This window comes from Phocoena sinus, chromosome 16, assembly GCF_008692025.1.
Source record: "Phocoena sinus isolate mPhoSin1 chromosome 16, mPhoSin1.pri, whole genome shotgun sequence".
NCBI classification, from domain to species: domain Eukaryota; kingdom Metazoa; phylum Chordata; class Mammalia; order Artiodactyla; family Phocoenidae; genus Phocoena; species Phocoena sinus.
The window spans coordinates 37,152,639-37,223,646 of record NC_045778.1 but is presented as its reverse complement, the minus strand read 5'-3'; the positions used below and the strand labels follow the sequence as shown (position 1 = coordinate 37,223,646).

The window sequence follows — 71,008 nt, the reverse complement described above, 5'->3', positions numbered from 1 at the left end:
CACTGCAGGAAATTTCCCCCACCTGGCCTGGGCCTGCTCACCTTCTCCTCCAGGTAGGGCTGCCAGATAATTTAAAAGGATGCCTAGTTAAATTTGATTTCAGATAAGTAATGAATACTTTTTTAGTTGAAATACAGCTCATGCAATATTTGGGATATATTTACAGTAAAAATTTGGCAGTTATCTGAAATTCAAATGTAACCAAAACATCTTATCTTTTTATTTGCTAAATGTAGAAACCCAGCCTCCAGGGAGAAAAGCAGCTTCCTACTCCATTGACTTTTTGTTATAATTTCTTTTCTGATTATGAAAATAATACGTGCTTCTTGTATAATCTAGGAAATACTAAAGTACATGGAAAAGAAAATAATAATTCATTTTGTAATACTATGAGCTAATGTTTGAAAGTCTCCAATACTTGAAAATATTTGAAAATTGTGGCCTATTTCCTTGTAGTCTGCCCAGTTGAGATGATATTTTATGTATGGACTTTATATTTCTTTGGTCTAACATTATACATAATCTCCCTGTCACCAACTGTCTCCTCCATTGAGTTTTGTTATGCAACATAACCACCATTCCTTCTTGCTGAAGTGGGTGGTTTCCAATGTGCATATCTGTACATAACACTCTGTCCACACGTCTTCAAATAATCTCTCAAGTGGCTTTTTAAATTATTCCAAGATATATATATATATTTATAAAATCATGGCAATTTGAAAGTGATAACATTTAATATCTCACGGCGACTTTTTTCTAAAGCTCTCATGGGTGTAGTCAAAGCTTCCCTCCCAAGGCCAGCTGAGCAACCCTGCAGAAGTTCCACCTGCTCCCACAAGATGATGTTCCACTGGGAGTGGGGAAAGCCAGTGCTCAGCCTTTGTTCCACCCTGAGCCCACAAGCACTCGATTCTGCAGAAGATCGTTGGCTTGAAAAACACAAAATTAAGATGGCGCCTTGTTTTCCAAGGTGGGAAAAATAGACTTTAGGTGTCTTCCACCTAACAGGCTGGGACACGTGAAGAAGAGTTCACCTCCCCTTTGAGACAGTCCTCAGACTAGTGGTTCTCAACCCCAGCTATACACTCAAATCACCGAGGAGGTTTAAAAGCTGCCAGACCTCCCAGCCCCACCCCAGCCTAGTCAATACTGACTGACCTCTGGGGCAGGGGTCTCAGGATCAACAGCTCTTTCTAGAGTTTCCTGTGTGACTGCAGTGGGCAGTTGGGGTCGAAGACACCTGTGTCAGACTTTGATGCTATCACTCACAGGGAGTCAAACCGGAGGAGGCTGGACAACAGAAGGATGCTGGGGACCTACCCAGAGCTGGGGCCTCAAGGTCGCCATGCCCTTGAGTCCACCCATGTAAGGAGCCTGTCTGCTGGTCTCAGCTTCTCTTCAGGGCCTCCAGCAGAATCTTCCTTGAGCTGGGAAAGTGGCCTGGTCCTCCTGAGGCCTAGCTCAAGTGCCACCACTTTCCCCAGGTAGCTCCTCCCTCCCACCCCACCCCTAAGCCTCCCCATCCCAGCACGCAGTTAGCATGGCCTTTGCTGAGCCCCTCCTGTCCCCAGCACTCAGCTCAAAGCTGGGCCGTGGAATAGAGCTGAAGCTGCTTCTCTTTTACCACTTGGCGGGCCTCTCCCCCCTTCATCTGAAGAGAGAGCTTCAAGGACCAGGGCACGCAGCTTCCCCTGAGGATGGAGGGGTCTGTTTTCTGAGTTGCAGACTTGTCATTTCTGGGCTAACTTTTGCTCTGTGGGAAGCCAGAGCCATTCTTCTGATCATTCAGTGTCTTTTGCAGCAGGGACACCAACCCATCCTAGGATGGTGCACACAGGACAAGAGGGGGACTTTATGACTGTTGCCAGGGGCCAGGCCCAGGGAAGCCGGGGGTCCCAGAAGATTCTGTCAGGGGCTGTCTTAGTTCCAACTGCTTTAACAAAACACCATGGACTGGGACGCTTAAACAAGAGACATGTATTTCTCAAAGTTCTGGAGGCATGGAAGTTCAAGATCAGGATGGCTGGGTAGTGGTGAAAACTCTCTTCCTGGTTAACAGACAGCTGCCCTCTTGCTGCGTTCTCACACACTGGAGAGAGAATAAGCTTTGGTCTCCCCTTGTAAGAACACTGAGCCCATCGTGGGAGTGCCACCCTGTGACCTCATCGAAATCTAATTACCTCCCAAAGTCCTCACCTCCAAATACCATCACATTGGGAGTTAGGGCTTCAACATATGGATTTTAGGGGGACACATTCAGTCCATAGCAGGGAACATAGGAGAAGTTAACAGGGGAGAACGAAAACGTCTCAGGAGAGCAGCCACAGGTTTGGGAAACGGCAAGCCATGTAGATGGTCCCTCACCAGGCAGGGTTGCTGGGGTGAGCATGCCACGATGATGGGAGCTGGAGAAAGGCGGGGGCAGCCCCTTGCACCTCTCATCTGGGACCTCCCGAGTTATGTGAGGAGATGAGAGAGGACAGAAGAGCAGCCTCTCATTTGGGGGAGTGAGGGGCCGTAGGGGCTGTCACTTACTGGGTTCCTTAATGACGCCTCCCAGGAAGGTCCAACTCCCCCTGTCTGCCATACCTATTTGCCAATCAGGAAACATGTAATGAGTACCAGTTATGCCCCAGGCTCTGTATAGTGAGCAGGACATGCAAGTTTCCTTCCTTGTGAAACTCACACTCCTGAGGGGAGGAAAGTCATCACAGTCACACAGGTGCACAGGCCAAAATGTGAGGCGTGCACATCTTCATCCCTTCCAGCTGCGTTCACCCAATGGGGCACCGGGGGGGACAGAAGGTGGAGGAAGGAGGAGGGAAGTGGGCTCTGGTTCCCCTGGCTCCCTGGCTGCTGCACACCTGGGCTGCTTCCTCCTCTATAGAAGGCTCTGCTCCTGTCCCCCCACACACACACTGCCCCACCGCCAGCTGCATCTGAGAACCCCGGACCAAGAGAGATAGAGTTCCCCCAGCGTAATTTAGCCCTGCTAGCTCAGAGGACCGCCCCACCCCTCAAGGCTTCCCCTAACCCTGGCCCACATCTTGTAGGCAGTCCCTTCATTGAACCCTCATCAAATTACCCAATTTAAATATACCATCTGTTTCCTGCTGGGATCCTGCCCGACCCAGTGACCTAGTCTGGGAGGTCAGGGAAGCTTTCAGAGAAAAGGATGTTTGAGGTGAGCTCTGAAGGATGAAATTCCAATTGCCCTTAAGGGGTGGATCCAACATGTGTGTTTGGTCAGTAAGGGGGAGGTCCTGGTAAGCTCGAGGCTACAGTGAGGAGGGTTGCAGGGGGCAGCAGAGGATCCCATGAAGCCCTCCCCATCTTAGCCACACCTGGCCAGAGCATCACTGAGCCTGGTCGCAGCTGTAAGGAAAAAAGGGCGGCAACTCTCATTCCTTAAGCATCACTGCAGACGTCAAGAGTGTCTGGATCCCCACACCTTCCGTACAGGTAGACCCAGAGGAGGCCAATGTCTGGTGCTCTGGGTTATGAGGGATGCTCTCTGAAAGGCCAAGGCAAGCAACAGGATGGCATGAACTCAAATCTGGGGGATGCCGTGGAAGCTCTGAAGCCCTTGCATGGATTTAAGTTTGCCTCCCTGAGTTGGTACCTCGGGAAAGTGTGAGTTAGAACTAGTCACATAGACACATATTCCAAAGTCCATTTCATCATCCTAAAGTTTCATGATCTCGGTGTATCAGTTTCCAAGGGCTGCTGTGTAACAAATTACCACGAATTCTGCGGCTTAAAACTATGGACGCTTATTCTCTCACAGTTCCTGAAGCTAGAAGCCTGAAATCAAGGAGCCCTCGGGCCGTGGGGCCTTGCTTCCTCTGGAGGCTCAAGGGGAATATGCGTTCCTTGCCCCCCTCAGCTTCAGGTGGCTGTGGCTTCCTCGGTTTGTGCCACATCACTGCAGTCTTCAAGGTCAACATTCTGCTCAGTCTTTACAGCGCTTTCTCCTCTGTGTGCGGAAAATCTCTCCCTGCTGTCCAGCCCAGGTTGACAGAAAACAGCTGCCTTCCACTGCAGCTGCTGTTCCGCAGGGCGATGGATTATTGAGTGGAGGAGGCCTCCTAATCCGGAGAGCTTCTAAACCGTAGAATGGCGGTTCTCTGGGAAGTCCTTTCTCTGGAAATCTTGACCAGTCCGTGAGATTTCTAGTGGTCAGAGGACTTAGCCGTGGCTCTATAGCCGGAGGGTTGAGGCCGTGATACGGTGACCTTTCAAAATTCACGACAATTCCTTGAATTATAAAAACTACTACCAAGATTGCCCTTGATACATTCTGTCGCCATTTAGACAAGGAATGTAAAAAGAATAAAAATAACCCGATGAATTCAGGATGGTGGAAGATGTCATTACTGGTCATTAAAATTACAGGAAGCCTTGCCGACTCTCGCTCCCTCCCCAAGACTAACATGAGAACATGTTTTTTCTTCTGATGCAATAATTAAGTTTGCCCAAGAAAACATCTCTCTGTGCACACCTCAGGGCAGGGATAAATGAAGCCTTTAACTGATAAATGTGATCATCTCAGTTACTAAACTCTCTGGGCAGACAGGCTTCCCGGGTGGATTGACTGAGCAGTGATGTGGGGGGGATTGGGAGGGGGGGCTCTGGAGAAGGGGTTAGAGATTCCTGAGGCCCAGAAAGACTGACTTTGTTAAGAAATGGAAGAGGGTTGGGGTGACCTCTGTAGCTAGTGACAGCCACAGTTCTAGAACCAGAGCCTGAGGCCAAGATGCCAAGATGGAAATAACAGCTCGAAGTTTCATCAGCTGCCACCGGGATAAAGAGACACATTCTCCCACACGGAGCACAGACCAGGCGAGGGCCCTGTGTAGACACTGCAGATACACGGAGAGCAAACACAGTCCTCCCTGAAGTCTCATTGAATGGGGAAAACCAGATCTCAACCTAGGGGTCTCCCAGGGCACTCAGAAAACTGACCAGGACTGAGGGTCAGGTGGAAGATGCTCAGACTTGAGCGAAATGAAACTGGGCGGGAGTCCAGGGACTGTGGATCCATACACCAGGACAGAAACAGACAATCACTCAGTTGCAAAACATGCAAATGAGTAAAAAAAAAAAAAAAAAAAAAAAAGGTTTAGCCTCATTAGCTATCAATGAAACAGTAAGTAAAAGCCTCCTAAAGAATGATTTCTCTCCTCTGGAGGAATACTCAAAGGATGGGCAGTGTATAATGAAGTGGGTCCTCCCTGCCCTGTGGGTAGAAGTGTAAACAGGAATGACCCTTTTGAAAAACAATTTGGCATCCTGTGCCAGCCCACGTGTATATTGTGACTCATTCTTTTCACCTTTGGAAATCTACTTAAGAAACATTTCACCATACCAAAGGCTTAACGCTCAAAGGTATATACTGCAATGTTATTTACAAGAGCCGTAAGCAGAAGCCAAACTCTCCTCCTACAAGCACGGATAAACAACTTTTATGTCCCAGAATAGGCATACACACAACAGAATATTATTAGACCATTAAAATGAAATTAATAAAGAAATCAAAAATTTCAGTGAGACAATAAGTGAAATACATAAGATAGGAAATCATATTCATATTCATTTTTGGCAGCAATTATGTAAAAGTAAAATGTTGCATCAAAAAAAAGGAAAGAAATTTTTTAAGTGTTCAAATTGTGGTACTACAAAAAGCGTTTTTCTTTTTTTTTCCAGTATTTCCAAATTGTCTATAATGCGTATTATTTTATAATAGAAAGAGCTTTTTTTTTTTTTTTTAAGGAAGAGGTTAACTCTATTTTAGTTGCTAAATGGAAGCCATGGTCAATTATCGTGGTCACTTTCCTTGTCACTGATATACTCCCTTCACTCACATACACACACAAACATACAAACTTTCTATAAGGAGGATGTGTGTGTGCAGTTACTCTGATTGAGGGGGTAGGGTGACACCAGTACATGGTAGTTTCATCCTGTCTTTCTCTGGAAAACACACAAACGTACAATCTGACAGGCCCCTCTCTGGGAACAGGGCAGGTCTTTGTGGAATGGTGGACCTGAAAGAGATTTTTATGCTACTGGGACTAGAGAAAAGATGCTTAAACCTTGTATTAGTTATCTATTGCTGTATAACAAATTACCCACAAACTTAAAATAGCAATCATTTATTACCGTACCATTTCTGTGACCCTGGATTCAGCCATGGCTTTTCTGCTTCTGACTCAAGGTATCCCACGAGGCTGCAATCAAGGTGTCCTGTCGGCCTGGGCTGTTGTCATCTCAAGGCTCAACTGGGGAAGATTCACTCATGGGGTTGTTGGCAGGATTTGGTTCCTCACTGGCTGTTGGCTGGAGACGCCAGTTCCCTGCCAGATGGGCCCCTCCCTAGGGCCGCTCACAACATGGCTGTGATTTCCTCAGATGGAGGGCTCCTGAGAGTGAAGTACTAGAAGGTGAGCAGGACAGAAACCAGTCTTTGTAACCTAATCTCGGAAATGACTGCCATCGCATTTGTCGTTTTCTGTTCAATACAAGCAAGTTTCTAGGTCCAGCCCACATTCAAGGGGAGGGGATCCGACAAGGACATGAATACTAGGAGGCCAGGTGCGTTGGGCTGTCTTAGAGCTGCCAATCACAAACCTCATGAACAAACATTCTTTCCACATCTATGCTGTCTCTGTACTACATTAAAGTGAATTCAATGCACATCACTGATCTTTTTTAACACCGTTCCCATTCAGTTCTTGCATCACAGGCATTGGTCTTCTGGCAGATTTTCAAGGATTAATATCCCTGAGTTCTTGCAAGTTTGAAAATATAGGATACTACTTAGGAGAGCAAGAGCTGGCCTCAGACTCCTGTGTTCGAATCCTGGTTCTGCCATTTCAAGCTCTGTGAACTTGGGAAGTTTATTTAATCTCCCTAGGTGTCAGGAACCTCACCTTTAAAATGTGGCTAATAACGGTACCTATCTTATGGGATTTTTGAGATATTTAGATGAGATTATATGTGTAAACACTCACATAGGGTCTGGAATTCAGAAATATTGCCCATGGTATCATCATTATTATTTACTTTTAAATGCCAGCATAACTTGGTTAAATTCTTAAGTATTGTTTTATTCTCTAAAGATTATTATATTGCCTTCTAATTTTGAATGATTCTGCTGTGAAAACTGCTAGCCATTATTATGGAAATTTCTTTCCGTGTAGTTGAGTTGTTTTTTCAAAAACCTGGGCAGGGCTTCCCTGGTGGCGCAGTGGTTGAGAGTCCGCCTGCCGATGCAGGGGACACAGGTTCGTGCCCCGGTCCGGGAAGATCCCGCATGCCGTGGAGCGGCTGGGCCCGTGAGCCATGGTCGCTGAGCCTGCGCTTCCGGAGCCTGTGCTCTGCAATGGGAGAGGCCACAGCGGTGAGAGGCCTGCGTACCACAAGAAAAAAAAACAAAACAAAACCTGGGCATCCATTGAGTTTTTTCTCTGCATTCTAACTCCAGTGTCTCTATAGGAATGTCTCTCATTTTTAATTGTTCTATAACAATTTTTCTAAGTCATGAAATTTCAGGTAAATGTAGATCTTCCTTTATTTGAGGAAGGTTTCTTCACTATATTTTTATTTTTCAATTATATTTCTTCTGCTATTGTCTTGAGGAAAATAAATTATTTATATATTAGACAACATTTGTCTGTCTTTCAACTCTCACTTTCTTCTAATCTATTTTAGCTCTTTATTTTTTCATTTCATTTTGCTTCATTTCCTCAATTCAGTCCTTGTCACTGCCTATATATTCAACAGTATCCAGTCTCCTCTTTGATGACTCTCATGTGACTTTTTTTCTATAAAGTTTTTAATCTTATTGCTATAGGCTCATATTTTTAAAAATCTTTCATTGTTCTATCAACTCTTTTTCCAGCCCTCATACCTCTTTTTTGAGCTCTTTTATTTTAGAGGGGTGACATTTTCTTTAATTTTATTGATTTCATGGAATTGGTTTTAGTTCATTTGCTTCGATGGCATAAGGCTTAAGGTGCGTGTTTCTCACATGCTCTCTGTCTTAATCTTTTCCTTCTTTTGTTGGTTTCCATATCTTGCATAGGTACCATGTTGATTTCTTTCTGGTCATAGCTTATCTTTGAGGGGAGTCCTATCTTCTTGTTCCAGCTAGTTGTTGAAGAAGAGCTGGTGAGCAGGCAGCTTGGTTTTGGCCTATGGCCTACAAACACATTCTCACTAACATTCTTCCCTGAAGAGATGATTGAACTAGGTCAGGAAATCTTCCAGACTTAGAGTGAAGCTCTTAATGTCATGTTTGTGTGCATAGGATTTATTTATGTATCTATATCCATATCCAAATCCATATCTCTGGCTCTGATTTCATGTTTACTTCCCTTCTGGTGACCAAGATCAGTAACTGAAAGTCAGTTGCCCTCCCTCTGGGGACGAAAAATTGTCCCTCACCATCTGCTTCTACAGGATGAAGTCAATGGCCACTGGAGTCGCTGACTTTCAACACACCCTGAAAGGAGTTCAGGGCAGAGATCAGGAATGAGGCACTCTGTGCTCTGGGAAAAACTGGAAGAATAGGCCTTGAGGTAGTTAGATATGTCCAGAAGACTTTATGAACCCAATTTCTTGCATCTTCTTATATCTAGAGAAGCACTAAAATCGTTAATGGAGGCACTGCTCCTTGTGACTAGCGGCGACCTTCAGCCAAAATGTGTGCTTGACTCCATGTATTCCCCCTACACCAAAATCACATATATATTGACCTCCCTCCTTACGTATTCAGAGCAGTTCCTCAGAGCTGTCTGAGAGCCTGTCTCCCAGGCCATAGTCTTCATTTTGCCCCAAATAAGACTTAACCCACAACTCTCACGTTGTACATTTCTTTTCAGTCAGCACCTTCCTATTTTGGCCTCCACCTTGGTATGCACATTTTTGCAAAGACACATGTCCATGTGTTTCCACCATGTTTTCTCGTTAAGTCCGGACTCCCAGCCCTCCTCAGGCCACGCTGCCCTCAAGAACCCTCCAGTGTCCCTGACCGTTGTCATTCTAAAGGAGGGGTCATTTGTTTGACCTTTCAGGCTGTGCAACTTGTTTTTGGAGGGCTGTGCAGGCTTCTTCTCCAATTGTGTCTCAAAGGTGTGCCTGATTTCTAGTTTCATCACATGTAATTTTTTTCTATTTTATTTCTCCTTAATGGTTCCAAATCATTTCAAAAGATAAAGGCAGAGACACATTCTTCTATCATCTTTACCTGGAATTTTCTTATAAACCCTCCTCCTAAGTAATTACACATCTATTTATGATCCAGATTTTAAAGAAAGGGCATAGCTTGCCATAAACGAATGAGGGGTACATTCCAACTAGAGAAACTAGAGACCCCTTGATCAGAGAAGTCCCCAGGCCTGCATGGTGTGAAAGCTAACCAGCCGGCAGAGAGTAAAGTGAGGCTGGGGACATGGAAGAGCTGTTCCTCTCAGCTGAGGGATTTTGATGGGTATGAAAAAGAATAAAGGAATAAATTCCACAGGAGAACTTAACATAACATTGCTGTTGCAGCTTTTAAAAAAATCTTCTGAATAGGGCCTTTCAAGATCTTTAGGGAAAGGCTGGGGTTTCCTACTCTTTGTAATTATTTCAACATTCTAGATCTCAGCACCTACCCCTAAGATTTAGAACAAGGAAAAGTAGATGCCTCCCATCCAGTAAATCAGATCCTTCCCCAGGCAGAGATGATGAGCTCCAGCGTCCTACTGGGGCAACATGGCTAGAGCCAGACCACTAATTCCCCAGATCTTTAAAGTCTTGCTTTTTCCTTTGGCCCGGGGGCTGGAAACCTCTACAGATAGCTCCTGCCAGGCCAGCTCACAGCACAATTTTGGTCTTGCTTTATTCCAGACAGCAGAGAGATAGCATTCATCTTGCAAGCTCTATATTTTGAATTTCATCTACTGCCTTCTGACTTATCAGCCTTTCCAAGAGATCTGAAATACTTCTGTATGCCATATATATATATATATATAGAGAGAGAGAGAGAGAGAGAGAGAGAGAGAGAGAGAGAGAAGTATGCCATATATATATATATATATATATATGTCCATAAGAACCTCCCAGGCCAGACTGGAACCTACCACATGTCCTGGTCCTCACTGCCTGTTGACTTGGGCTCTGTGTGTTTTATATTTTATTACTGGTGGTCCAGGCTACACATAAGTGTTTATGCTGGCAACAGGGGGCAGCACCTCCTGGGCTGCGTTTCGGGGAGGAAAATCGTTTCAGAGCTTTATTCTCTCTGTATGCTGTGAATTTTCTCCTCTTAACCCTGTGTCAGGGTCAAAACAGAGCTTGCTTCTTGGGGTGAAAATTCCATTCTTACCCCCATGTCTGGACTTTTTGGAAGACACACTAGCTCACTCCACCCGTGAAGCACTTTTCTCCCGACACAAGCATGGTTTAGTTGCTCGTGGGTGTGACAGTTGTGTTCTCCAGACTTTCAAGGCCAGGGTCCCAGAAAGGTACTTGCGTGTGAAATTGAGCTGTTAGCCATCGATGTTGTTGCCATTTGGGACCCTGATTTCCAGACTAGCTGCCACGTGCAGGAGTCTCCAGCCAGTGTTACGGACGGTCTTCACTTGTGTTGACCCTAGTACCGGCCAAGTCTACCCCCCAAACAGTTAAGACATAGAAGAATTGGGGTAGGCACTTGGGGAGGAAGGACAAATACCAAGTCTACTAATGCAATGTTTTAAAATATCAACCGTCTCATTAAGCACACACACATACTGTCTCTCTCACACACACACACAACTGAATGATTTGAGTGTATTTAGGCAAAACAGGATTACTTTTCATATTTCAACTGGCTAAAGACTGGGGCAGTTTGCAGGTTCCACACACAATTGGATGCACAGAGCTTGCTCTGAGCTGGGGATCTGACCAGTAGCTAGCTCTTGATCTGTGCTCTCCTCGGACGAGTGACCTGGAAAGCAGCAAGGGAGGTGCCAGTGGGGCCAGCTGGAAATGACCTCTTTGTTTGCCTCTGGGCAGTTCCCAGAGCCCACTCTGTACCACCCGGGGAGGTTTTGCTTTCTCTGACTCCTTTGCTTTATCCCCACTCCTGACTCCAATTTCATAGTAAGCATGGAAAACTGAGCCACAGAGAAGTAAAGCCAGTTAGCCAGGCATTCAGCAAAGAGCAGGAGAGCCAGGTCAGAACCCAAGAGTGACCCTGTTGCCCAGGGATCATGGAAAGAAGCCACCGAGCCTTGAGAATGCCCGGGAGGCTGGGGCAAGAGGACATTTCATCCACTGAGTGTATGTCTTGCCAGAGCGAGTAGGCTTTGAGCTTGGCCAATGGCAGAAGACCCAAGTCACGTAAAGAAAGTCACTGAGCTGCTTCCAGTCTGTCTCTTCTCTTCAACAGAGGTAGACACAAGAATATTCTGCCTCTCATTAACCTCTTGCTCACTCTTTGGCAAATCACGTGGATGGGAAAAATGCTTTGTAAGGTACGTATGTGAGGTATCCTCACCATTTTCACTGTTGCCAAGCAACATAAGACAGGCCCTGGAGAAAACCCTCATACCAGCTTTCCACAATCTACCTGACAAGACCAGGAGACAATAGATTCCAGGCTGCAACCATCTTGTCCTTACCTCAGGGCCCTGTAGCACATGTTACTGCTCACATCTAGAGAAGTCTAACCCCCTTTCTTGAAAATGGACTGGCCTCAGTGACTTGCCTGGCCAGCACAACGTGGTGGAGGTAACATTCTAGGACTTCTGAGGCGGGGCCAAAAGAAGCCTTACAGCTTCCACCTGGGCCTCTTGGAAAACTTGCTTTTGCTCTCTTGGCTGCTCACTTCCACGCCACATGGAGAAGTCCCGGGTAGGTGTTTGGGTATTGACCATCCCAGCTGAGCTCCCAGCCCATGCCCTCTATCCACTGCTGACCATGTCAGTGAGCTGATTTGGAGGTCCAGCCTAGCTGAGCCCTCAGACACTCCAGCACAGCCTTCATCTGACAGTAGCAGCATGAGACAACCTAAACGAGAACCACTCATCTGAGCCCAGTCAGCCCAGAACAGAACCAGGAAGGGTAATAAATTGTTGCTGTAAGCCACTAAGCTTTAAAGGGAAATATTTAACTGAAAGAGCTCTTTGTGAGCTACCTACAGGCATCTGGGCCTCCTGGTTCTCCCGCCTGAACCCTAGTGGTTGAACTGATCCATCATCTTCCTAGTGTGGCTTCCCTTGACTCTGTCCCAGGGCATCTCTCCCCACTTTCTGCTGTCCTTGCAGATAAGCTCAGGCGTCATCTTCAACTTAGGGCTCTTACTACAGGGACAAAGCTGTCTGCGGGAACAAAGATGAGACAACAGAGTGACAAGCACAAGGAAGCGACTTCAGGTGGGTCCAGCATGCCCTACACACGCCAGTCCTAGGCTGAGATGGTCACTTCCTCTTTAGATGATAAGCAGGAGAAGCGCCTGAAGAATTGCAAATAAACTCTAAGCTCCTTCTAACCATCACTCAAATCCCTGCCCCAGGAGCATCTTGGAGCAGAGCAGAGCGGGGGTCCCCACGCGTGGCTCTGTAGCCCAGAGCATTGCTGGCTCTGCACATCCAGGCTTCAGCCAAAGTCTGTAGCGTTTATCACCTCCACATGCCTTCTCGGCTTTGGCCTTCACTGCCCTGGAGCGGGGAGACCGGCCAAAGTAAGGGCTTTCAGAAGAAGTGACTCCACAGACCGGGTTTTCTGGCTCTGACATCTGTGAAAGCGCCACAGATGTTAGGGCTAATTAGCCACATTCGGTGAGACCAGGCCTATCAAACGTCCCAGGCAGAGAGGTCGGCTCTGGGCTGAAAGGTGAGCTGTTTATTTAAGGGTGGTGGGTGGTCTCTGGCAGGACTTTCAGATTAACCTAAGCCCTCTGAAAATAGAAAATGCAGAGCTGGGCAGCCTGGGGTACCAATGGAGATAAGGGCAAACCAGGCGTGAGGTCCTCTTTGATTTCAGGATCTTCTGGGGGCAGGAGGTAAGGGGGAGGGAAGAGGAGCCGGGCAGAATTCTTTCTGTTTCCAACCAGAGACCAGAAGGGCAGGCTGTCTTGGGGCAGGAAAGATGTAGACATCCCCTGCAGCCCCGTATTGCATGTCTGGAGAGGAATTTTCTGAAGCCCTTGCACTGTTGAACAGCTCCACAAGCTCTCAATTGATTCCTGCCTATTTCTGGGAGCGTCTCGAATATCAGGAAGATAAAATCCCAACCCCTGGAGATAATGCAAAAGGTAGTAAATAAGTCCAGGCTTCAGGGTTAAATACATCAGGATTCTAAGCCTGGCTCTGCCTCTTATTAACAGTGAGATGTTGAGCATCACGTCTATAGTCTCCTCTACCTTAGCTTTTCCCATCTGGAAAATAGGTATCCTACTGCCTTACCCTCCGTGTAAGGGCTGAGATGAACCACACACACAGTGCCCACCATGGCACCAGTGAGAATCCCCTGACTTCCCCCACAACTCCATGTGCGAGACGCAGACATTTTACTAAAGGGCTTATCTCAGTGCACGGGATGCTCACACAGGCCCCTGGGAGGCAAATGTTCTCCTTAGCTGGCAGGTGAGGACACTGAGAGACTCAGTGTCAGCGATGCTGCTGGAGAGTCTGAGTGTGAATTTCAGCCCAGGTCCTGCTCATCAAAGCCCACGTTCTTGATTGCAGAGCTGTATTTTTACCCACCATAACTGGGGTACAACAAACGCCATCACTGTCACCACGCCCGGGGAGGTCTGTGGTCCCATCTGTACGTTTCTGCAGGACCTTTGCTGCTTCTCCTATCTAAGGGCAGCCTGAGCCTCCAGGTTCCACAACAAGCCAAAGGGCTGTCTGCTGCTCCCTCCTCAGCCGTTTGGGACCCAACAGGCTAGACTGACTCTCTGGCAAGGGAAGGCCACTGTGACCCTCAGGCCCAGTTAAAACATGGAGGGAGGTGGCGGGGGGCAGCAGCAGTTTCTGACAGTCCTCAGCTCAGGCCTAAGCCAGAGGCTCAGAGCAGGAGCAGAAAGTAGGCTTCCCCAGCGCCCCTGCCCAAAAGGGCAGAGAAGAGAGGCCCTACTAGGCCGCAAAGAAGGAACATAAAACTGTCTTCCTCAGCCTCTCATCATAGTAATAGTTAAGATGCCTGAGCTCTTTAGAGTTTATACCCTGCCTCACATCCTCTCTAGCACCCTGCAGGAAGGCATTATTGTTCCTAATTTGCAGAGGAGGAAGTAGAGACTCAGGAGGCCAGGTGAGGGGTCCAGGTCAGCAGGTCTCCAGCCGGCTCTTGCACACGTGGAAGTAGGCATCTCTGCGGGGACCTGGTGAACCACGTGGATTCTCAACTTCTCAGCCAGTGATCCCTCTGCTGCTGCCTGCTGTTTCTCTAATTTCCAGGCTGAATGATGGTGCTCCCTCCTGACCCACCCTCCATCCCACGCATGAAGATGAGGCAGGGGGATGTGCCCAGAATGTGATGCGTGGAACCCAGCTCATCCGTGTGGGACTCAGGAACCGGGCATGGCCCCTCGTTCACGTGAGGCTTCGGGCTCTCTGGATACCCTCCACATGCCACTCATTTTCTCATCCTGGCAAGAATGGTCCAGACTGATGCTCAGCCCCTCACTGCTGAGACTCAGAGACATAGGATGGCCACGTCTCTTCTAGTGCTGGGTCCAAATTCCTGCTGCTGCCTTGCATACCCTCTGGGAAGCCTTTGGAGAGTCACTAATTTCTGAGCTTATTCCCTCCCCTGTAAAACAAGGATCCCAGAGATGCTGTGGGAATCAATGAGACGGGAGGGGTGACAGCACCGCATGTGTGCTGGGTGCACACTCAAGCCGGCATTCGTGCCGTGGCCTCCAGGAAGGGGTCTCAGCAGCTGGAGTGCAAGGATGGGGCCAGCACCGTGGTGGGCTGGGCTTGCTTCTGTACCAGAGGCCCAGGCCTCCCACCACACACCGTGTCACAGTGGGCCCAGCCACAACCTTCTTGGGACAACCTGGCCGGTGAGGCCTTCAAGCGTGGCACAGACCTAAGATGCATGTCCAATGAGCAGCACTGTGACACCAAACTTTGTCAGGAGGTGTGGATGCATCACTGGAAACAGATGCTCCAGACCCAAGTGTCCTTTTCCTTCTCTGTCAGGCTCCCTGGGCTTTTGTGACAATCCTACAGGACAATGCCAGGCAGATGGGGCAAGGACACAAACAGCTCTCAGAGGTGAGGCTCTGCCTTCAGGGAGCCCCAACCACACCTCCCATGTCCTGACCCCTGGGCTGTGTGACCCCAAGCAAGTTCCTTAACCACTCTGTGTCTCAGTCCTCTCTTATGATATTAAGACAATAATAACACTAACCTCATGAAAATTAAGCTGTGAGGATTGAGTGAAATAATTAGAACAGCTCCAGCCATTCATCCATCCATCCATCCGTTTATCCATCCATCCATCTATTCTCCCGCATCACCCTCTCTGAGACCCCTTAGGTGCCAGGTGCAGGAAACACATGGGTCCTAGCCCTGCCAGCCTGTCCCAAGTGGTTCTCTGGAAAGCAGACTCTGAGGCAAAGTTAGGAGTATAAAAGACTGGCTGGCAGGTACCACCTATGAAGGGACGTGGGTTTGGACAGGGAGAGGTCAGGCTGTGATGCAAATATAACCAAATATAACCTGGCAGAGGCCAGGCCCACAGAGCTCCAGAGCAGGACCATTAGAGGAGACCTCATTGCTTGGGGGAAGAGCTATGTCCTGGTACCTCACCTTGCTCAGTTGATGGAGGCTGCCCCAGGGGGAGTGTGATGAGTCTAGGAATCAGCGAGAGGCCATCGGGTCACCACGCCTCTCACAGCTGAGCAGCAGAGAGCACTTTCCTAAAGGGGGACCTGCAGTGTGTCTTGGAGCCTGCCGTGCCAGTCCTACAATGGAGGGTGAGACGCATGAGGGTGAGAGCCTCATACAGAGACAGGAGCTGGTGGGAGGCCAGGGCGCTATAAAGACGCCAGAGACGCCTGCCCTGGGGGGACAGCAAGGCTTCTTGAGAGTGATCGCTAAGGTAAGGGATAAACGGTGAGTGACAGGCGTCCAGCAGGGACAAGGGAGGAGGCCACTGGCCTAGGATCAGCACTGGGTAACGAGATGGTAGCTAGACATGGCAAAGGCCTTGGGCTGTGGCTGTAGGACTGTTCTGGAGCCCAGACCTTGGCCCCTTCCCAGAGGCTGCTGGGAGCTTTCTTGTTCATGCTTTTCCCAAAACCATAAGAGCCTGGGGCTGTCCCAAGCTGCTTCCTCTCCATCCCTATCATCTTCACCGGGAGTGTGAGACCAGAGCATGCAGGCCCCATAGTGGGGCTCTTGTTTCTTGCAGACAGCCTTGGCCTTGTTAGCCCAGGCCCAGGAGTGCTGGTTACAAAGGCAGGGCTTGTGACGGGGTGAGTTACCAGCTAAACCCAAACCACTGTGTTAACGCAGAGCGGGGGGGAACTATTGTTTTTGGCCTCGGGAACCTGCTCAAAAGCCAGGGTTGATTTTGGTCATATTCGGCCACTGAATACCCACGTGCTCCAGTTCCGTGGGTCCATTTGTCCTTTGGGTGAGCAAAGGGTTTGAGCATCAGCCCTGAGGGGCAGAGTGAGGAAGGGCCGGGGAGGAAGAAGCACCCTGGAGGGCCCTGCCCTTGTCTGAAATTCAAAAGATGCATCCAGCCCCTCAAAGGAAATTCCCCTGATCTCCTTTCCCCAGAGTGTTATCAGACCCGGGCCTGGCCCCAAACCGTGGAAGGGAATAGTTCAACCCTGAGATCCTCCCGCCTCTGGCACAGCGAAACATCTACGCTGCTACTGCTTTTTCTTCTTTCATTTGATTCCCCCTGGTAGCCCACAAGGCTGGACCGAAAGTCATTTTCAAACAAGAATCTCTTTTGTTTGCTGAGCATAAGTTCTCATTCCATTAGAAAAAAATATAGGGCTCCTTCCATCAGGTTTCTCTTGGAAACCTGGCCTCCATTTTGAGGCAAAAGCATTTTAAGAAATCAAGTTCCTAGAGACTCTCCCTGCCCGGCCCCATTTTAGCAGACATGCCTCTCGGACACTATTCAAGCTGAAATGGGCCCGCAGCAGCCCCTCACACTCTGCTGTGTGTGTAAATCCCCCAGGGGGGTGGTCAACACCCACATTCAGCTCTGGACCCTGGGGTGGGGCTCAGACCCTGCGTGTTTGACCAGCACCTGGGTGATGCCAACACTGCTGCGGCACCCGAGTGAGGGTTGAGGATGTGGCCAAAACCTTGCTCTCCAGAGGGTCCTCTGCTCAGGCCTTAGAAGCCAGAGTCTTCATGACCCTCCTGGTAGAACCATCAAACCCTCCCTGTCCAGCCACCCCGCAGAGAACATTGACAGGCCACGACCCACAGCGTGCAAGGAAAAGAACATCTACCTCTGGAACTTCCAGACCACGGGAGACCTCAGGGTGGATCAGATGACACAAGGAGGGGAGAGGTGCAGGGAGAGAGGATGGGCAAGAACAGAGCCAGAGACCCAACGTCTAAGTCACTGGCAGGCAGGCGGGGAGTCTACAAAGGAACTGGAGAGGGAACCCACCAGGAGGGGTGGGAGCCCCATGAAGGAAGGGTCGCCATGGAAACCAAGGGGGAAATGGTCCCCAAACTCCAATGTTGCAGAGAAATCCCAAAAGCTAAAGACTGAAGGGTGCCCTCCTGATTGGTTTCAACAGCAAGTCTCTCACTCAGCTCGTAGGGCTGCAGCCCCCATCCCTACATAGCAGGAGAGGCATGGGCAGAGGCTGGGAAGGGACAAGAAATGTGGTCAAAAAGAGAGAGAGTCAAAGCAGTGGCTGAGGAGGTGTGGGGACAATCGAGTCTCTTTTCTTTGTGATAAGGAAGAATGAGGCAGAAACCAGCAAAGAAAAGAGAGTGTGGGAGCAAAAATGGGCCATCAAAGGGCAGAGCCCAGAAGGCTGGCACAAGAAGGTATGTAAGATACAGGGAGAGGAGGGGTAGGCCAGGCTTCCATCGTGGCTGCAAGGAAGGAGGGGGGCCTCCTGCTGAGAGTGATAGAGAAGTTTGGAAGCAGCCGCTGTGGGGAATGGGCTTCCTATGGCTCTGGTGGACACACATGGGTGGGCTGATTTTCACCAACAGCACTGAACTGCCCCGATATCAGCTCTGAGAAAGGAGTGCTTGGCTCAATCCACAGCTAGGGTGTTGCCAGGGGGGGACTCAGTCCAAGAAGAGTGATGCAGGAGATATGACGATACCAGCAAGAGAGAGGCTGCAGTGATGCTTCACAGAGTCTAAGCAGGGGAGGAACAGAGGAAGGCAGGAGGGAGCCCAGAGGTAGGAAGAAAGCAGAGAAAGCAGGGGTCTGGGGCATCCAGTGCTGTGTTTCCAGAATGACTGCTTGAGACAGGTATAAGGAAAATAGTTATGGAGAAAATGAGAATATTTAATTCTGGGTGATGGCGTACATCGGTGGTATCACAATGACAGTAATTAGAGGTGATCGGGTAAGGAAGTGGAATCTAGGATGGTAGACACCGCCCCCAAGGGTGGCCACCGAGGATAATGACTACTAAGCCCCAGAGCTCAGGGGAGACCCATCCAGCAACCTGTCCCTGGCATAGGGACACACAGACGAGCACATACTCAGAGCAGCGGTCTCCTCATGCTGTGTGGTGTGTGGTGGTGACATCTGAGAGCCAGCCCTCCACTAACCGGGAGAGGGGTCGCAGGTTGGGCCCGCAGTCAGGCACAAGGCACTATGGTCTCTGGGGGAAGCTCCAGGGTGTCAGCCTTGCCTTCCCAGGGCAAGGGCTATCTCTGGGCACTCACCTTGTCCATCCAAATGACCCAGCAACAAGGGAGGTGCCACCAGCACATGCAGTGAATGTGAGCAGAGATAGGGCACAGGGCTTTGGAGCAACATTGTTTCGGAAAGAAACAAAGAGAACACAGCACAGGCAAGTTAAGCTCCCTTGTAGGGAAGGATTGCTGTACCTTTTATTCCTGCTGAAGAGTCTGATGATTTATGTCCTCCACACTGGGCTTAAGTACCAACATTAGGTCTCATTCAACTCTGTGCTACATAAGTGTTACATACATTGTCTCATTTAATGCTCATGACAGCCGTGAACTTGAGAAATATGAACTGGCTTACATGCATTTCTGTACGAACAGTTTTGCATATCCAGTTATAGAAATACATAAGGACTCAGGCAGAAAACCCAGTTTAAAAACTCCCTTTCTCATCCAAACACCACTCAAGTGGGATGACTCGACATTTACGTGCAAAGAATGGATTTTGATCCCCCACTTCACAACATATACAAAAATTAGCTCAAAATTGATCATTGACTTAAATATAAGAGCTAAAACTGTTACAATCTTAGAAGAAAACATAAGGGTAATTCATGATCTTGGCACAGAATTTGGGACAGAATTCTTAGATATGCCAGCAAAAGTGTGAGCAACAAAAGAAAAATTAGATAAATTAGACTACATAAAAATTTAAAACTTTTGTATCAAAGAACATTATCAGGAAAATGCAAAGACATCCTATGAAATGGGAAATTTTTCACAAATCGTATATCTGATAAAGGTCTAATATCCGGAAGAGCTAAAGAGCACTTACAACTCAATAATCAAAAGACAAGTTAAAAATGGGCAAAGTAGGGCTCCCCTGGTGGCACAGTGGTTGAGAGTCCGCCTGCCGATGCAGGGGACGCGGGTTCGTGCCCCGGTCCGGGAGGATCCCACATGTCGCGGAGCGGCTGGGCCCGTGAGCCATGGCCGCTGAGCCTGCGCGTCCGGAGCCTGTGCTCCGCAGCGGGAGAGGCCACGACAGTGAGAGGCCCGCGTACCGCAAAAAAAAAAAAAAAAAAAAATGGGCAAAGTAGACATTTCTCCAAGGAAGATATATACAAATGGCCAATAAGTACATGAAAGACGGTTGACATTGTTAGTCATTAGGGAAATCCAAAACAAAACCATAATGGGATATCACCTCACACCCACTAGGATGGCTATAATCAAAAAGTCATATGGTAATGAGCTTGGCAAGAATGTGGAGAAATTAATTCTCATACTCGCTGAAGGGAATGTAAAATGGTGCAGCTGCTTTGGAGAACAGTTTGGCAGTTCTCAAAAAGTTAAACAGAGAAGTACCATATGACAGAGCTAGTCCACTCTTAAGCATATACCCAAGAGAAATGAGAACATCTATCCACACAAAATCTTGTACATAACTGTAGCTGCATTATTCATAAAAGCCAAAATATGGAAGCAACCTAAATGTCCACCAATGGATGAACGAAGAAGTAAATATAGGCAAATTCATAAAGACAGAATCCAGAGGATGGGAGGAGGACAGAATGGAAAGTGATTACTTAGGGAGTGTGGGGCGTTTTATGGGGTAACGAAAAGCTTTGGAAGCTAGAGAGAGCTTATGATTTGCACAGCATTATAAATACACAAAACAGCACTGAAGCGCACACTTTAGAATGGTTAATTGCATGCTATGTGAATTTCACCTGTCAGCAGTATGGCGAGGAGCTGCGTGAAGCTGGAAAGGACAGGCCATTTCTGAAAGGGACACGGCAGCGGCTCCCTTCTGGGCTGTGGGCAGGTGGACTCTGGCTGCAGGTGAAGAAGTTCAAGACAGGCCTAGGCAGTTTTCCGGGGCATATGGTGGTGGGTGAAACCCCAAATCAGTGCCTTGGCATCCTCTCCCTGTCAGCAGCTACAGGTCACCAAGGTGACCAAATTCAGCTCTGACAGTGCTGTAGCCCCAGGCCCGGGGGTTTAGGGAAGAGTATCAGGAAAGAGACAGCAAAGGAATTCACAAAAGAAAGATGCAAGCACTTATTTCTTAACCTTCCTCAAATCGAACCCTTTATTGCATCCTTCCCCAAGATTAAACATACTCTCCTAATTAATAGTCCGCTACAGCTCATCTTCTAAACCCCTGACATTTTAGAATGGAAAGTCTCTCTGAGATCTTCTCATCAACCCCTCACTTTAATGATGAGAGAGAAGTGAGGCTCAGAAAGGAGAAAGGAGTTAGCGACAAAAACAAGATGATGACGCCATGTTTCGTCACCCAGGCTCTTCCGTATTTATTGATGCACAAGTCATTGCTTCAGTGCAGAAGTTAAAGATGCTGGGAGGAAAGAACAAGGTTTCAGGATGGTGGGATAATAGAGAGGAGTGATGTCAGGAGAATCCTTAAACTAGCAGGAAAGGGAAATGATGACATCTGCGAGTATTTCCCATGTATCCCCATCCATGTGATGGATCAGTGCTTGGAGGAAAGAAGGAAGGGAAAGTGCACCGCGAGGAAATCACAACACTCGAGTGCAAGCTCTAAGTCTGCACGTTACCCCCAGGGTGATATCAGAGGAGCTGCAGCTCATTTCAGCATCTTGACTTTCCTCTGTCACCCGGGAAGAAGTGGGCCAGCAGTGGAGAGCCACATTCGGGTTAGAGAGTGACCTCAAAGGTTGCGCCAGCCTCACTGTCGTCATCACAGAGGCTGGAAACAGGTTGATGGGACGGAGGGAGCCAGACCTCCTTCTGGCTCAGTGAGAAGCAAAGGAATCACCGCCAAGGCTGTTTCTTCCCCTCCCTCCTGCCCCTGCGGTGTCACCACCGTGGCCGACTCCACAGACCCACAGACCCCTGTACCTCCCAGTCTGGCCAGGAGCAGCCAGCTGGCCACCGACGTGGTTTTCCCCATGGCCAGCGGGCCCGGGGGTGACTCACAGCTGGCAGGCCTCTGGCCCAGTGTTCTTTTGAGATCCGGCTCTGTGATGGGCTCATGTGACAGCTTTGTTCTCCCAGGCCCTTTTGATTTGTGAATCTCCCTTTGTGGCTCGTGGGGGATGCCTGGGCCCTGCTGTTCCTGGGCTCCAGCATCCCCCTTGGCTGGGCAGGCCAGGCCAGCTGCAGTGAGGGTGGCAGACAGAGGGCGGGAGGAGCAGGGCCCAGAGCTGAGCAGCCGCTGGCTTGGGCAGCTCGGGGCTTCACTTCCAGGCAGCATGGAGCTGACTGGGTGGTCGTGGAAGAATGATAAGTGCCTGCTCAGAGCCCGTTCTGAATGGCTGGATCACAAACCACAGGGCTGGACAAGGGCTGCCCTGCTGTGCTTGGGCCTCGGCCCAGAGCTCTCCGCAGCGTCTGTGAGGCTCGGGGCTGGACCCCAGAGAAGCCGCCGGGGACTCGCGGGGCAGCCAGTCCTTGGGAAAGAGCACTTGGGGCCTGGGAGGGCTCTACTAGCCAGAAAAGACTCCAGGCCTGTCAGACGACATCTATGGGACCCCATTTGTGGCACTTAACGTCAAGGCAGGCAATGTTACAGATCAGAGAGAACGGCAGAGCCAACGACAACTGGGTGCCAATCCCAGCTCTGCTCCCAGCTGGTGCTAAGACCTTGGGACCATGACTGAACTTCTAATCTCTCACCTGTAAAATAGAATTCTAAGACCCTCTCTGAGCTGTGGAAGGTTTAACTGAGCTATAACACATACAGATGGGCTCAGCAGTGTACCTGTTTGGTAAATGCAGTCACACACACATGCCTGCCTCTTTCTGCGATCCGTGGGGTAGGGAAGGCTTGTCCTCACTTGCTGCCTGGCTAGGTGTCCCCTCCATCCTCACGATTCAATGAATCCTTCCTGAAATTGGTGCATTCCCAGGTGGCTGAGGGCCAGTCTCCAGCCACCTGACTGGAGGCAGCTGAATTCACACGCACCTCCTGACTGCTGACTCTCCACACCAGCTCAGTGGACGCTTCAGTCAACAGGGCCTTTTTTGGCAGCTTCAAATTTCATGGTTATAGGTGTTCCTTCTATCTAGACAGTCCACTTCCACAGGGCAAAGCCTCCTACAGAAGGAGGAAAATGCAGACCCAGGACATGGCTTGCTGATTGAAAGAAGGAGAAGGAGGGAAACAAGGAGCTTTGTGCATCCTGCAAAGTTTGACTCGCCCTGGAGTTTCAAGGTCTCAGCCTCAAGGCCTCCACCACCTGGAGGAGATGGCATGAGAGGCACATCTCATGATGCATGTGTCTGGGTTGGAAGGGGGCTTATGTGTCCTCCTGCCCAAGCCCCAAGCGGTGATGCACATCCACACTAGATGGCTAGACCAGCTTCCACTGGGATCCCACCGGGACAGACGTTCACTCCCCTTTGGGCAGCTCACTGCATCAGCAAGGCCTCCGAATAGTGAAACCCTGCCCGGTATAGCTTATACCGATTGATCCTTATTCCACTGTCTGGGGCTATACAACACAGATCTGCTGCTCCTTCCTCAAGACAAGCTGATGACACGCTGCAGATTCCGTGAGTCTTCTCATAAACCATTGACCCGCCTTTCCTTTCAGGGAATGGTTCCAAGAGCCCTATTCTCTTCTGCTTTCCCTAGGAAAGGACAAATGCACCATCAGCTTTACACTGAAATAAGAGGGCACCGAGGACGCCTCCAGGGAGCCGGCGCAGACGACTCTCCCCTGGGCCACGTCTCCATGAAGATCTCTTTAAAGCCCTGGGTCCCCTCCCCATGGAGCCCGGGGAGCAATCTTCGGTCCTGCCCAGGGCTGGGGGCCGACCGGGGTGTCTGAGAGCCTCACCATCACCCGCAACCATTGCAGTTTTAATCCGGTAACTCTCAGCTTTTCCATCAGAATTCAGAGGGCAATAATAGAAACTGTTTGCTTGTAAAGTGCTTGGAGCTCAGAGGAGAAAAGGTGTCAGACAAGTGGAAAATGTTGTTACTGGCACAGGCCAGAGAATGGAATGGAAATTCACCAGCAGAAAGTAGGAACTCAGAGGAAGCCATTCGTCACCTCCTCTGAACAAATGGATACAAGAAAGGGGGTCTCCCCTCTGCAGCCAGGCACACCCCAGGTCAACAGGTCAACCAGAGGGGCTGGAGAAGAGGCAGGTGCGCCCAAAGGAAAGTCCCGCTTTCTGGTGTCAACATCACCAAACTCATTTTTTTTTTTTTTTTTGCGGTACGCAGACCTCTCACTGTTGTGGCCTCTCCCGTTGCGGAGCACAGGCTCCGGACACGCAGGCTCAGCAGCCATGGCTCACGGGCCCAGCCGCTCCGCGGCATGTGGGATCTTCCCAGACCGGGGCACGAACCCGCGTCCCCTGCATCGGCAGGCGGACGCTCAACCACTGCGCCACCAGGGAAGCCCCACCGAACTCATTTAATAGACATGCCTTCAGCCTTGCTCTTCACCCAGAGCCTGCAGGCAGCCAGTTCAGTCAGAGAAGAAGCCTCCTGGAGAAAGGGGCCATTGTACCCACCATCTGGAAGAGCAAACCTGGTTTTCAAACAGGGATGCACCAGGCAGGTAGAACAGGTCAGCGTGCGCAACACAGAGACAGACAGTAGAACAGACTCCTTTGGACGTACAGATAATTCAACAAACAAAAGAAGTTTTAAAAACTCTAATTAGTACTCTCAGAAGTTCAGGAAGATTGTACATTCATAAAAAAATATTCTGGGGAAAAATATCTTCTTAGACACTTAAAATTTGATCTACCATTCCGTGTCCCCAAAATAGTCATCAGCAAATGAACCAAAAAATAAAGTGAAGGAAATCTGCCAGAACATAGAACAGAAAGACATGGAGAAGGAACTCTCAATGGAAATGACCCATACATCCTATTAGGATGAGTGAAAAAAATACCATATAACATTTTAAAACATGAAAGATAAAGAGAAATCATAAACACTGAGAGAGAAAACAGAATCACCTATAAATGAATAAAAATCACGTTGGCATTTCATTAACAAAAATTGTTGGGTATATGGGAGATTTTAACATATACCATGTTCCTAGATGGGAAGACTTCATATTCTAAAGACACCAATCCTCCTCAAATGAGCTCAAGTATCAGATTATTCTCCCTGACTCCTGACAGCTAAAGTTTGTCACTTTCGGACTTTGAACCTGGAACCAGTACCGCAAAGAATCAGAAGATGGTTCCGAATTCTAGTGGTGGTGGTGATGGAGATGGTGGTGGAGGTGTTGGTAGCAGTGGAGCTCATAGCACTGGGGCTGATGGTGGTGGTGGGGCTGATGGTGGTGGTGGGGATGGTGGTGGGTGATGATGATAGGATGGTAGCAACCAGTACCAGGGTCTGGGAGAGATGATGGCAGCAGAGTCAAGAGAACTGCTTCTTGACAGCAAGCATCCAGGGGCAAGAGCACCAGTGGCACCGATGGTCCTGAGGATATCATTTCTCTGTGTTCTTGGTTCTTCAGCCTCCCCCTAATCTGACCTTCTTTCCAAAGCTTGTTTCCAAACACCCACTCCTTTCACTAAGCTATTCAGTATCCTTCTAATAAATCTCTTTTCTGCCTAAGTTAAATAACATTTGTTTCTATTGCTTGCAACAAAGAACACCAACTGGCACAAAGAATTTTCTAATCTTGAGAAGGAACAGGCTTTTATAAGCAAGGCATGGAAGCAGAAATATTATTTTGAAAATAAGACTGACTAACTGAATCACAAAGCTTGAAACAATCCAGTAGAAAAAGTGACACATCACAGATGAAGAGGAAATATTGATACAAATATGATAAGATGTTCAGCCTTCCTAGTAATCAAGTAACTGCAGGTTAAAATGACAGAATACTTTTGCGCTTCTGGTTAGCAAAAAATATAAATGATACGTAACATCCAAAGTGTAAGAGGGTGGGAAAAATGCATTGGGGAAAACAAAAAAGAATTGCTTTGACTGGAAAGTTAATGGTATCTCCCAATACTTGATGTGGGAATTTCTTCTCCTCAAAAATGTTATTTCAAAGTATTTATCCTACAAAAATACGTGTACAAAACACACAGATGTTAATAGCTGGGTTATTTTTGAGTCAAAAATTATAGATAACCTAAGTATCACCAACAGGGGCATGGTTAAACAAAATATGGGAAACACAGGAGGAATACAATGACTTCAATTTATCTTTAATGATCTAGAAGACTCCTTAGTGTATTGTCTAGTGAGAAAACAAAGCAATTGAAAAACAGTCTATATGGTATGATTCAATTTCTGCTTTTAAATCTTTTTAAAAATTGCAAAAAGGAGGCTAAGGTCACATTTTTTTCTTATACACCTCTGTAACAAGTAATACCATAAAATGATCATGTTCTATTTTTGCAATTTCTCAGCAAAACTAAAAGTAGAAAGAAATGCAGTCAACAGGAATATCCCTTGAGGGATAAATCACCAAGAGGGTTCTCTATTGTCATGTGTCATTGTGAGCCTGCTGTGAATGGGCTCGGTGAGGGGATGGGCCTTCTGCTGTGTCCTATGCCTTCCCGCAGGGGTAGTTGGAAGAGGCAGAAGAGGTGCCTGGTTTTATCTTATGGTCTCAGAAAAATTCCTTTGGAGTCTAGGTCAAGCTAAAGAAGAAACACTGAAAAGAGCGATTGTTACTGGGCTTAAGAACTGCCCAGGTCCCTTAATGTTCCATCAGAGGAGTGAAATTAACTAGAAGGAAAGCCCCCCACGCAATAAACAGAATCACAGACAGAAGAAAAGATGTTTGCTTGACCCAGTAAGTACAATATACTGTGCCCACAGCACATGCTGATGGACCACAACTAGGAGGCTGCCTGTGTTTTGCAGCCTAAAGTCTCTTTGATTTATGGAGCCAAAGTAAATGACAGGCAGGGCCAATAAAAATTCTTTAGAGATTCAGGCTTACTTTCCATTCCATTTCATAGAGGAGGTGAAAAGACATGCATGCCTGTAGTGGGACTTAGTGAAACTCATGAACCACGAATGGGGCCCTCGTTCATCGGTGTTCAAGGTATTTCTGTTGTCAAAAGGGGACTTCCGTCCAGGGTGGGTCCTGAGGCAGGAGCATAGCTCCATCTGGGGGTGGCCTGAGTTAGATAAACATTTTGTCTGCTGCTGGGAGTCCACTGGGCAGGCTCAGGGGGACCAGAGGAGTGGGCTTGTCCAAGAACTGGGTTCCTGAAAAGCGTGATCCACAGCCCCTGTTCCCACTGGGTCGGCTTGCCTTTCAAAAGAACCTGGAGGAGAATGTCCTTAAGAGAAGTGTTTTCATGAGTAAATGAATGATCTGTCCCTTCCCTAAGTTGAACCCTTACAAAAAGCCTGAGAGGAAATACCCACTGAAAGTCATGAGAGGTAGTGGGCTTGGGTGTGAGATGGATTTGGGTTCAAACCATACTTGTGAGTAACTTTGGGTAAGTCACTTCTCTGAACCTTGTTTGTTTCTTCTGTTAAATGGGCACAATACCATCTTCTTCATAGGACTGGTATTCATATTAACTGACATACTGTGTTAGTTTGCTGAGGCTGCCATTAACAGAGAGCCACAAACTGGGGAGCTCAAACAACAGAAATCTACTGTCTCATAGTTCCGTCAAGGGAGGCCTGAGCTGGACAGAGACCTAAAGCTTGATCTAAGGAGGCTAGAAGCTACAGATCAAGGTGTTAGCAGGCTGGGTTCCTGCTGGAGGCTATGAGGGAAAGTCTGCTCCGTACCTCTCCTCTGCCTTCTGATGGCTGGCTGTCAATCTTTGTTGTTTGTAGAGTTAGTGAAGAAATTCTGCCTCCATTGTCACATGACATTCTCCCTGTGTGTATATCTGTCTCCAGATTTCCTTTTTTTATAAGGTCACCAGTATATTAAACTAGGAGCCTACCTTAATGACCTCATATTAACTAATTACATCTGTAATGGCTCCACATCCAGATAAGGTCACATTCTGAGGTCCTAGGGGTTAGGACTTCAACATATGAATTTTTGAAGGACACAATACAATCCACAAGTGAAAATAACATAAAATGACTGGCATATCATAATTCTTCAATAAACATAAATAAAATGACTCCATGTTGAAATACTAATATTTTGAACCCATTGCGTTAAAAAAAAACATTACTGGAATTAATGTCACCTGGTTTTTCCTTTTTTAATGTGGCTATGAGAACATATAAAATTACATATTTGGCTCCTGTTTGTGGCTCAGATTCTATTTCTATTGGACAGCACTGGTCTAGAGTCTGAAGCAGTAGACAAAGCATGGGCTTTTGAGTCAACAGCTCTGCACTCCAAACCAAACTCTGTCACTACCAGCTTTGTCAACAAGGGCAAATGATTTAACCCCTATGACCCTCGGATTTCCCATATGTGAAATGGAGATAAGAATGGATTTCACGGTATTGTGGAAAGGATTAGGTGGGATCAGGTATGCAGAACGCCTAGCAAGAGTTTGCTACCTGGGAGAAGCTCGGCAAATGTGTGTCTCCAACCCCCTAGTTAGGAGGAAGAGAAAAGCACGCTGTCGACACTCTCTTAATCAGCACCAGATGCAGAGCTAGTGGCTTTGCAAAGATGGAGTTCTGAGCAAGCACAGTGAGGGAGGGGAAGTTCAACCACACAGCCAAAGTCCTCTGTGTTATTCTGTGTGAAAAGTTTCAAGTTTCGGAGCGGAGGGGAAGTCTTTACTAAAGCTTGCTCTAAAACGTGGAATGTGTCCTTGATAAGTAGAGAATGGTGATGCATCAATATGGGTGCTGCGTGTGTGATGAAGTCGTACCCACACAGAGCATGCTCTATTGCTGTCCCCCCGCCCCAACCCAAACCTTAGAAACTCTGGGGAGGTGCTCTCATCTCCTGGTTTGCAGGGAGCCTCTGTCTTCCAGCAGCTCCAGGAACTATACCTCAGGGCACTCACAGAGACCAGTCCAAGATAACCAGCTTCAAATATAAGAAGTGAGATGAAATTACAACTGAGAGAATGAATATCTTGTCGTGGAGAGGATGGTCTTATCTTGGTTTGGTTGCCTGTTCATATTAAAGGCATGGGTGTGTAGTGGGGTGGTGAGGCGGAGGGACAGGGTATTTATTGACTCTACGTTGGGTCAAGGCCCACAGTGGGCTGCTCAATGCAGCAGATGGAGTCTGGAGGCACAGAGTGTCCAGAACACAGGTACCAACAACTCTGTGTGGGGGGCTCATCTGAAGAATTGTTTAGTTCTACACACTGCATTCTAAGAAGGGAAACTGAAAAGTGGGGCTTGTCCTAAGGAAGATAAGCAGGTAGGAACTGGGTCACATGGAAACAACTGGTGGAATGGGAGTGTTTAATCTGAAAAGGGGAGACAGCAGATGTCTGTAAGGACTGGAGTCCCTGCATGTGAAGCAAGTTCTAGCCTCGCTCTGCTGGCCCCTTTGGGTGGGAGAGAGATGACTGGTTCCCACAGGGAAGAGTGTATTTAATGATCGATGCCCTCCCTTATTCCTAAAAATATTTAAAATAAATGAGAGGAACAGGACGGTCCCCCAATACCACAAGCTGTTTTGTTAGGCTGTGGGCTCCTTGTCGCCGGAGACACCTGAGGAGTTGTCGCCTGTGCTCCACAGTGGAGGCCTTTGTCGAGTGAGAACCTCCAGCTCTGGGCTTGGAAGTGCAGACACAACTTCTGAGAGCAGGTGGGGTGTCCCCATGAGGCTCAGGGGGCCCAGCTGCATCTTACTCCTCAGTATCACAAGTGTTGGGGCCACTCTCAGGTACACGTGCATGTTTGTGAAGTTGGGAATTTGGTTTGGAACCTTCTTCTCTCCTGAAAAATGCATCTTCCACTGGTAAAGTTTACTATTCCTGTCCCTTCTCCAGGCCCTGGTAACCTCAGGCTCCTGGCCCGGCCATCAGGCTGAAAGGGACTCTCAGACCAGCCTTCTCTCTAGTGTCCATATACAAAGGAAAATCAGAGCCAAGAGTGGACAACACAACAGCTGGGGTGGATGGATGAGGGGTGAGGCCGGTTGAAAGAGGTGGTCCTGGGCTGGGGAGGAGCCCCTGGGCTGGGGAGGAGCCCCTGGGCTGGGGTGACCACACGTGCCCTCTCTGGCCTGGCTGTTGTTGTTTTTGCCAGTCCCTCCTGGACCCTGGACTGAGCCAGCCCTGGGGATGAGCTTCTGTTTGGGCAGGGTGGGAGGTGCTTTCACTGTTTTTCAATTGCAGTTGCCTTTGGGGAATGGGAAAGAGTGAGTCAGACAGAGTGCTTTGAACCTGGGACCCCCCGGGCTGAACTTTGAGGAGACAGGAAGGTGCTCGGGTTAATCACTGTGTTTCTGTGGGCCATGCCAGGGGTGTAGCCTGCTCACGTGTGTTGCCATCATGGGCCTTTCCATGACGGGACAGGATGCTCGGGAGTAAGGTCTTCCAGTGGAATTGTCCAGGGCCAGCTAAGCATGCCGCCCTGGAGCATTCTTCAAGGCCTCTGAAGACCACAGCTGCCCACAGCTCTGGACAAGAGAGGAGCGGGGATGGAAAGGGCAGAGGGGAAGGGGCTCACAGAGTACCCTGTGGTCAGACTCAGGCTAATCGGCTGGTTTAGGACAAGGGGACAAGGGGACTCATGCTGTTCCCTCTGGGAACATGGAAGGTAAAATCCCAAGGTTGTCCTTTCGCACAGGAGATGAAGAACCTGAAAGTGTTTTCACACCCTTTGAAGTAACAGTTCCACTCTGGGAAGTGACTGTAAGGAAATGATTCCACATTTAAAAAATAAACTGCCCAAAGACGGTCCCTGCACTATTATTTATAACAGCCAAAGCTTAAAATAGACTAATTAAGCAATAAGAGTAGATTGACTAATTAACCTACTGCATGTTCCCAGCCACTGCTTGTGGTACATAGGAGAATTTTGTAATCACATGGGAATAGGTTTACGTCTTTCAGTAAAAAACATAAAATCACAATACGAACGTATACAACTGTATAGCCACAGCTGTGTAAAACAACAAAAACATACAGGAAAAGTCAAGGATGGAAAGGTGTCAAAATGGTAGTTAACACTATGTGATAGGAGTGAGGAATATATTTTCTCCTCATTTTGGTATTTTCCAAACTGCCTCTTATGAGTGGACATGTTTGATCATTATTTTCATGTTTTACAAAGTAACTTCAGGCTTAAAGCAAATCTGCAGCCCTTCCATGTCTCCGTAAGTGGGCCCATGGGTGGTAACAGACAATAAGCTTTTGACGCAGGAGGCTTCTGTATGGATGGGACTCAATGGCATTTGAAGGCTCATATCATAGAAAGTTGCCTGAGGACAAAGGTGCTGGTTCCACGAAGCGGCCAGTGCTTTCACCTTGCTGTCCCTCACAGGTCCCCACAAGCCTTAGAGAAACCTGACCATTTTCCAGGCGGGATGCTCAGTCCCCCAGGAGGCTGCAGGGGAGGAAATGCCTATCTTCCTTCTGTCCCTGACACAGCCCAGGGATGGACAGACCCAGAGCATGGACTTACTGCGCGTTCTTAGTCCCGACTCTCACCTCTGTCTCCTCTTCTCACGTTGGTGGTCACAGAATGAAAGATTTCCTCACTCTTCCCATGTGTCTGGCCCCAGGACAGACAGACACAATTGCCACATGTGTCTCATTTACCAGCCTCAGAGACTCTGACCTTCATTGTGCCAGAGGAGTGACGAGATGACTCACGCATGGCAAGAATTACCACGTCTTTATGTTTCTCCATCACTGCTGTTATTTTCCTGTTATCCCCACCAAGAGATGATGTTTTTGTCCTCCAGCTGGGTGTGCTTCCGGACCCCACAGACTTGTGCAGAAATAGTATCGTGGTCCTAACAAGAGCACCTGTCTCTTAAGAGATTAAGAACCATTGGCAAACCTAAGTGTCCATCGACAGATGAATGGATAAAGAAGATGTGGCACATATATTACTCAGCCATAAAAAGAAACGAAATTGAGTTATATGTAGCGAGGTGGATGGACCTAGAGTCTGTCATACAGAGTGAAGTAAGTCAGAAAGAGAAAAACAAATACCATATGCTAACACATATATATGGACTATATAAAAAAAAATGGTTCTGAAGAACCTAGGGTCAGGACAGGAATAAAGATGCAGACATAGAGAATGGACTTGAGGACCGGGGAGGGGGAAGGGGAAGCTGGGATGAAATGAGAGAGTGGCAGGGACATACATACACTACGAAATGTAAAATACATAGCTAGTGGGAAGCAGCCACATAGCACAGGGATATCAGCTCGGTGCTTTGTGACCACCTAGAGGGGTGGGATAGGGAGGGTGGGAGGGACGCAAGAGGGAGGAGATATGGGGATATATGTATATGTATAGCTGATTCACTTTGTTATAAAGCAGAAACTAACACACCACTGTAAAGCAATTATACTCCAATAAAGATGTTTAAAAAAAAAAAAAAAAGAACCATCAGCAAAGTGATTAGCTACAAAATCTCCTACTGATCAACATGAAGAATCAAGTGTTTCCAGACGGGACAGCTGAAGACTTTGACGGAGGGTGGAGTCCCTCGGGCTGAGATCATGAGAGCTGTGCAAGTGAGGAGTCTTCATGCTATGCATTCTTACAGGTGGGGAAACTGAGGCTCAGAGCAAAGGCAAGTGGCTGGACCAAGCTCCTTGCAGAACCAGGATGGAGTCTACAATGCATCCTACCATTGGAAATCCTGGTGACGTAAGGACCACTGCTCCCATAAATGCAGTCAAACAGGAAAATGACCTAGGGAACATGGATATTTGGAACTTCATATATCACTTCTTCTGGATGGTGGGGTCTTTCTAGAATCACTAGAACCTCCAGAGCTCAAAGAACTGTCGTCAGTTGCCAACCAGTGGGCCACCTACTCCATGTCCCCACCTCCACGACACATTAAGGAAAGGAACTCCTTGTTCCTCCCTCCTGCTCTCCATGATGCTCAGACCCATGAGTTCCTGCATGGAAACAAGTTCATCTTCTGCCTGAAATCTGCTGATGGCTCCACAGTTCAGATGGTGGGTCTGGAATCTGCCTCCAGTCCTGAGCAAGAGGGTGGACCAGCTGGCAGACACCCCACCTGGATGAAACCTCATCAGACTCTGCCCTGGACACTCATTCGGATCACGAACACGACTGAGACTTATAACACATCTCTCCATGGTGGCCGTGAGAGTCCCAGGTTATGTGTCCCTTAGGGAAGGAAAATTACATAGAGTTAGCTCACGAGCTTAAGGGCCAGGACACTGCTGCCTGTCCCTGGAGTTCCCAGGGCCTAAAACAGTCCCTGGCAGGAGATTGGAGGAACCTGGCTGAATGGGCAGTGACACTTTCCTGCTCCAAAATGCTTGCAGCTCTGGAGCTCCCACCAACCCCAGGCTCCCAGGAGCCTGTCTCTGCCTGCCCACGCCACGTCCTCCTCCATCCCCTCTGCCTGGCTCAGCCCAGCCCTTTTGTGAACTAATGGAAACACGCATTTCAGGAGCTGAAAGCTGTAGCCAGGAGGGCCCAGTGCCCCTGTTCTGTGGATGGACCTGGGGGTGCGATCCCCAGAGCGGGCCTGCTGGGGTGGCTCATGACCTCTGCTCTTGGGGCAGGCTCAGCCAGGAGCACAGACACCCCCAGCCAGGAGCACAGACAGCCCCAGCCACACATGTCTAGTCAGACACGTATCTGCCAGGCTCCACCATAAAACCCTAACTAGGCACATAAAAGCCGCCTGCCAGCCCTCCGGTGCTTCTGCTGGCCCCAGAGAGCCTCCAAAACCAGCCAAGACAGACAGCAAGGGTCCGGACACAGCGGCACCAGGTTACACAGGGTCCCCAGACGCCCGGCACCTCAGCATGGAGTGTAGCCACAGCAAGGCTATGGTGGCCAGCTTGAAAAACACCTGCTGCTCCCTTGCTCTGGGACAGAAGAGACTCGGCATCACCAGTGATTTAAGGAATGATGTTTAAGCCTTGGGATCCACCAGGCAAAGTGAATATTACACCGGGCACAGACACTGTGCTTGGGAAGTTGAAGGTTGTCCAAGGTCACGTAGGCAGGCAGACAGAGGCTAGTCTTCCACCCTTTGCTGTCAGCTGAGGACTCCCTTACTGCTCCTCTCCATGGACCAGGCTTTAAAGAACCACTTTGGGGTCTGTGGGAGGCCAGACCCCCTCCTCAGAGAGAGCAGAGAGCTGTTGTTTCCAGAATCCCAGCTCCTGGGAGGGTGACAGCTTGGGGGGTGGGGTGGATGGCAAGCCCAGACCTGATCCTGCTTCATGCTTCTCTTGGTTCGCTGCCTCACCTGCAGGGAGGACCCCAGCCCCATGTCTCTGCCCATGAGCAGTCTTTGTGTTTCTCTAAACTGCCCTGCCACATTTCTGCTTCAGCAGATGCCACATGCCTTTTCCTTCTCTCCCAATGGCTTAACTCAGTGGTCCTGGTGGCTGTGATAGCTTGCAGAGTCTACAAGGGCGAGGGTTGCCTTCCACCTGACTTGCAGTTCTTGGAAAGACCATGCCTGTTCCTCTCCCTCTGACTCTGTACACTCCCTTGTCCTGGAACACCTTTCCTTCCTCTCTCCTTATGCTGTTTCCTTCTCAGCCCAGTTACCACCTCCTCCAGGAAGCCCTCCTGGACCTCTCCACCCACGCTCAGTTAGGGTCTCCCAGTGAGATCTCCACCATCACCCTTGGCTCCTCACCCACCTGTCCTCATCTTGTGACCCACCCCAACTTGCTTTTAGCTCCTGGAAGCCTCGAGCCCACCTGCTCTTTCTGCATTCTCAGAACAACCTGCACCAGTGCTCAGCTCATCACAAACATTCAGGAAACATTGTCAAATGGACGTTGAAGAGGAAAAATCTCCAAATCTTACTGGATTCAGTAAGCGAGAGTAAGAGAGTCCAGAAACAGGACTCCAAAGGGCCCTGTGAGCTGGACTGGAGCAAGGGCAGGAGCAGGGCCAGCACCTCCCTGAGCTGCTCTTGAGGAATATCCTGGCAACTGCTCCAATCTCCTGTCATCTGCATGTGGGACCAGACCCCATGCTGGCCGACTGGCTACCCAGGATGATGACATGGGGGACAGCCTGGCTGCCTGGGGAACTATGGGTGTCCCAGAATGAGGCTGGGGTGCAGGGATGCAAAGAGGACTACCAGAGCGGATGTGGGGTACAACAGTTGCCCCTTCCACAGCACAGCCCTGCCAGAGGGCTCCATGGAACATTACTGCATCTCACATTTCCTTAAAACCCCGAAAGGAAGCCCCTCTGTTTCACCAGGAAAGATGCACAAAAACTGACTGATGGGTTCAGAGGAGGGAAGGTGGCTTGAGAGGTGAGTTTATTCCTAACTTTCATGCCCCATGCAAGTTAGGAGCCAGCATTCAGAGCCCAGCCACCTCACCTCACATGGTGGGTCAAAGTAATCCCACCCAGACCAAACAGGCAAGCGTAACAACATATAATAATAAAAATGAAATAAAATAAACAACACAGGACAAACCATAATTGAATATTTAACCTGTAGAAGGGGCTATAACAAGGCTTAGTTGTATAAATGATATCAGAAGAACCAGACGATTTTATAAAGCATGTAAAACGTGATACATTAAAAAAAAATCAGCTTAGTAATAAGCTTACTGGATAGTAGTTTAAAATATGCACAGAAGTCCTGTAAATATTCATACTTTTTGATCAAATAATTTCATTTCTGGAAAGTTGTATTATTTTGCAAATTATTTGCAAAAGCCACAATAATTTTAAATATGGAAAAAATATTTATTGTACAAAGATGTATATTTTGACATTGTTTATGAGAGGAAAAATTAAAGTAATCAATAAGAGAATATTGGTTAATTGAACCATGGTAAAGCTAACCAATGAAATATGCAATCAAAATATGCTTTTGTAAAGTTTTTTTGTGATATAAAGAAATATTTATGCTCCAAATTTAGTGACAAAAGGAAAATCCAAGCATGTGAATTCAGAATGATGTCAACTATTTGAAAACAAAAGACGTCCACAGAGTAATAATGGAAGAGAATTGAATAATCTCTTGACACAACTTGGTTGGTACAAAAATAGAGAATTCTTTCTATCGCTGTTTTTTAGATTTTCCATATATTCTTTAATGAGGTTAAAGCATATTTATAATAAATAAGCAAATGTCTCTTTTTCAGCAAAGCTAGAATGATTCTTCTTTACGATCTGACACGGTGCTGACTTGGGTGTGGGGGACTAATACAAGGCCATGGGCTCAGGGTCCCTGGTCACAGAAGGTACTCCCACCAGCAGGGATGAACACTACAATCTTCATTATGCACAAAGGTGGGCAAAAGCCACACAGAGGAACACATAATGAGAAGTACCACATCCTGTGAATTTTACCTGAAATAGGCAAATTTAATAAGTACTAGAATTCTGGCTCGGGTAGAAAAAAGTGCTCATAAAGAAGAAAATCAGGGGAAAACTCTTACTAGATTACCAACTATCTCATATGGGGCAAAACTATCCCAGTGAAAATATTAATCTGATTAATCTAAATCTGAGACAAGGCACCATTGGCAAACTGGCTCTAGAAGAATGGATTGTGGTCTAGTTTGCTCTGAGGGGAATCCGCTTTAACTCTGTCAGTCAACTCAGCCTCCGTAGCAGGAAAAGTGGCAGAGCCCGAGGGCCTTCCAGTCTGGTGTCACTGACGCATCTGCAGCCCTGCAGGCACCATGAACACAGGAGGACAGAAGGTCTACTGTCTGAGTCCCCGGGAAGCAGTGGGGGGCGGGAGCAATCACCCATGATCTCTTGGCACCCCCCAGGCCCAGCGTCTCTCCAGCCAATCTTCCCAGCCCCTCCCCTCCCCATCCAGCCCCTCCCTGCTGACAAGCCTCCCCAGGGCTCCCGTGTCCACCTGCAGCCTGACCAACCAGCTGCCTTCTCACTCCAGGCTTCCCCAACGTGTTTCACCCAGTACTCTCCACAGCCAGCCTACCAAACCATTACTTTTTCCTGAAAATAGCTAAATATTGGAACAGAGCCTAAATGGGTGTTATCATGAACAGAGGGAGTCCCCCAGTCTCCTCTCCCAAGCCCCAGCCCACAGAGGACAGCCGTCAGGGAGCTTTCCGTGATACTGATGCCCCACTCACCGCTGAATTCCTTGTCACTTGTAAATGAAGAGTCCTCTGAACCCTTCCATGGAACATATAGGCTTGTGGTTCTCTGGCCCTATTCACTATTTCCTCTCTAGCATGTCTTATTTTCTGAACCTTTAATCCATTCCTCTACCTTTTACCATGACAGTTTTGGTATTGGTACTTCACTTAGTGCAGGTTGCTTTTCTCAACCATCCAAAAGCCAACCCATATTAGCCTCATCTACTGGGGCCCTTGCCATGGTATAAACCCTGCATCACGGCACAGTGCTTCTGTTTGCTAAACTCTCCCTTATCCAACTCTATATCCCAGCCCCCTCAATCCAGCCCCCTCAGGATCTGGTCCCAATCATAATCTCCCATGAACTGCTGGTGCATGTTGACTCTGTACTAAGACATTCTAGACTACAGAACCTTCCCCACTTAGCGGTCCCAGCACTTCCCTGACTGGGTTATATGAGGCCATGACCCCTGTTTTCATCTGGTAACCAGGAAGGGAGGTACGGATAGATTAAGAGAGGGACACATGTTATGTATGGATCATCTTCAAGCAAGGCGGGGTGTGGGCCATTTTCCAGGCCCTGAGCATGTAAACAGGTATAGATTTTTTTGGATTTTTTTAAACATCTTTATTGGAGTATAATTTCTTAACAATGGTGTGTTAGATTCTGCTGTATAACTAAGTGAATCAGCTATACATAAACGTATATCCCCATATCTCCTCCCTCTTGCATCTCACTCTCACCCTCCCTATCCCACCCCTCAGGTGGACAAAGCACCCTAGACACAAAGCACCGAGCTACAAGTATAGGGTTTTAAGGTTCTTAGTGTATCAGCCAAGATGCCCCCATCCCAATCTCTGGTTCCCACTCCTTCCTAACCAGCGCCCTGACTTGGGCATAACAGACTTGCAGGGGTTGACGATTCAACAATCTCTGGAGCTCTGCTACCTTCACATTTACGTTCTGGGCCTGATCTTCAGCTGCCCCCACTGCAAGAGATGAGGGTTTCTTATACGCTGCCAGGAAGGCCCTCTGATGTGCACACTTTGCCTTCAATTCACGATTAATCACCCTCAACCTTTCATTATCTATCTCCCGTGACTCCATCTCACTCAGCAAGAGCCAACGACTTCCATTGTCTCTCTAATGATCACTTCCCCTGAATCTTTAATATCAGAGATTGAATCCTCCAGTTCACAGCACACGTGCCAAGCGCTATGCAGCCTCCAGCTACACCAGTCATGGAGTCCCCTTTGCCACTGGGCAGTAGATGACTCGGTCTCCGGATCCCATCTCTGAGCCTAGTTCCTCACATCACTCCTGGCACCGACTGTCTTAGGTCAGCTGTCGCAGGAAACAGACTCAGATGGAAACATGCATACAGCATGTATGCAAGCCACCTGCGGGAACCAGGATTGGTTACAGCGAGAAGCTGAATGCCATGCAGCCGCAACAGGGACCTCGGCAGAGCCTGTATGAGTCCCGGAGCCAGATGGTCCTGCAGACAGTCCTGCCCTGGGGCAAGGCATCCTTCAGGGCCTCAACACTGCATTCGGGCTATCCCGGGGAGGGGGACAGCTTTGGCTGAGACAATTCCTAGGGGGTACGGGGGGAGACTTAGCTGTGAGCCATCAGCAGATGACTGTCCTGGCAGCCGGGGGGGATGAGGGCTTGGGTCCTGGCAGGGGTACTGGGGGGTGCACCATAGCTTGTCTGTAGGATAGCACTGCAGGGGGAGGCTGGGGTGTGTACTGAAAGCATGTGTACCCGTCTGAATTCTGGGACACAAGGGGAATGGCAGGAAGAGAGCAACTAGAGAAAGGCTGTACCAAGACAGACGGAGACAAATGAGCCAGATGATGAGGGCTTGAATGTCAGCACAAGGACATCAGGCTTGGTCCCTCCCACAAAGGTTCCGAGGAAGCTTATTTTGGGGTCGTAAGGAGATGGTGCAGCCCCTAAGGGGTCCTGATTTCTAAAGTGTCCCTTTGGCTGCCTCCCCGCCAACTCCTAACTGGCTTGCTCTGGCCAACCCACCCACACCACTGCTCCCCTCCCCCCAAACCAGCTCCCTTCAGATTGTCACTCCCCACAGAGCAGCATTCATGAATCAGCTCTAAATAGTCCCACTGTTCAGCTTTAACGAGAAGTAATACCAATTCCCATGTTTGCTCAGAGAGCACCATATTTCATCAAACCAGAGCCCATGCCGGCTCAGATTACTGACCGAGACAATGTTCTGTAATCCTGGTTTATTCACATGTCACGGGTATTTTAGCAAAACAGAAATGAATGTCCAGAGCCACCCTCGGAAGTAACGGGAGAGTTGGGTTCCCGCCCAGGGAAAGTCATGCTTTCTTCTGCCACGGTTCTCTGAGGAGCCGACTTTGATTCTCTGAGTTTTTCCCAACTTTCAGAAAGAGAATATGGGCTGGGGAGGAGTCACAAAGTGGGTAGTTATTTCCCTATAAAATGTTAACTCCGTGGATGGATTTTGCCAGAACAAAAATAAAATCTGTCATTGATTATAAAGTCTTTTGTGCTTGTTATTTCACAGATTTATTACACTTGGGCCTGGCAGCCTGGGGGAGGCCCTGGGATTCTTGTCTCTAGCGCCCCAGCAGACCCTTCAGCCTCTTTTTCACAGCTCATGCCCCAAATGGGAAGAGGGATTTGCTCTCATTTCTTTTGTCCTAAGGGCCAAGAGCTTAAGAAATCTAGATGAAGAGGCATGAATCATCCACCCTCTCTTTGGATGGGGACCCACAGACACTGATGATAAAGGCACATTAGTAGAGGTCTATGACTTCCTAAACAAGGAAACATTCTCTTTCCTTTTCTTTATCTTTTCAGCTCTTGGGACTGTGCGCTAAGAAATGCATTTCCTCTACAGAACAAGGAATGACCAGGCTGAACCTCTCATCAGATCTCACAGAATCTGGATCTATTTTAAATAGGCTGCAACCTCTTTGGAACACATGATAAATAAAAAGGGTAGTTAACAAGGATCAACGCTATTTAGTACCATCTCATGTTAAAACCTTACCAGTGACACTCCTAATATCCTACTCTTGTCTCCATTTTAGAGTTGAGAAACCAAGGCCCAGAGAAGTCAAGTAACTTGCTTAAGGCCATATGGCAAGGTAGGGGTGAAAATAGGGATATGAACCTCATCCCAATTGACTCTAAAAGATCATGGAGATGCTCTCATTTCCAAGAATGAGTTGACATGAGTCCACAGACTCAGGCGTAGCATGTTGGAGCTGAAACGGCCGGGAGGTCAGTCTTCTCATCTAAACAGGAGGCAGCCAGGGTTCCAAAGAGAGGATGGGGCCGTCCCAGGGTGACAGAGCTAGTTAGACCCACAAAATGACTCTCCCAGAAGGTAACTGGACAATATCATGAAACAAGTGCTCAGGAACATTTCCTTTGGGGTTTACTTGGGGCGACGTTCCAGATGAAACAGAATCAGCTTGCTTCCCAGACTATCCAGAGATTGATTTCTCCTGTACTCAAGTGTGGCGTTTTATAACTATGGAGGCTCAGGGCTTTCCGAGCCTAAGGAAACCCTGCCACCCCAGAGCACGTGGCAGATAGGCCTCGGAGACCGAGGTTCCCCAGACAACCTCTCGTCACCCTAGAGAGAACACTCTCCATCCCTGACGGCAAGTTCAAGACCTCAGAGACCCTGGTAAAAATAGCATCGGAAGCTCCCAGGACCAGGATCATTTTAGTAAGAAGCTGCGAGAAATCACAGCTCTCAGGACTTGAATCCACCGTCCGCCATCTCAACTCTTATTTTGAGCTGCAGCCTGAGCTATTAAAAACCAAACATTCTCATTGGCAAGCTCCACAGTTAGCCTCATTTCCACGCTAGTAACACTGTTCTTCCTCAGCTGAAGTTGCACGGCGATTGTTCCTTGTCTCAGCGATGTTGTTTGCAGGCGATGCTGGGAGCCAGCGAGGATGTGACCCGGTGGTAATCTGAATTGCTTCACCAAACACATTTTTATCCCATCATCTCGGCTACATGAAAGGGGGCCATAGTGCTCCAGTGTTCAAGACTTTACAGTCCCGCTGTTTGGCAATAAAATGAGGCAAGAAATATTAGCCGTCCCCAGCTGATGCCTTAATTCTTTCCCAACAATGTCAGAGAATCTGTACCCTACAGGTTTTAGTGCTGGCTAAAGCCTGACCCTCGGGCTGGCTTGAATGGAGCGGGAATGAGTTAAGGAGAGCAAGGAGGCTTTAATGGACACAGACCCCGAATAGCCCAGCTTGTCCCGGCCTCCTGCGGACTCACACTCCTTTTCACAGGCCTCGATTGTGTATGGCCCCAGCAGAGACAAAACTACCCATGAGCAGAGGTTACCCCCAGCCGGTACAGGTCAGAGGCATTCTGGGGGAGAAGAGGAAAGGGGGGTGGAGGGGAAGTGAGGGGCACAGGGAGAAGGAGGGAAGTGGTGGTGGGGCTGGGGGAAGGGAGCAGTAAAAGTTTGTGTGGGTCATTTTCGAGGAGAGATTCATCAAGTCCAAGATTGTGACTGGTCACCTCACCTCCAGGCACACCGTTTTTGAAAACTGTTTCACTGAACAAACGGGGGCTATACTAACGGGAAGTTGAACGTGATGTGTGCAAATTATCAAAAGAAATAAAATCCTTCTCTATCGTTTTCCAAAAGCTACAGGCCTGAGGTTCCGAGGCTTTCAGTAGGATGGCCTCTAATTTGACACTGCAAGATTTTGAAAAATTACAAATGGGTTGTGTTTTACACACCAAACGGAAGCTTTCTCCAGCAATTTTTCAATTATTGCATTGTGAGTCCTCCAAGAAAAGTAACTATTTTGGCTCAGGGAGCCCGAAGTTACCAAGTAAAGGGAACAGTATGTTTGCAAGTTTGCAAATAGTCCTTAGAAATGTAGTATGGACAGTATCCTGGACCTTGCTGGAAGAATATGGGTTTGAAGAGGTCCTTTCCTTCCCTCAGAAGGGTTCCTAAACCTTTTATGTAGGCCTTGAACCTCTAACTCAATCAGAGGAAGCCCATAGACTGTTTTTCAAAAGAATGCTCTTAATATGCAGGGTTACAGAGGAAGCCAATTACATTCAAATAGAATTATCAAAATGTTTTTTTAAAACAACTTTGCAACATAGTGATATGTGTGTCTTTTAATTAATTCATTAAATAACTAGCAGCAGCCTTGACTACTTTAATTTCAGAATAGTGATGAGCAAGAAGAGATATATTTGAGAAACATGATAAGAAAATGTGATATGAAAATATCTGTGTTTGGTGGCTATTGGTGACAAAGTCACAGGTATGGTTAATACCACTGTAGTTGGTTACCTGTGTTTCTAATATGGAATGCCAGGTTGCAGGTACAGGTTAGTGAAAATAAAGATGTAAGTTTTCCCCATCCAAGTTCACAGATGCCCTGAAATTCTATCCATGGACAAGGAACCCTTCTAAAGGCAAGATGAAGCTCATGACCTTCTGCCCCAGGGCTAAACTGAGGGGTGGTGGGCCAGGGATGCACTGCACCCTCACTGTGACACTGTCTTGGGAAAGCTAAGCGTTTCCTTCTCCTATTCTGAAGTTTTGGAAACGTTTTGTAAAACAATTTAAAACCATGTCCTTTTTTCAGGACAAGCCTGATGGCTACATGTCCAACGATTAATAAGCACCTTTGATGTGTTCCTTCAACAACCAGAACTATAGTCGCCAGATAAAGGGTCGGTTAAATCGACTAATTCTGAATTTTAATCAGGATCTTGTTCCAGTTGTCCTGGGTTGGCTGAGCTTTAGCGTTAGGGTTTTTCTTTTCAAAGGATGCCGAGGAGGCTTCGCGTTCCCCTCACTCTTGCATTTTGGACACACACTGGCTCAGAGACAACCGGGCGCACACACATTCCCCCGTCGGGCCCTCACGGGGGAGCTGTCATCTTGCAACCACAATCATCACATGCCATTGCAGGGGCAACCCGGCAGGAGGGCCCCCCCTAAATGCCGCCCAGCCCCCACGCAGTCCCGGCCAGGCCGAGGCGCCGACACACAGGAGCCGGGCCGGGTCCCAGGTCTCCGGCTTTCCGCAGGGGAGCGGGGAGCGCGCCGGCCCACGCCCACGCCACCCAGACTTTGGGCGCACAATCGGGCTCACACCCCTGCGCGCGCACACCGCCACACTCGGGCGCACGCACAACGCGGCCGGGCCACGGACGGCAGTGTAGGCGGCGGCCCGGAGTGGTTCGGGGCGCGCAGCCGGGTCCCCCGCGAGGGCGCAGCCGGCCGCCCCGCCCCGCCCCGCCCCTCGAACCCGCCAAGCCGGGCGCGCCTGGGGCTGCAAAGTTTCGCCGCTAGTCCGCCGAGGCAGCGCGCCGGCTTGGGCTCGGCTCGGCTCTGCGTGGCTCCGGACGGCCGTGACCGCTGGCCGTACCGTGCGCCCGGCTGCGCGCCCAGCTCTGCCCCGCGCGGATCTCGACATCCCGCGCCCCCGCCTGCCGGTGCTGCCCGCGCGCCCTCCCGCCGCAGGGTTTGTTCTCAGCCTCTTGTGCGCCCTCGATCTCCCTCCTCCTCCTCTAACCCGGCTCCGATCCCTTCGCCACCGCCACCCATCATGGCCCGTGGCCCCGCTCGGACCAGCCCGGGACCGGGGTCCCAACTGCTGCCGCTGCTGCCGCTACTTCTGCTGCTGCTCCAGGACGCGGGCAGCAGCCACACGGCGCCCGCCCGGTCCGCCCCGCCCGCAGCGGCCGATGGCCTGGCGGGGTACAAGAACCCCCAGCGGTCTCCAGGGGACGCGGCCGCTGCTCTAGGCCCCGGCACCCAGGACATGGTCGCTGTCCACATGCTCCGGCTTTATGAGAAATACAGCCGAAGGGGCGCGCGGCCAGGAGGGGGCAACACGGTCCGCAGCTTCCGGGCCCGGCTGGGTAAGTAGAGGCGGCCCTGTGGCCCCCTTCTCTTCATCCTCCCTGGTCCTCCTCACGTGTCCATCCTCCCACCCCTGCACCTCCGCTTTGCCTCTTCCTTCTAGTCATTGACTGGTTCATTCATTCTTCCATTAACTATTCCCCCCACCGCCGCCCGCCCCGAGCACTCTGTGCGGGGCCCAGAGCCTCCCGTGGGGACGCCGAAGTGCCACAGAGCGACAGACTTCCTGCCCCTGGGGTGCCGCCAAACGTCGGAGGGTGTCACACTTGCCAGACACAGACGACCCCATCCACAAGGCTTTAAGCACAGCGTGGAGATGGGACTGGGCTGGGGGAGCTCACCCTGTGTGTGTGTCGGGGCTCGGGGGTAGGGATCCATGTCACAGGGTTCAGCTGTGCTGGCTCTTGACAGATGAAGGAGGCACTGAAGAGAGCCCATCAGGTGGGTGTAGTGCAGCCCTGATGGAAGTGCCAGGCACTGGGCCCAGGCAGGGGGTGTGCCCCTCTAGCTGGGGCACTTAGTGGGTGTGGCAGTTGGGGAAGCAGGGTGGACTGAGAATGGCCTTGGGTGCCCAGCCTTGGGTACATGGGACTGAGGCCTGCTAGGCACTAGCATGAATTGTTCAGACTATGGGGGTTTGAGGAAAGGTCTAGAAGCTTGGGCAGTGGGGGTTCCCAGCCCCCCTCCTGCCCTTGCCCCTCCTGGGCAGATCCTTTCCCCTTTCCCCACAACTTGGATGGAGCTGCACCGAGCCCTCCCTGCCCTGCTTCCGAGAGCATTTCAGAATCCTGCCTCAGCTGTCTGCCCGCCCGGGCTGGGTGACCTCTGCAGGCCCTGGGTGAGCAGAGACGAGGCACAGGGGTGATGGGAAGACCCTGGTTGTCATGGAGATTACTCATGGTCTCAGAATGCCATTGCAGAAAATGTGAGTAGGGGTCCCCTGAAGCCCTTGTGAAGGAGGAGGCCATTCATCAGGAGAAAGACCATTGGTCTGTAGGGCCCCCTCTTGAGGTAGAGGGGGACCAGCCCACCACTGGGGCCAGACAGCCTGGAGTCAGATCTGCCACCTCCCTGTCGATCACTGGCTGTGTTACTTAGGGTACCACACCGTGGCCTCAGAGCCAGAAACTGGAAGCCTGGTCTCGCATAAACATGTACTGGGAGCTCCTGCCGCAGAGAAGCTCCTTCCCCCCATCCTCTACTGGGCAGACTCACTAGGTTCCAGGCCAACCAGATCTAACTCCATCCTCCCTGGTACCTTTTATTCACCTCTTGGGGCCCATTTCTGGAGTATCATTATTAAGTCACTCAAGAATCATCCAGCATGACTATGATCTTGGGCAAATCACTGAAGCTCTGTGGACTTGAGTGTACTCATCCACAAAATGGGCAGGTCATGGTAATATCTTCCCTGTAGCAATTCAGGAAAGATGACATGAGTTGATATGTTAAGCCCTAAGCCCAGCACTGGCCAGGTTAAGTGTTGGTGCATTGTGTTTCCCTGGAGTACAAAACACTTGTGTTCATATAGGTGTAGCCTTGACCTTGCGTCCATTGACTCAGTCCCCAAAGCCTTGCACTTGAGGAAAGCAAGCCCAGCAAGTTCACTGCTGCACTAAGGGATGAGCACGCCCATGGGCCCACCCTGTTGCTGCAGGCCCAGGCATGGAGGTGCACAGTCTGTTTTTCAGTCTTCTCAGGCTGGGGGTGGTACAAGCAACACTTAGCCCTGAAAAGGATCTGGCGACAGTACTTCAGATCCAGTCCTCCCATTTTACAGATAAGGAGACTGAGGCCAGGCCAGGGCAAGCTGTTCACAGTGGCAGTGGTTGGCACCGTCCATCTGTCAGGCTCGTGCTGTTCTCACTGCTAGTCCCCTCCCCCAACCTCCATCAGAACTGAGCCCAGGACTTAGGAGACAGAGGATGGAACAGATCCTGGGAGATCAGAATTATTCTGGATCAGTCTAAGACTATTTGACAAATCCAGTACTCTTGTTTGGAACCATTTGAAACAGCCATGGGTACAAGTCCCAGCTCCACCTGCTACTGGTATGTGTGTACACATCACTTTACCTCTCTGAGTAGCAATTGTTTGTGCACATAGTGGGGGTGGGGTGAAGATTCAATGGGATGAGGTGGGGTTTGTGCCTGGCACAGACTAGGCCCAGGCAGCTTAGTTTCGCTTCTCCTCCCTTGACTGACTTAAGTTTCTTCATACCCAGTCCCTCACCAGCCCTCAGAAGTGCCTGCTTTGTGACCCAGCGACGAAGCTGTGAGGAGGTGTGAGCCTGGGTGGGGACCCCTCATTTTATGGATGAGGCACACATGTGGGGGGCTTCAGCTCTGGTCCTGGATCGTACCGGTACCAGCCTGCTCCGTGACGGTGACCTCTGCTGCCTCGATGGGGTGGTCCCTGTAACCCGTGTTACAGTGGAACTGCGTCCCTTGCCTGCCTCTAGGCAGCTCAGCTCAGGTTCCAAGCGCAGGCTGTGAGCTGGACTGGTAAGGGCCAAATCCTGAGTCTGTGACTGGGGCCAGGGACTGAACTCGTCTATGACTCCGTTTTCTTCACTTCTAAAATGGGACTAATAATGCTCTCTTCCTTATAGGGTTTTTTTAATGAACTGAGATATGTTCAGGGCTTAACACCGTGCCTGGCACGTGTAAGTTCAATAATGTTTTAGCTCTACTGTGATTACTCCAGCCAGCCAGCTCCTTCCCTCCCTTCCATTGCTCCTTGAAGTGCATCAGTGGAGAGCGCCTCTGAGCCTGACCATAAGGGTTAAGGTTAGACACCTGCAGCCTCAAACGACCTGCATTTAAATCTAGGCTTTTCCACCTACGTATGTGATATTGGGCAAGGTACTTAACCTCTCTGAGGTTGGTGTCTTCATCTCTAAAATGAGAGTAATAATACATACACATCTGTCGAATCACAGTCAGTTCCCCAAGTCTTTCCTGAGCACCTCATTCAGTGGCAGGTGCTGTAAGCTCAGAGGACACAGAAAAGCAGAGAGTATTGGCCCTGCCCCGAAAAGCTCACGGGCTGGTGGAGAAGGGAGGAGAAAACAGAAGAATGTGTGCAGTGGCACAGGTAGGACAATGGAGTGAGAAAGGGCTGGGGGTGGGCTTCAGGAGCCCCAGAGGACAGCACTGACCCGGCAGGGGAAGGGCTGGTGGGGAGCGTCCAGTGAAGCCTTCACAGAGCAGGGGAGGCCCCCGACAGTCTCTGAAGGGCAACGGGTGTTAGCCAGGTGTAGAAGTGAAGCAGAGCCCTATGTGCCTGGAACTGTGAGGCGTTTGGTTTCAATGAGGAAACAACAGGAAGAAAGAGGCAGGAAATGGAAGTGAACCAGTGGGCCACCAAGGCCTGTAAGCAGTGGGGCAGTATAGAGAGTGTGTATGGTGAGAGAGGGGCGAGGGAGGGGGAGGGGGAGGGAGGGAGAGAAGAAAAGAGGCGAGGGGAGAAGGAGAGACAAGAGATTATAAGGGAAATGCATACTTATCCAGAACTCATAGAAAATCACAGTAAAGAAAAGAAATCACAATCCAGATATAACCAGAGTTAATATTTTGTGGAATATTATGTATAGTTTTTACCCTAATGGGATCAGAGTTGCAGCAGGTAAAACTTGTTATATCTTCATTCTCATTTGAAGTTACCGTTTTCTTTTTCATTACTGGTCATCCTGAATTGTTTTTCATGCTTTTTGACCATTCAAAATTTTTCCCGTGAAAACCACTTCATCCACTTGGGGTTCTGGTCTTTTTCCTACTGATATGTAGAGGTTGTGAAGGATGTTAACTCTTCATCTGTAATAGACGATTCCCTGTGAAGCACGAGTGTGGTGTGAGGGTGACAGTGTCCTGGGGTCACAGTGGTGGTCAAGGTCAGACTGTGGGCTAAGACAGTCGTGGAAAGATGCAGAGTTCAGGGTGGTTGTGGAGAAACAGGATGTGGAGAAATAGGAACTAGGATAAGTTGCATGCAGGAGGGCGAAGAGGCTGTGAAAATTCTCAGGCTCCTGCTGGAGAGGGTGGACAGCTGGCAGTGCCTCCCGCTGGGCACGAGGGCAGGGAGCAGGGGTGGGGGGTCCTGAGCGTAGCAGTAGCTTGTGACACCACGTGACCACTGTGTTCTGAGCATGTGCTGGGTGCCAGACACCTTGCTGAGAGCACTGCAGAGATGAGCTCACCACTTCAGGAGGCACGCACACGTATTCTGTCTGATTAACAGATGGGGCAGAGAAGTTGTGTGACTTCCTAAGGCCCCGCAGCTAGTCGGTGATGAAGCAGGGTTTAAACCCTGACTCTGGAGCCTGCCTAAAAATAGACACTCAGTACACATTAGTTCTCTTTCCTTCTCTGCACCACCACTGGTGGCCCACCACTTCCTTTCTTCAGCCTATTATGTTGGTGCTTGCATCTTCAGCCCAGCATTCTCACTCTGGTCACCCTGATGGCTGTTTCAGGGGCAATGAGTGAAGGGACAGATCTCCAGGTGACTTGGATTCCGTTTCTACAGAGCAGAACAGTCTGAGGGTCGTCTTGGCCTGAGAGTTGGCCAGCAGGGAGCCTGGGGGCACCCCTGGACTAGGGCCACTTCCCTACCTCTTTCCTCTCTAGTCCCATCCCTAAAGAGTCGGGAAGGAGGTTGAGTGCCCAGTAGAGTGGACCTCACTAGGGTTCTCAGATTTCCAAAGACCATAGAGAGATCAACTTGTCTAAATAAGATCAGTCCTTTCTTTCCTGGAGAGTCAGAACACAAAATAATCCAAATAATGACTTGTGTTTGCAAAATATTTTAGAGTTCACAGCACGTGATCTTTGTTACATTAGCTGTTAAGCAGATCCGGATTCTATCCAGAGCACCTGGTTGGGGAGGGTGGGGAAGGGCGTGGGCCTGGGGTCAGACAGGCCTGGAAGCACGCCCTGGCTCCGCCCCTTACCAGCTGGGGGACTTTAAGCGCTTTAAGCAAGTTATGTAGTTATGTAGTCATGTACCCTCTCCGAAGCTCCATCTCTTCGTCCATTTGCCACGTCTGCTGCCCTCATTGTGAACATGAGGAATCAAGCATGCATATATGCTTGGAACTTGGAGCTTCCTAATCAGTAAACAATATTATTCCCATTTAAAAGATGAGAAAACTAAGGCTCAAGGGGAAGTGACTGGACAAACGTCCTGCTGTGCAGTGCCTCCAGCTGGATTTGCATAGTTGGCTACACCTTTCCAAAGGAGACTTTCTGGACTTCTTTCAGGATGTTCACTGAGCCCCAGGGCAGCAGGCCAGGAACCCACTTTGTTAAGTGAAGCAGACAGATCTAGCAAAGACCCCTCCCCTCCCCTGCCATTCAGCACACATTCCTGAGCACGTACGATCACTCAGGCCTCGTGCTAGGATCTAGGGATACAGCAGTGCACACAGCTGGCAAAGCCCCGCCCTCTTGGAGTTTGTGTTCTAGAGGGAAAGAGAAACAATTGCAAGGAAATATATTATATCAGGATGTCCCAGAGTGACGTGACGACAAATGAAGCCAGGGACAGACAGAGCGATGGGGCTGTTCCTTCAGCCAAGGGAGTCAGTGGTACCCTTTGTTAGGGATGCCGCTTGAGCAAAGGCCCAAAGGAGAGAGGAGTGATTCCTAGAGGAGAGGTGATGACAGCAGAAGGAAGAGCTGGGACAAAGCCCTGAGACGGAGCTTCATGTTTGTAAGGACAGGAAGGCCAGGGTGACTGGGGCAGAGATGGGGGTGCGGGGAGCAGATGGAGTTGGGGAGGTAAGCAGGCCAGATCAAGTAGGGCCTTAGTAAAGGGTTGAATTTTATTTGGGGGGCAATGGAGAGCTCTGAGCAGGATGGTGACCTGAGGTCGAAAGCACCCAGCCCGCCGGGGGCCTCTCCTGGACACAGCTCTGTGAAGCTGCGACCGGCGCTGCAGGTGGGCGTCCCCACCATCACTGTCTGTCTCATCCCTGGGCTGAGCTCCTCTGAGTGCCTGTAATCACCTTTGCTAGGACCTTGCTCAGCCCAGCACTTAGCCCAGAGTAGGAGTTTCCCAAATATTTATCTGGAAAAGGGAGGGAGGCAGGGAGGGGCGAAGGAAGGGAGAGAGGAATAATAGGAGGGAGGAAGGAAGGATCTTTTCTAGCTGACCATGAGATGGGAGCCACAGGCACCAGCACAGTTCATAGGAAATAGGGACTTCTCTTTGGAGATTCTCCTTTGTGACCTGGGCTCATCCAAGCTGGGAGGCTTCAGGTAGGTGGCCTTCTCTCAGCCACAGCCTGGAGCCCCCTGCAATGCAGGCGTGCAGGTACAATCAGAGAGCTGGGCCAGCCTGTGGCCCTTCATGCCCTGCAGATGGGAGTCACCCATCTCCACCTCCAGGGTTCCCAGCGGGGAGGGTCATCACGCATCAGACTGCCTTGTGAGGAGCGAGCTGCCTATGGCCAAAGGCATTCAAGCCAAATGGAGGAAAGACTCCTGCCCTGAGTGTAATTAATCAGGCTGCCTGACCTCTAAGGTTCTTCCCTCTATGAGTTCCTGAGCGTGCTCTCTGTGGTTCTCCATCCTAAGGGAAGGGCAGCATTGGCTTTCCCTCTCCTGCACCCCGTGCAGAAATAACCTCCAGGGGAGGGCACCCCGTCCTCCTCTACAACACGTTTTGCCACCCTGCGGCAGCCCTCCCAGCACCTTCATTGGGCCGCACCCACCTCAAGCCAAGGTTGCTGTCCCTGCCTTGGTGGTCACAGTTATCCTTCTTTATGTCCTCTCTCGTTCTTTACCTTGTCACTGGAAGGGGGGCCAAGGTGCTTTTCTCTGGGAAGCCCCATCTTGGTTCCCCCAGTCTGCTGTTTTCCTTCTCACCAGAAGCCGCAGGTTTCTAGGCCAAAGATGCTTGCATCCCGCTGTGAAGGGCCAGCTCTTCGGAAGGAGTCAGAAATGTCTATTTTGGAGCCTCTTAAGTGTTCTCGCGCAAAGAACCTGTTAGCGGAACGATGGAGTTGACTTGAATTGGATAAAAGAAAAACACTTCTTCTGCTGTGTTAGCTGGACCATTGAGTAAGAGGGGCCCGAAATGGTGTAGGAGGAGCTTGCTCTGCCAGCCTTAGTCATTTAGACAAAAGTGGCACAGAAGCACATTTGGGGGCTTCCCCCTTTGTGCCTGGCACATTACATATGTTATTTAGTTAATCCTCCAAGCATTCAGGTGAGATAGAGATTCTCTTGTCTGTCTGAGGCAGATGAGCAAGGCATGGTCCCGTTGAGGCCTGGGAGCCTGGTTCCTAGAGCCTTTCCCAGCTTGGGGGGTAGGGGCTGCCTTGTTGGTGAACTTGCACCCCATCCGCAAGTCAACCCGGGATGCTGCAGATACACAGCCACCACCCATCATTGCTTCCCAAACTTAGAATCCCTTAGAATGCTGGTTAGAATAAGAATTCCTGGGCCCCATTGTCCCAGACCTCTGAATCAGCATCTCCAGAGGAGGAAAGCAGTGATCTTTGAGCTTTGGGAAATGCAGGACTCGAGGACCATGACACTCAAGGCCGCAGTGTTTAGGGAAGCTAGGTTTAAATGTGCATCAAGACTCGTGCTTCTCCTTATGTGTGGACGTATTGAGGGGCTGCTGTGGACATGCTGAGGGTTTTTTCCTGAGAATTATGTAAGGTAGTGGCTTTAGAATGTCACCCAAGCTTTGACTGACATTTATTGGGCCCTCTGACTTTTCCTTCCTTCCTCTTTCTTGTAGTCCCTTAAAAGTACATGAAAGTTCTCAATTGAATTATGCCTTCTTCCCAGTAGAATTATGCCTTCATCCCAATAGAAACAAATAACCTTAAACTGAAGATTTTGGTTAAAAAAATTCCAGCTGAATCTGTGGACGCAGGTGTCAGAGATGAGGGCACCCTGTGTGTGTGTGTGTGTGTGTGTGTGTGTGTGTAGAAAATGGGTCACAGTTAGTGACCCATTTTCTACACACACACACACACACACACACACACACACACACACACACACACACTCCCGCTCTTGGAAGCCCTGTACCTCTCCCAGGCTTCACCCAGCAGACAGACCCCTGGCAACAGGAAATAGGGCAGCGGGAGGGAGACAGCCCACCTGACAGCTCTGGTCTCCGGCTCTCCTGCAGCATCTCAGGGAGATGACGCCTCCCTCCCACCCAAACCCTAGAGAGGGCTTGCTATTCCCAGACCTCATGCTGCCAGGGCCTGGGGCGGCTTTCTGCCCTGGGGTCCTGGTGTACACCTGGTAGAACCAAGAGAGAAAGGAAAGAGTGGTTGACAGCCCCAAGGATGCAGGGGCCAAGAGTATTCTCGAACTGCAGATGTGATGTTTGAGGGATCACGGTCCTCATCGTGGTTCCGGCCTCTGGAGAGCAACCTGGATGTTGGAGATTTTATTGAGTGACCTGGTACAACCCTGATAGTGCTTTTTCTTTGTAAAAACAAGTTTAAAAGGGCTTGGGCAGAATAAATAGTAGACACCCAAATGGCTGTGTTCTTAAGCCCAGTTTCCCTCAGAAGCTGCTCAGAACGCTGAGACAGCGCGAGGCACTCTAATTTACCTCATTCGGAAGAAGGACTGCATTTAATGTCTATAAAATAGAAAGCTGTGCAGATACAGGGGGGCTACTGTCAGCAGGGCTCGGACCCAACCCAAGTATCCCGAATACCTGACTCCATCTTATCTCATGAATGAAGATGGGGGAGATCATTTGTTCATTGAGAGGCATTAGAGTGCAGAGGCAGGAACTGGAGCTTCAGGGTCCAGCAGCCCTGAGCATCTACCCTGTCTGCCACCTTTTTTTCTTCCTTTCTTTGCAATGGGATATGACAGTCCCCAACCTCTCTGACCTCAATCCCTCATCCTCATCTGGTCCCTGAAAATAACAAAGGGTGCCCTCGTCAGTTCAATGTGAGGATTGCAGGAGATGAGGAAAGCCTGGCTGGCCTGAAAGTGCTCCCTCAACGGGCATTCCTCCTCCACTTCCTGGACGGGACACCCTATGAGCACGGGGGCCTGTCCAGGAGACAACCTAACAGGCTGTGGTCTGTCCTTCCCTCGCAGACGTGGTCAACCAGAAGACCGTGTATTTCTTCAACCTGACTTCCATGCAGGACTCAGAAATGATCCTCATGGCCACATTCCACTTCTACTCGGAGCCGCGGTGGCCCCGGGCACGCGAGGCACCATGCAAGCAGCGAGCCAAGAATGCATCCTGCCGCCTGCTGCCCCCAGGCCCGCCTGCACGCCAGCACCTGCTCTTCCGAAGCCTCTCGCAGAACATGGCCACGCAGGGGCTGCTCCGTGGGGCCATGGCCCTGCTACCCCCGCCACGGGGCCTGTGGCGGGCCAAGGACATCTCCCCCATCATCAAGGCGGCCCGCCGGGATGGCGAGCTGCTCCTGTCCGCCCAGCTGGATTCTGGGGAGGAGGACCCGGGGGTACCCAGGCCCGGCCCCCACGCACCCTACATCCTCATCTACGCCAACGACCTGGCCATCTCAGAGCCCAACAGTGTGGCAGTGACACTGCAGAGATATGACCCCTTCCAGGCTGGGGACCCGGAGCCTGGAGCAGCCCCCAACAGCTCGGCAGACCCCCGAGTGCGCCGGGCCACGCAGGCCATGGGGCCGCTCCAGAACAACGAGCTGCCGGGGCTGGACGAGAGGCCGGCACATGCCCCCCACGCCCAGCACTACCACAAGCACGAGCTGTGGCCCAGCCCCTTCCGTGCACTGAAGCCTCGGCCGGGCCGCAAGGACCGCAGGAAGAAGGGCCAGGATGTGTTCATGGCCTCCTCGCAGGTGCTGGACTTTGACGAGAAGACGATGCAGAAAGCCCGGAGGAAGCAGTGGGACGAGCCGCGGGTTTGCTCCCGGAGGTACCTGAAGGTGGACTTTGCAGACATCGGGTGGAACGAATGGATCATCTCACCCAAGTCGTTCGACGCTTACTACTGCTCAGGAGCCTGCGAGTTCCCCATGCCCAAGGTAGAGTGTGTGGGGTCGCCCCGCTGTGTTCTGCCCCTGGGCTAATTGTGACTCTCAGCTCTGCCCCTGCAGGCAAGTCCCTCTGCCTCCTCACTGTTTCCTGTCTGTAAATAGGGATAATGACACCTCCCATCTACTCAAGGCAGAGAATAGGTAGACAGACGTGCCAAAATGTCAGCCTGTTGGGTGGATACAGCCCACAGATGGATGGGGTCTGGCTGTGCCTTCAGTGAATTTGAATTTTAAATCAGAACCTTCCTCCTTTTGCAAAACAGGAGATCCATCTCCTTAGGTGTGTTCCCACATAGTAATATCCACAGAGGTTGAGGAGAGCCTGGCCCCCTGCACACAGGTCAGGTCTCTTAAGCCCCCTCCTCACCAAGGCTCTTCTAGAAACCTGGCCCGGGTCTCAGGGCGTTGGTGTCTGTGACCAGCACAGAGCTGGCCTCAGTGGCTTCCCAGTGTGACCGTCCATCCCCCACCCCCGACTCAGGGCAGGAACTCACAGGGCAGCTAGCTCTCATTGCACACAAGTTGGCAGGACACACAGCAGGGGGCTGCTTTCCCCATTGCACTGGCCCGGGTTTTCAGATGCTCACCTTCCTTCCAGGCTGGGCCACGGTTCTGTCCATCCATCTCCCCACATCCTGAACCACGGTGGGCTGGCTGCCTGCTGATGTCGACCTCGGCACAGAGCACACACTTTCCTCCTACTTAGCTCCTCTGCTGAGTTCCAGGTCATGCCTTCCTCTCCAAGAAAGGAAGTCAGCGCGTAAATCCACTGTGAACGTAAATAAATCAGCCAGCTGGGAAATCCCAGACCCAGACGCGGGGCCGCATTAACCTGTTTGGGAATTAAGAGGCTTCTCCTCAAAGCCGTGCATGTGCAGGAGAGAGGAAGGGAGGTGTCTGACAGAGAGACGGGCGTCTGCTGGAAGGGCCCAGCCCGGGGGATGCAGGGTGAGTGAGTACAGCAGGCTCTTGCTGGCTGACCCTGCACTTACCTTATCAGTCTGCCTGGCTGTCTTTCCACCTTCCCTGACACCAGCCTGAACTCCCCAAATGCCGGTGTCCCTCTCCTCCCACCTCGCCGCCACCAGAGGCACTGTGCATATAAAACTCTGGCCGACAATGAGCTGAAGCACCTGTGACGTGGTCCTCTTCATCTTGTGGGAGGTGCCGTGTTTGCTGCTGGGACCCAGACTCTTCTGGATGGGAGAGGCTGCCTGGGGAGGGAGGGGAAGAGAGCTGGTGTGGGCCCAGCGAGCATAGTTTCCAAGCCAGACTACTTTCTAACTGAGGGTTCCTGGTACAGTTATTTAGTCATCTTAAGCCTCAGTTTCACCAGGAAAATTAAAGTCATACCCACCCCATAAGGTTGATTCAATGACAAAATGGGGTGATGTAGGTGAAGCAGCGCCTGACACCCCAAAGTCAGACCCACCTGGGAACTGCGAGTTTCCAGCCTCATCACACTGACGCACTTGTGCCTGCAGGGCTTCCCCTCCTGTGCTGAGAACACGATCACATGGCAAGCGCGTCGGTGCTCCCTGGACTGTAAAGTCTGGGCAGCTATGGCCCCAGGCAGAACCTCCAATCTTCTCCACTGCCTTCCCTCTGGGGCTCCTGCCCAGTTCCTGGTGCTCCTCGGGGATGTGTGACGCGCAGGTGCCCCCAAGTGGCCAGTGCCATGTAGGGGATGTGCCTTCCCTCTGGGAGCCCGAAGGGCAGGAAGGCCTTTTGCAAAAGTCCCTAGGACTCAGTCTGCCACTGATTTCAGAAGAAATGTGTACCCAGCCCTGTGATCTCACCTTTTCTCCTAGGTCAATGCCTTTTCTGTGGCCTCAGTCAAGGACATGCAGGCAGCCTGGTGGGTGGGTGAGGACTGCAGGGTAGGCAGAGTTCGGAGGTGACCGTGCTCCTTTCCCCCTTGCAGATCGTCCGCCCCTCCAACCACGCCACCATCCAGAGCATCGTCAGGGCCGTGGGCATCGTCCCGGGCATCCCAGAGCCTTGCTGCGTTCCCGACAAGATGAACTCTCTTGGGGTCCTCTTCCTGGATGAGAACCGGAATGTGGTTCTGAAGGTGTACCCCAACATGTCTGTGGAGACCTGTGCCTGCCGGTAAGACCAGCCGCTCTGGAGTGCAAAGAACCTGTCCCGCCTGCACACAGCAGGGCAGCCATCTCGGTACCTTCTGGAGTGAGCACTTGACTCAGGGTGCAGCTGCAAAGGCAGGGCACAGCTTGCAGGCAGCCATCTGTCACCCCAGGGCATCATTCTGGGGTCTTTCACTGCTGGTGACTCAGCCCCCTCAATGCCGGTCCGAATCCTTTGAAGGGATCTGGGAATTAGCCCTGGCCTGACGGTTGCCCACGGCCTGTCCGCTGTGCTCTGAAGGCCTGAAAACCGGACGTGTCCACAGGCTGGGTTTTGTGACTATCATCTCATAACCTGGAAAGAAGACTACAGACCCGAAGGCACTCACTCCCTTCACAAGGAAAGAACCTCTGTTTAAACAATCAGTTTAAAACACTTCAGGCCACAGTGTGATGCTACAAAACAGGGCCTAAATAATGGTATAAATGGATGTTTTCTCTCAGAATCTACTGCAGACGCTTTTATACATACAGTATGCACATATAACCAATTTTGGTTTCTTTTTCTTAATATATGTTTTATTTTAAAACAAAAAGGAGGGGGTTGACACCGTTCCCCACAGAGGTAGTCAAGCTGGTTGAGCGTCCATTGTTTAAACGTGCTTGTTGAAATAACCCATACAGTGATACGCGGGAATACTAAAACATAACCAAGATTTTATATTTTTGTAAATTATACTTTCTATACTGTAGATTGTGTACGGTATGTGTTTTTATGGAAAGCTAATAAATTACAGGGACAGTGGTATCTTCAAAAACTGAATGTCACCCATTGCAAAATATGGATGGATCTCCATGTGTAAGTATGACATCTGGGTGACTGCTGGGGTCACAGCCTTGTTTAGGAGCCAAGGCCCCTGTAGGCCGTCTCCACACTCTCTCATCTTTATCCTAAGCTCCAGATACCGGCCACTCCTATGCCTTCCAGGGTCCTGCCCACTCATATCACACCACAGGTCCCCACCCTGGGCTCGTCCAGGAAGGACATGGCCCAGGCAGGCACAGTGACCTCGACTCCTTAGCCTCAGAGGGGATATCAAGTGATGGGGAGGTGCCTGAGATATTTAAAGGAACATCTATGGTAGCCTGGTCAGAGGGCTTCTACTTGGGGTAGTTCAAGCAAGAGATTGAGTAGAAGAAGTCAGGGGTCTCTCCAGAGATTTGGGGGCTCCTGAGGAACTGGAACATCTGCTTCTCCCTGCTTCCTAGTTAGCATCCCTGTCCGCAAATTTTCTCCCCCAAGTGGCTCCCTTATCCCTGAGTTGACATCGCCTTCCAGTTGTAGTACCTGAAGCTGATTGACCAGCATTTCTGAAGGAGAAACTGGGTCCAACTGGGGGCAGGTGTATAACAGTCCCTCGGCTGGGAACTCAGAGGATGCCATGGCCCCCAGTCTTCTCTTACTCGGAGAAGGTTGAAAAGCCATGAGCAGTTCTCCAGGATGGGACTTAGAAGGAGAAAAGGAGCCCAAGGCATCTGTCTTAGGTCAGGGTCCTGAAACCAGGGTTCCTGTGCAAGGCATGGATGAGGAAGTGCTCCCAGGAGAAACAGGCAAGGAGTGGGTAGAGCAGGACAGGAGGGCAAGCAACCAAGCATCCCAACCTTGCCCGGATCCTGTGGGGAGCTCTGGCACTTAAGCTATACCTCTGGGTTAGTCCAGCTTCAAGGCAAGGATGCTGGATGTTCACACCCCCTCCCCAGGCTGCCCCCAGTGCAGAGATGGAAACTCAGTTCTCTGGCCCTCTACCCAACCAGCCACTGTGGCTTAGGAAGCCCAGGCAGCCTCTGAAGAAGGCTGCAACTGCAGCCACTGGAGGCAAAGCGGCCGACACTGAAGAGAGTACCCAGAACAGGTAGGTAAGGGGGGCTGAGGGTACCTGGGTTGGGGTCTAGGTATTTTCCCCATAAACATCTCTACTGCAAGCAGTTTCTTCACAAGCATTCTTGCTGCACAACTAAGTGGCCATGAGGCCATTTTGCCATAAAAGATAAAATAACTGGGTGACAGTTCCATTACACTAGAAAATATGACACCAGTTTTTACAGATTCTTCCGTGAGCACAGTCATACCTCCCACCCATCAAAACCAAAAGTTTACCGATTTATCAAAGATATAAAAGAGGCAGCTACTAACAACAGTCTTCGAGAGCATTAGTGATGGATTCTTTAGCTCATTTAGATATGACACCTTGTTCTCTTAAGCTGTCTTGACCCAATTTATTATGCCGTATTAGAAATTGGAGGCAAAAGAAGAATCAACTCCTCCTATCCCTGCCAAAACAAATGTTTATGTGATTCCTGATGAGTAGAAGTCTCTTGAAAATGGTGAGCATTTTAACAAAAGCTGGCTTAGATTAGCTCAACCAAGGGTGTGCAAAAATTGATGTGTTATCATTTTCTAGTGTAGTATAACCGTCAAGCAGTGATTTTTTTACAGCAACATGGCCTTAAGGCCAATTAGTCGTGCTACAAAACCGCTTGCGGCGAAGATGTTTACAGCAAAAATACTGGACACACCTGGCTGGGGCCCAGCAGCATATGCTCAGCATCTCCTCTGAGGTGCTCCAAATGGTTGTGGGACATGTGTGTGAACAGCTGCCCTGGGCACATGGCCCTGCCTCTTGGCAGAGATCAGGTGAGGCGAGGGGGGTGGTCCTTAAGGCACACACTGCCTTATTCCTGCAGGACCTGTACTGGGACTAAATGATTCTTTCATTGGATTGCTGGGATGTCTCAAATTGGTCTGCAAATCGGTCATGGCTTGGTTTGCCATGTCTAATCCTTTTTGAAATATGACAGGATATAAATTACTAGCAAAATAAGTAAAAACATTAGGGTTTGATAAGGTTCCAAATGCCTTTCTTCTCAATATTAGATTCTTCATGTTCCCTTCTCCCCCTCAATTTTTTTCTCATCCAACTGCTCCCTTTCCATTTTTTTGGTGAAGATGGCGTGTCTTATAATACTTCTATCTTATTCTTTCTGGCATTTGCAATTTCTGGGCGATCTCCTAGGTCACTGTGAAAGGCTACAACTTCTCTGAGCCCTCATTTCTGGATTACAAGGGTAGAGGGAGCGGGCCGGGAGGATCACCCCTGTGTCCAGCCATGGACAGGGGCTTCGTGCTTGTGCCAGGTTGGGTGGTACCCAGTGGTGGTGACTTTGCCGTATGACGAAAGGAACTAGTGTCAGCAGGGTCCCCTCACATTCACAAAGCATCATGCATTTAGATATGACACTTCATTTAGCCTCACGGCAACCTTGCAGCTTACTCCCCCGCTGGTGCTTCAGAAAAACAAGCCCAAGACAAGTAAGTAATACGGCACCAATGTCTTAACCAAGACCACAGGTAACATCAGCTTTGACACGCAAGGCTGCCTGGTTCAAGGCCTATGTAGCTGGTGTTGCCTCCCAGCTTCCTGAGCAGTGACCCCCACCACCAGCCAGTTAAGGTTGTCCCAATGGCCCTAAGTGGCCTTACAATAAAGCAAGGCTTTATAACTTTTAATAATGCTTTTTTCCCCTTAAAACCAAAATATCAACATCACATGATCACAAGAGCAAGAGGGCCCAGGACCCAGCCCAGGTGTGCGCGGGTCCCTGAGCTCACTAACTGTGTCTGGGTCAGTCTGGAGGGGGCAGTGTGGTGACCTGCCGCTGAGCCCTAATCCTGAAGTTATACATCCTCTGGATGGGCAGAGCCTTAGTTCATGTGACAAATATAAACGGTACAGCTGCGAGCTGGAAACGTTAAGGCTGGGAGAAAACTTTGAAAAACTTTGGATGCAACCCTTTTACTCAACAAGCAGGGACACTGAACCTGGATACTACCAGGTGTCTTGCCTGAGGCGTCCCGATAGGTGCCTCTGTATGTCTAAGTCACTCGAAAAATGTCATCAGAGATGTAGCCTGTAACTCGGGCTCCTTCTGTGGCCAGGATGGAGTCAGGGCCATGATGGAGAAGCCTACAGAAGTCTGGGGCTGGAGTGGGAGGGTTTGAGGAGAGGGCTCCAAGGGAAGAGGAGTGGAGATGACTCCACCAGGATGGAAGAGCTGGACTTAGCTGGTGGCATAAAGCCATCGCAGGCACCAGCTTGTGCAAGATGTGTTTGATGGCAGCCCGGGCCAAGGTGGGCTGGAGTGGGCTTCGGCGGGAAATCTAGGAGGGCAGAACCAGCCTGGCAGCACTGGCTCCTAGCTGTGCACCAAAACATGGAAGTTAGAGCCAAAGGCTATTTCTTTTTACCCAAAGCTGCAAACATAAAATCTCCTTCACTGATAAACTGATGCTTCTGAGATTTCCGAGTCTCCTCTCTTCTACTCCCTAAGATGATGGCACTCTTTCAAGCTTTGGTCTACTTTTACTTCTCGCTCAAGCCTAATCCAATCCTAGATTCCTCCAATCTCTCATAAGCAGTCCTGTCTGTATGTATAAGGGTGGGTGAGCAGAGGAACTAATGACCTGTTTATTGATTCAGTGATTTAGCATCTACTCTGTGCCAAATACCGTACCAGACAGTATACACACACCTGATCTCTTGGAAGGCTCATACGAATTTCCTCTTTTATTAAAACCAATGTGCAAACTTGAATGTGCATCAGAATCACCTGGAAGCCTTGACCGGCTTTCTGGGCTGAGTCAGACTCTCTGATTCGGGGCAAGACTTAGCATTTTTAACCAGTTTCCAGGTGCTGCTGCTGCTGTGGTTCAGGGACCATGCTTTAAGAACAACTGTTCTAATAAATGTGCTGACCACCTGGGCACAGTCCAGAGACAGAGTGCACATTGGCTGAGCACTTGCCGTGTGCCAAGAGGAAGCAGGATCTCAGGGAGGCGAGGCCCAGAGCTGGGAAATGACATACCTGCTGCTCTGCCTGGTTCATGCTCTCCCCTTACAGCCTGAAGGTCAGTCCAGTTTTCATTCCTCTGAGCAATGTGTGGGTGAGAGTGGAGCTTGAGAGGTTAACAGAAGGACAGGTGTCTTGTAGTCAAGTCTCTTGTGATGGAAGGGGTTCCTGATCCCACAGAGGCAGCTGTATCACAGTTAATCAGTAACTCACCATTCCCCCCTCCCCCCAGCCCCTGGCCACCACCATTCTACTCTCTATCTCTATGCATTTGACTACTATAAGTACCTCATATAAGCGGAGTCATACAATATTTGTCCTTTTGTGACCGGCTTATTTTATTTAGCATATCCTCAAGGTCATGCGTATTGCGGCATGTGTCAGAATTCCCTCCCTTTTAAGGTTGAGTAATATTCCATTGCATGGATGTACTACATTTTGTTTATCCATTCATCGATCAATAGATTCTAGGGTAGCTTCCACCCTTTGGCTATTGTGAGTAATGCTGTTATGAACGTGGGTATACAAATATCTTTTTGAGACCCTGCTTTCAATTCTTTTGGATATATACACAGAAGTGGAATTGATACATCACATGCTACACTACTTGGGGGAAGAGAAGAGGGGGAGAGGAGTGGTAAATAAGACCGCTTGTGGCTCAGTTAAGGCAGCCCTTCCCCAGGAAGGGAAAGCTGGTGGAAGGAGAGGGAGCAGGTCCTTTTGTATGAAGACCCCACATCATCTGGGAAAGATAAAACAAGACCCAAACCTTGTTCCCTAGAACAAGACCTAGAGTTAAGGGGATCTAGAGTTAAGGGGATCTGTCCAGAGGGACCAAGGCCCATATGTTCAGAAAGGTAACAAGGTCTCTAGATCACCTTGAGGAAAGTGGGAGTTTAGGCTGGTAACTCAGGGTCCGCATAAGGACCTGGAAATTTGTGGGAGATGGCAGGATGGGATGAGAGTGTGATCACAGCTGACCTCTTCTCTCAACCCAGCCACCTGCCACAGGGGAGTGCCTTCTAGAGAAAGGGTAAGCATAGGAGGATGTCTAAGAAAGCTGTTACCTTGGTGCCCAACGGGGGACACCATGGGGCACCCGGGCAGAAACCTGGACCAGCCAGGGCATCCCAGCAGCTGTGCACCAGCAGCTATAAGATGTGTGACACCCACCCCAGCAGCAGAGCTGAGTGTCACTGAGAAGCAACAGCAGGTGGGACCTGCCAGGGCCTCTATCCCACTTCCCGCTTCCAGCATTAAGAAGTTGGACTGACACCATTCCACCTCCATCTCCTTTGGACTAAATAAACCTACAGGGCTCTTGGACAATTCAGGAAAGGGATGACCTGAGAGAGAAAACCAGACTTTCCAATAATATGGATCAGGAGGTCTCATGCAATTACTTAAAAACAATAAAGGAGATGTGGACATATTGATGCTCTGAATTTGTGGGGCAGATCATTCCAGAAATACAGAGGCATGTTTTACTGCACAGTTCTGGGGGCGCCATCCTCATCACAGTCTATGTGACCAGGACCTCCAGGCAGTGTTCACATGCAGCCTCCACGGCCAGATGTGGTGACGGCCATATGTAAACAGGTCTGCGGTCCTATATCTGAGATCCCCAAATCCAAAAGAGAAAACCTGAAGTTTCTTTCAATTCCCTTCATGATAAAACCTGACCTGAATGGATATCTGTGTTTTTATTTGTTTCACTGCAGAAATGTCAATGTGTTTGAGTATAGGGGATCACCCCCAAGCCCACTGGGGATATTACAGTATACACTCCATACCAAATTATCCAAATCTGAAGCTTTCTGAACTTCAAAACACTCCTGGCCACAAGGGTTTTCAATAGGGGATTGTGGAGCTGCATGTAATCTCAAAATGGTAACAGTGGCCATCACTAGGTGGTGAGATTGCAAGTTATTTTTATCTCCTTTCTAATACTTTGCACGTCCCAAATTATCTGCACTGCATATTACTGTTATAATCAGAAAAAAATATTTGTCATGTTTTTAAGAAAACGTCAGATAGCAACTCCTCCAGCTTCAAGAGCACATTCAGGCCACCCCCAGTCACATCCCTTGACTCCACCTCTTAAATGTGACAGGCTTCTGGGCTGCCTCCAGGGACTAGAGCCCTGTGGGGGATGCCTGCCCAGTTCCCCAGCTCCTCCCAGCCCTCTCCCTGCTGTGAAGCTGCAGTCCTGCTTCCAGGGCTGTGCACCCGTTCATCTTTCCCTGCCTCAGGGAGTTCTTGCACTAAGCTGGCTCAAAGCCCAGCATGCTTCCTGCCCCCTCTGCAAGCAGCACTTCTGAAGCTGCACCCTTCCCATCCATCCTCCCTGGCAGTGTCCCCAAAGTACGGGGACAGCAAGTTCTATCCAGGCCTGGCCACTGGGGATTCCTGTTTTCACTCCACCCCCCACCAGGGGTGGGGAAAAGCTGGGTGCACACCCGGGATCTCTGACTCCGACCGCCCTGGCCCCTTGTCCATCTTCCTGAACCTGAACCCTCTCCCCAGGAGCCCTGCCAGCTTGAAAAAACTTCACATTCAAATCCTCCTCAGAGTAGACTCCCAGAATATGTTTATGCTCATTCTTTGCTGTGGTCAAACCCACACATGATGGAAATGGACAGATATAAGTGTGTGCCCACTGCCCTTAAAACAACACAGACTCTAGGGCCCTGCTTGTCAGCTTCCTCAGGGGGGAACATCTCCTGGGCATGTACTGGCCTCAGAGCTTCCCTCCTCCTTTGTCTCCCAGATTATATGGTTCTCCTGACTGACACGTGTGGCCCAAGCAGCCACTCAGCTGACGTGAGCCAAGACCGCACCCCCCCAGACCAGTGACAGGGCTCTTCTGGGGTCCCAGGGCCAGCAGGATTCTGTGTGTAAGTGGTGTTTTCAAAGAGCAGCCCGGCACAGGGCTTTCTCCCCAGCTCCCAGGTCAGTCAGACCCTGGGGTGGAGAAGTTGCAGCCGGAATGCAGCCACCCAACTGACTGGGGCTTAAGGCAACCGCCATGATGGTTAGCACATAATCACCTTGAATCCTTGCAAGTCTCTTCTGAACCCGAGGCTCAGAGAGGTGAAGCGACTTGCTCCAGGTCACGCTTGTGAGGTATAAGTGAGGGAGATGGGATTTGAACCCATATCTGGTCTGACTCCAAAGTCCCCACCACCTCACTAAATTATACGTGCCACCTTCACCCATGATCTCTAAGGCTCGGGAACTCGCTTGACAGATGAGAAACCAAGGCACCGAGCGCTTGAGCCACAAATGCACAGCCCAGTTCCACAGGAACCAGGCTTCTTACTAGCTCTGATACAGCCTCCACTCTACCACCCACCCTGGCTCCAGTGGTTAGCCAGGGGGCTTCTGGGAGTTTTGTGCTGTTGTTTCTATATTTGGAGGACTTTTTGGTCTTGTTTGTTTCCTGGATTCTTTGTTTCTGTGGCCCAGGAGATGGAGCACATGTCACCCTGTCTCGAGATTCTTCTGAACAGAGCTGGCAAGGAAATGAGAAAGGATCCTAATTAGGGGGCGATAACCCCACGGAGAAATTCAGATTTTTGCAGCAGGCCGTGTCCTTCCCACAAGCCCTGTGTGTTTGTCAGATGTTTATAGAGCCTTCATTAACAGAGAGCTCCCTTAGATAAGAGGCCTGAGCACAGCATCAAGGGCCAGATAAGAACAAGCGGAGGGCACTTCGGGGACGGCAGGCGGGTGAGAGCCTGTGAACTGGCCCGGTTGCGCGGTGCAGAGCGGTGGGCAGGACAATGCGGGCCGGCTCCTTCCCGGCTCCTCCCCGCACCCGCTAACACACCGCGGCTGCCGCAGTCTCCGGAGCAGGGCTAGAGCATCCCAAGATGTGCCGCGGGGCGCTCTGGGTGGCCCTGCCTGTGCTCTCCCTGCTGGCCTGCTCCGCGCAGGGGAAGCCACTGGAGATCCGGGGGCGGGGATCGGCTGGGGCAGATGCCCACCGCCTGCTAGGCGGGCCCGGAGGTGAGCGGGAGCGGGGCACCTTTGACCTGAGGATGTTCCTGGAGAACATGAAGGTGGATTTCCTGCGCAGCCTCAACCTGAGCGGGGTCCCTTCCCAGGATAAAACCCGAGCCGAGCCGCCGCAGTACATGATCGACCTGTACAACAGATACACCACCGACAAGACATCCACCCCCGCATCCAATATCGTGCGCAGCTTCAGCATGGAAGGTAGAGTCGGCTCCACCGGGGCGCCCCGGGTCGGGGTGGGGGACTCAGTGGTCCAAGGCTGCGCTGCCCAGTATGGCGGCCACTGGACACATGGGACTTTACGTTTCGATTTAAATTAGTTTAAATGAAATAAAATTAATAATTTAGTTTCACTAGCTTGGATGCAAGTGCTCAGCAATCATGCATGACTATGGCTACCCTATAGGACAGTGGAGATTATAGAACAGTTCCATCATTGCAGAAAGTTCTACTGGACAGCTCTGCTCTAGAAGATTCTCCCTCCCTGAGCCCAGAGCCACATTTAACACAGTAGGTGCTGAAGGAATGCCAGTCCCCTTCCTTCCATCCCTTCCCTACCTCCCCCTTCCCATACTGTCCCCTTCCTACTTAGACACAAACAACTTATTTAGCCTCCAACTAACCGGTATATTTTTAAACACCGAAGGAATGTCTATTTCTCTCTCATCAGAAGGTGTTTAAAATTCAGATAAATTCCTCCGAGAGAGAAGCATTAACAACAAGAAGAAGTTGCCCGAGGACAACTTAATTATTTTCTAAATATAAATTAATTTCACTGATTCAGGAGGACTAGAAGATAACGAATGTCAGCTTAGGGCTTATGTCCACTAATTCACACAATGTAGGTGACATGATCTTGTGAGCAGGGAAGCCAAGGCTTGCAGACTCTGAGGGAACTTGCCCAGTTCACATATTAGTTAAGCAGCTGGATTCTGACCCAGGCCCACCTGTCTGCACAGCTCACTTTCCCTACGGCTGCAGCCTCTCTTTAACCAGCCAGGCACTCAGAGCTTCATCCCTCCTGGGCTTGAGACCTGCAGACTCTTAACAGGTATACGCCCTAGCTAAAGGATGCTGTGGGCATGCTGCATGCCCGGCAAGGCTGTATTTTCTGATGGCCCAAAAGAAGAAGAAAATTCTGGATTTTATGTGAACTTGCCTGGTTTCTAAAACACTGGCTTAATTTTTAAAAAATGAAGTCCGCAGGGCTTAATTTTTTGTTTTTTAATGTGGTCTGCAGGTCATACAGATACTGCCAGTGTCTCACTATGCCCATGGGGCGCGTCTGTAACCTCTGCTTTAGGGAAAGGCCAGGCTTCTTTGGCTGGACCTAATCACCAAATCCTGTAGTCTGGGAGTCCAGCATTCACAGCCATCTCAGTGATCCCTCCCCACTCCCCCCATCATTGTCCATGTCCTGGAAACAAGTGCTCTGATCTGATCCCAGCCCTGCCTGTGGCCAGTACTTCTGTGAAGGCCAATTATGCTTCCCTTCACAGATGGCCTGAGTACGGCTCCGAGGGGGAGGGTACTTGTTCTCTAAGTGCCTGATGCAGTCCCAGGGGTATCTTCTAGGTGTGCCACAGTAAGAGCACAGCAGGTGGTTAATGCACTGCTCATGGACCCCACTCATGACTCACATATGCCACGGTGGCTCACCACATGCTGCAGGAGCTAGACTGACACATCCGTGCTGGGTGAGGGGACACAGAGAGCTGTGTGAAAGGCCACGTGCTTGGGGGTGGGGGAGCTGTGCCCAAGTAGGGAAGACGGTCTTAGGAGGACACAGAAATACTGATCGAGCATCTGCTGTGAACCAGGGACAGTGTTGGGTAAATTCCATGTGCCTTCTTGTTGAAGGCTCACACCAACACTGGGAGGTTGGTAGGATGAGTCTCATTTTACAGATGAGGAAACTGAGGCCCAGAGAGACTCAGGACTTCTCCAAGGTCACAAGCCTAGAAGGGAGAGAGTCAGGATTGGCACTTCAGTCTGTCAGATACTGCCGGGTTTCACGACAGCACACAGTATCCCCTCATGTTGGCACATAGTAGGTGCTCAAAAAACACAACTTCTCTTCCCTCTTTGCGACCAGGCCATGGTATAATAGAGATAAAATGGCCGGGTGTCAGCAAGGGGAGTAGGAAAGTGAAACAGTTGTGCGGCTAAAAGGCAAGGCCTATGTATGTCTAACACGACCAAGCTGTTCAGGTTAATATATTTTTCCCTCAAACATTAAAAAAAAATCATCCACTTTCATTTTGCTCAGAAGTTACAATTCTGAATGGTTTTTTACACCATTTAGATGCTGAGATTTTTAACATTGCCATAATGTTGGAATTTTACCATCCCTTCCCATGATCTCTCCTTTAAAATCATACACTCAGGATCTGCACTCTGAGGCTGACAGTGTGCTTTTCTGTTTTGTTTATTTGATTCTATTTTTTTTTTAATAAAGTGAGGATCGTTATATATGCACTTTGGATGCATACATAGGCTGTATGCACTTTGGCAGTTAAACACCCTAAGTCCCAGTCTCCACGTCTGTAAAAGTGGAATAATAATTAGATCTTCTGGGGATCAATGTGAAGAGAAAAGTGAAATATAATATGCAAAGCTCCTGGTGCAAAGCTGGGCACGTAGTAAATGCTCAATAAACAGCTGGAGCTGTCAATTTCAATGCGATGCATCTCCTGCCTCTGTTTTTCTTTGGTAGATGCCAAATGTACATTTTAAAATATCCTTCTAGGGCTCCCCTGGTGGCACAGTGGTTAAGAGTCCGCCTGCCGATGCAGGGGACACGTGTTCGTGCCCCGGTCCGGGAAGATCCCACATGCCGTGGAGCGGCTGCGCCCGTGAGCCATGGCCGCTGAGCCTGCGCGTCCGGAGCCTGTGCTCCGCAACGGGAGAAGCCACAACAGTGAGAGGCCCGTGTACCGCAAAAAATAAAAATAAAAAAAGCTTTTAAATAAAATAAAATACCCTTCTACATTAAGGGCTTAAGTGAAAACAAACAGAGACTTGATAGAGATAGACAATGTCACGCCAGATGCCCTTTCATCTAAACCATGAGTCTCAGCTTTGGTGTCATGAAAACAGACTCTCCCAGCAGATGACTGTCACCGTGTATTTGCATTTCAGATGCCATCTCTATAGCCGCCACAGAAGACTTCCCTTTCCAGAAACACATCTTGCTCTTCAACATCTCCATTCCCAGGCATGAGCAGATCACCAGGGCCGAGCTCCGACTCTACCTCTCCTGTCAAAGTCACGTGGACTCTTCTCACGAGCTGAAAGGAAACACGGTCATTTACGATGTTCTGGATGGAGCCAATGCCTGGGATGCTTCTGGGGGAACCAAGACCTTCCTGGTGTCCCAGGATATCCGGGACGAGGGCTGGGAGAACTTTGAGGTGTCCAGTGCTGTGAAGAGGTGGGTCCGAGCAGACCCCACTAAGAGCAAAAACAAACTGGAAGTGACAGTGGAGAGTCACAGGAAGGGCTGTGACAAGCTGGATATCAGTGTCCCCCCCAGCTCCAAAAACCTGCCGTTCTTTGTCGTCTTCTCCAATGACCGCAGCAATGGCACCAAGGAGACCAGGCTGGAGCTCAGGGAGATGATCGGCCACGAGCAGGAGAGTGTGCTCAAGAAGCTGTTCAAGAACGGCCTAATGGAGGCAGGTGAGAACAAGGACGACGACGAGGAGGATGTGCAAAGCCACACGGCCGTGAGCTCGTCTTCAGCCAGGCGGAAGAGGAGTGCCGGGGCCAACAACCACTGTCAGAAGACCTCCCTGCGAGTGAACTTCGAGGACATTGGCTGGGACAGCTGGATCATCGCGCCCAAGGAGTACGACGCCTTTGAATGTAAAGGCGGCTGCTTCTTCCCCCTCGCTGACGATGTGACCCCGACGAAACACGCCATCGTGCAGACCCTGGTGCATCTCAAGTTCCCCATGAAGGTGGGCAAGGCCTGCTGTGTGCCCACCAAACTGAGCCCCATCTCCATCCTCTACAAGGATGACATGGGGGTCCCCACCCTCAAGTACCACTATGAAGGGATGAGCGTGGCCGAGTGTGGCTGCAGGTAGTGCTGGCCCGTGGGTGGGGGAGGCAGGGTGGAGGGGGCTCCTAGTGAGAGGTCCTGTGTCCTGCTGGGCATGACAGAGACTAAGTCCACCTGGGTGGCAGCCTGGAGAAGGAAGGGGAGCCACCAGGTCCTTGTGGTAAAGACCTGCTCTCCCTCTCATGGCCCACCCCAAGCACACACCACTGGGTTGAACTGCAGGGGAGGGGATGCCGACGGGCAATCGGGGTTTGGGGAGAAGAGGAAAGCCTGGAAGTGTTGCTAGGGTGGAAGGGGAGATGAAGAAAAGGGGACAAGAGAAAAATTATCCAGAGTCAGCAGAAAATTGAGCGAAAACGAGGCCAAGGAGTATAGACGGGAGATGCACAGAGATTAATAGAAATTAAAGGACGTGAGAGGCATGGGGTTTATTCCAATAACCTCAGGGAGTGAAGGGGAAAGGAATGGGCTGGGTGCGCCACACCCACTCCACATTATTCCCACAACCTGCGAGATGGGCGTCGTGACTCCCAATTCACACACTCGGAAGCCAACACTCGGGCAGTTCAAGTAGCAACAGTCGATGGCATGATTCCAACCCACGGGTCTCCATAGGTCTGCTGATCACCGAAGGCCGGGACCTCCCCAAGTATCCCACTGAGGTTTAGCAGGTCGCCTGGTAGCTGAAGAAAATTAGACTTTGGGGACTGGGGAGTGCGGGGCAAACGGGACTGAGGCCGGCCAGTACCCAGCAGGATGACTGGGCTGCTTGTCACATCCAGGGCATGTTCTGACTGCTCCACGCCTGTGCTGATTCAGTGTCCAAGTGCTTTTTAAGATGACCCCTAAGTCACTGAAAACCGTCCGCTAAAGCAACTGCGGGATGGAGAGAGGCAGGACGGAAGCCCTCAGGTCGCAGTGAACGCTAGGGCTGGAGGTACTTTGACCTGCTGGTTCATACAGGGTCACTCGCCACCATGGACTCAAACCACAAGATGGTTTGGAAGGGGGTGCACAGTTAACCCTGAGGGATGGGGCAGCCCATGGCCTGTGTCTCCGCAGTTACTTAGCACCAGCATCACACACCATGGGCTCCCCTCCCACAAGGACTCGGTGGATGACAAGACCTGGATTTGAATTTGTTGGAATAAATGCACTCTTGCTTCAGTATTTGCAACGTCCCTATTCTTACTCCACGTACTCAGGTGAAGACATCCAGTCCTCCTGGGCGAGGGCTCCTGGCCACTGGCGAACTCAGGTCCTTATTGGCCGCATTGGCTATGGCTGTACTCGCTGGCTTTCCTGAGCAATGTGTGTCCAGCCCTGGGCCTGGGCTTGGGCCTTGGGACAAGGCTCCTTCCCCACTGACCGCAAAAGAGGACCTCGAGGTCACACGTGGAATGGGGTGGACGAGGAAGTTCTGACCGCTGACCAGAGCAGAGCCTATAGGAGGCCTGGAGAGACCTGGGCCATTCCCACTGGTTGAAGTTCCCAGAATATGTTTTTTTAATGGTTTGTGTTAAATGTTTACATGGAACCAAAGAACAGCTTTAACACAAAAATGCAATAAAAACATTACTGTTTAATTACTGGAGTTACAGAAAATACTAATTCCTGGTACGACAATGTCGCTCAATTGTAAGGATGGATGACAGACATCTTTTAGTCCCGGTGGTGTATTCCTGTGCCTGCATCAAAGTTTCACTTGGAAATAAACTCAGAAGTCTAATCTGTGGCCTTTCTGGAGTGTGAGACCTGGGCCGGATGGTCCCCTAGCCCCACACCCTGCCCACCGCCCCCGTTCAGGCCCTCCTTTCCCTGGGGGGAAGTGGAAAGGAGAGTCACGGAGAGGGGTGGACACATGTGGGCGGTGTCTCTGCAGGTTGGGGGGAATGGACGCGTCCGTGCAAGAGCCCGTGTGTGGGTATGCGGGCCTGGGTGTGAGCAGGTGTGAAGTGGATACTTGCAA

At 50.0% G+C, this 71,008-nt stretch overlaps 2 protein-coding genes across 2 annotated transcripts; both read left to right on the top strand.

Annotated features, from left to right (window-relative positions):
- Nucleotides 1-43,362: 43,362 nt before the first annotated feature.
- On the top strand, nt 43,363-56,857 carry GDF10 (growth differentiation factor 10). Its single transcript, XM_032609013.1, has 3 exons — nt 43,363-43,930; nt 53,021-53,946; nt 55,883-56,857. The coding sequence occupies exons 1-3, from the start codon at nt 43,615-43,617 to the stop codon at nt 56,072-56,074; spliced, it is 1,434 nt and encodes a 477-aa protein (XP_032464904.1). The 5' UTR covers nt 43,363-43,614; the 3' UTR covers nt 56,075-56,857.
- A 7,909-nt stretch (nt 56,858-64,766) lies between these two features.
- GDF2 (growth differentiation factor 2) lies at nt 64,767-69,272 on the top strand. Its single transcript, XM_032609207.1, has 2 exons — nt 64,767-65,174; nt 68,115-69,272. The coding sequence occupies exons 1-2, from the start codon at nt 64,829-64,831 to the stop codon at nt 69,062-69,064; spliced, it is 1,296 nt and encodes a 431-aa protein (XP_032465098.1). The 5' UTR covers nt 64,767-64,828; the 3' UTR covers nt 69,065-69,272.
- The last annotated feature ends 1,736 nt before the right edge of the window (nt 69,273-71,008 follow it).

Bases quoted from the DNA above. Each gene is read 5' to 3' on its own strand.
- GDF2 (XM_032609207.1), top strand. From the start codon at position 64,829: ATGTGCCGCGGGGCGCTCTGGGTGGCCCTGCCTGTGCTCTCCCTGCTG. The intron at 65,175-68,114 runs GTAGAGTCGGCT...TTTGCATTTCAG, and splicing joins GCGCAGCTTCAGCATGGAAG to ATGCCATCTCTATAGCCGCC.
- GDF10 (XM_032609013.1), top strand. From the start codon at position 43,615: ATGGCCCGTGGCCCCGCTCGGACCAGCCCGGGACCGGGGTCCCAACTG. The intron at 43,931-53,020 runs GTAAGTAGAGGC...CTTCCCTCGCAG, and splicing joins CAGCTTCCGGGCCCGGCTGG to ACGTGGTCAACCAGAAGACC. The intron at 53,947-55,882 runs GTAGAGTGTGTG...TCCCCCTTGCAG, and splicing joins GCGAGTTCCCCATGCCCAAG to ATCGTCCGCCCCTCCAACCA.